The following is a 72,089-nucleotide window of genomic DNA, read 5'->3' as shown; positions in this document are numbered from 1 at the left end:
AGCAGCACGCTTAGCATTTTAAACGCGTTTTTAGGCACACCGTGAACGGCCTCATGAGATGCACAAAGCCAAGAAAACAGACAAACGTACAAAATAAAGGAAACAAGGAGCAAAGTATGTGAATATTTCTTTGAATTTCTTTTGTGTGGTGAGACTTACGTTAGTGTTTACTTGTACAGTAGCGTTAGCGTAAGAATAATAATCTCCTACTCCAGTTCACACGCTTTCCGTCTTTTGATATTTCTTCTCACCGGCTGCTGTTTACACGGCGCGCGTTTCCTGTTACTGACGTGACATGAGCATCGCTGCTCAATTTCTGATTGGCTGTCTGTTGCCAAGCGTCCAGCAGCAACAAGCAAACACCGCTCCGTAATTCTTCTACATCACTGTTAACTGTTAGGGTTGTGGCAAAAATACCCAAAGGCCTGGTTTCAAAGACAGGGCTTAGGTTAAAACAGGATTAGGCAGTAGTTCAATTAGGACATTTAAGTACTTTTTATAAACATGCCTTTGAAAAAAACAATACTTATGTGTATCTTGAGACACAACAAAGGCACTTATATATTTTAAGATCAGTTAGTGCAAGTTTTTTTTAATTCAAACAGCTCAGATTTACATATTAGTCTGAGATTAGGCCTAAACCTTGTTTGTGAAACCGGGGGTAAAAGTACATGATTAAATCTATTCACACGCAAACAAAATCAATTACGACTGCATCAATTAAAATAATAAGTGAAAAGTGTCAATTTGCAGCATTAAACAGAGATTTGTACTCGACATTCATGGGCAGCCAATGAAAACCATAGGCTGACATTATGCAAATTGCCAAAAGATCAAGGAAAATTTGAATTCTCAATTCATGACCGCTTTAATCCCAGGACACACCAAGCTGACGTCAAAGAACTAGTGGCGACAAAAGTTCACTGTGTTGTTGCGTCGGCTGCGTCTTGGCCAAAAAGCTGCGTTTGAATGCACCAAAAGGACTACAGGCGATTGTGAACTGTGTGTGCTTGTAAGTAAATATCTGTCTATATCAGCAGGTATCAGTGGTCTATTTTCGTCATTAAAAAAGGTAAACTGAAACTAGGACTGTAGACATACAAACCGTAATCTTGTCGGTTAACGGCTAATATGGCTCAACGACCGTTGGTTAGGAAAAATAAAATAACCGGAATGAACTTTCATATTTCCTATAAACGTTAATCCGAAAAATTATAATAATACAACTGCATCTGTTTATGATCATTGCTTGATTATCAACAGTTGCCTATCTATCTAGTCTATAACCAAGTACAAAAAATAAATAAAAACCTTAATAAGGTAACACTTTATTTCGATAGTCCACTTTAGACATTCTACTAACAGTAAGTAACTTTGCAGCTACATGTCAGCTAGCAGTCATTAGAGTATTAGTAGACTGTCTGTTTAATATCTTCTAACACTTTATTTTTATGGGTCCACAACATACTAACTATCAGAAACTTTGCAAGTATACGTCAACTTATTCTACTAACCCTAAACCTACCCTAACAGTCTACTCTGAGAGTTAGTAGATATGTAGTTGCAATTTAATGAGAATTAGTTGACATGTAGTTACAAAGTTAATTATAGTTAGTAGCATGTCTAAAGTGGACTATCAAACTAAAGTGTAACCCTTAATAAAAATAATTTTATGTAGGTGTAATGCCTGATCAGGATACCACACATCTAGGTTCAACACATTCCTGATGCAAGGATGAATCAAAGCTTGCATTCCAGCTCAGGAAATTCACGTTTTGTCATTTCGAAAGAAAACAGAACTCCCCTTCCCGGAGCCTAAACTTTACTGGCGCCATATTCATAAATCTCTATCCATTAAGTCGCAGTAAAGGATGACGTGTTTACGGTCGACTCGAAATAGACAATTTCCAGACTTTCCAAACCAAAGACTTTTACGACCCTGCATATCACGCACATTCCAAGAAAACTCGCGCCCTTTTCTCTAAACAGACAAAGGAATTCAACTGGACCATGTTGCTAGTGAAACAAACAAAGAGAGCCACACCCTGAAGGATTTTGTTTTAAAGAACAAAGTTAAACAAAATATACTCGAGAAAAGAAACACTATAGACAGATTATCTATACATGTATTAAGAAGTGTGTGTTTGTGACATTTATAAGCTGTTGCATTATTTTAAATCTATGGTAAATCTGTTTCCAGAATTTATAATCTTCCTGAGTACTAGTTGTTCATTTTCACTTGATTAATATGTGTATTTAGAATTTAAGATCGTTTAATCAATGCCTTAACTATGAAATCGAATATAAAGGATACTTGTATTTTGGTGCCTGTTAAACGGCTACTGTTTGGTCTCGGATGAAAGCTGATTTAATGAATAATAATATTGTGGTATGAATTAAATCTTATCTGTTTTTCATTAACGCCTATTTACAAGATGAATGGAAGTCTGCTGTTATAAGTTTTTATGTGATAAAATACTTGCGCAGATAATGTATGCAACACGAAACTCTGCAGGGGCGGGGCTCCGCCCACAGAGACTCTTTCGATTGGGCCACGCGCCAAAAAAGGGCGGACCTCAAATCGGCCCGTTAAAAAACGGATACCCAACCTGAAGGAGTTGAAGAGTTTGAAAACAACAGGAGGACACGCACGCCAGCGAGTCTCTCGTTCTGCTCACGCGGCAAGCGCTTCAGGCCATAACATCACGGCGAAGCAAAGCAACTAACACAAAGACTCAGTTAAACTTTCAAAGAACTTTAATCCTAAACTTCATTACGTCAGAACGAGACAACCAACCACTGAAGAGTGCGCTAGTCACACGACCTCCCGAGCAGCCAATCCGAACGCAGCCACAGTTCGTCTCTACTTCACTTGGAGAAAAGTCTCTTTGAACCGGAGAAAGCCTGAACTGAGTTCGATCAAAACAACTGAAAGACCAAGTAAGGCAAATCTCTTTATTGACTGAAACCGGGATATCTTTCCGCTGAGGGTAAAGATAAAATACTTCTTTGTCTATGAATTCCCTCAGGTTGAAAAGCTAGCATTAAAACCTAAGTCTCTCTCTTCAGATATAAACAACCCGCTCCCATTGCAACGTATGTGTGTGTTCATGTCTGTTTATTTTGTGTATTAATGTTATGTTAGAATAGTGAATAAAACTTTGACCTTATTAAGAAATCTTTGTCTGTGTTATGTGATTTAACATGTCGTAACTATTTGCCAAAAAGATTGCGTTACCTAAAGCTCATAAACCTGAGAGCTAGCTTAAAACTGAGTTAACTAGTTGTTTATTTTTATCGTTGGCCGCGAGTGAAATAAACAAAATTGTTAAAGAGATAACTGCTGTTATTAATGCTTGCTGGACAAGTCGTTAACAAGGCATAAGTTGTACATTCTGATTAATAACCATTAATCATATGAAGATCAACTCTTAAGAGTGATTCCCTAAAAGCTAAATAATAATAAATATAAATGTAGGATTCATTCCCTACATAGGCCTATACAATTTAATATAGGCTTTTTTTTTTGTTTGTTTCAAATGGATGAAGAACAGCTAGCCTAGCCTATAATTTACGCAAAAGGATCAATTATGTATGGAAACAGCTCAAGGGCAACATTTTTTTGCGATACACCAAAACTTATGCGACAATTCGTTTTTTAGGGATGACGTCATGACGCACACCATTTTATCGGTAAAAGGCCAGTTGGATGGAAACAGGCTGTAGACAGCAAATTTCGCAAAAGTTTCTTAACGCATATCTCTTTGTCGATAACAAAACAGCGCAAAATCTGGATGGAAACTTGATTATTGACACTGCACAGTTTGGCTCCAACCCTAATCAAACACACCTGATCCAGCTAATCAAGGTCTTCAGGATGACTAGAAACTTCCAAGCAGGTGTGGGTTGGCGCTAAACTCTGCAGAGCTGCAGCCCTCCAGGAATTGAGTTTGAGACCTCTGATCTAGATGCTTTACATGTCTAAATGTTTTGTTGTTTGTAGCTTTGTGCCATTAAACTGGTGTAAATTTGCATTTATCTCTTTTTGCCTTAGACCTGGTAGTGCTGAAAAAGGAGAGTGAAGTGCTGATTGAAATGGAAGATCATCAATGTAAGAATCATGATTTCATGACAGAAGAAAAAACTTTTGGTTGCTCCCAGGCTGAAAAGAGTTCCTCACGGAAAAGGGCTAAAAAGTCAGGAATTCAAAGTAATTTCACCTGCCAAAATGAAAAGCTTAAGGTCCACAAGAGAGTTCAATCTGGAGAGAAGCCTCGTACCTGCCAACACTGTGGAAAGCATTTATCTAAAAAAGAAAGCCTTAAAGTTCACATGAGAGTTCACACTGGAGAGAGCCCTTTCGTCTGCCAACAGTGTGGAAACAGATTCACTCTTAAGGGGAGCCTTAAAAAGCACATGAGAATTCACACTGGAGAGAAGCCTTACACATGCCTTCAGTGTGGAAGGAGTTTCAGTTTTAAAGGAAACCTTAAAGTTCACATGAGAGTTCACACTGGAGAGAGCCCTTTCGTCTGCCAACAGTGTGGAAACAGATTCACTCTTAAGGGGAGCCTTAAAAAGCACATGAGAATTCACACTGGAGAGAAACCTTTCACATGCTCTCAATGTGGAAAGACTTTTGCTCTGAAAGAAAGCCTTAACAGACACGTCAGAATTCACACTGGAGAGAAACCTTTCACATGCTCTCAATGTGGAAAAACGTTTGCTCAAAAAGTAACTCTTAGCAGACACATGAGAACACACAATGGAGAGAAGCCTTACACATGCCTTCAGTGTGGAAGGAGTTTCACTCAAATTGGAAATCTTAAAGTCCACACTGTGAGCGTTCACACTGGAGATAAGCCTTTCACCTGCCAACAGTGTGGAAGAAGTTTCTGCCATAAAGCAAATCTGAATTCCCACATGACGGTTCACTCTGGAAAGAGCCTTTTCACCTGCCAACAGTGTGGAATCAGTTTCACTCAAAAAGGAAGCTTTAACAGACACATTATAATTCACACTAGAGAGAAGCATTTTACCTGCCAACAGTGTGGAAGGACTTTTGATCGACATGAAAACTTTAAAGCCCACATGAGACTTCACTCTGGAGAAAAATCCTACACGTGCCCTCAGTGTGGAAAGAGTTTCAATCAAAAAGGATCCTTTAAATACCACATGAGAATTCACTCTGTAGAGACATCCTACACATGCCCTCAGTGTGGAAATAGTTTCAGTCGAAAACGACACTTTAAAGACCACCTAAGAATTCACACTGGAGAGAAACCTTTCACATGCCAACAATGTGGAAAAAGTTTCAACCGAAAAGGATCTCTTAACAGGCACATGAGAGTTCACACTGGAGAGAAGCCATTTACATGTGGTCACTGTGGAAAAAGTTATAGATATAAAGCAGCTCTTAAGTACCACATGAGAATTCATGTATGAGAGAACTGGTTTTGTATGTTGTGTGGAATTAATTTCACAGACTGGAAACACCATGTTTGAGAGACTGTATAATGTGCTGATTATTGTTACAGTACTAATGCTGCCTTCACGTGCTATCGGCATGATCGTAAATACGAGTTTCCTAATCAGAAATTGGATGTGAATGGCCTCTCAAGTCGTATTTACTACTGGGAAATGTGGAAATAATTTTGATACCCGAGTTTCCGGGTCATAAACTTTAAACATAGTGGAGGGGACAACCATTGCTGCTGTCGATGCTGTTCTCGCAACAACTACATCCCTTTGTCTTGTCTCTAAAGTAGTGTATTTATAGGCTAGATATGAATGATCATTCGAAGCAAATTATATGTTTTATAAGCAGTGAAATAAGCATGTATTTGACCGAAATTCTAGAACTGTCACCAAACTACATAGTGTGACTGTTCATATGATTGTCAACCAATGGGATGCTACATTTTATTCTTTCCGACATTAAACCACTTGAATACGACAAGCTCGTAATCACGACTTCATAAGTGGGAAATTGGAAATTTCCGATAGCACGTGAAGGGAACATAAATCACCTTAGAGTGCTAAATTCCCAATTGATCTCCAGTGAGAGGAGTAAAGAAGCCAGAGTCATGAATTAGATTAATTGTATTGATTAGTCAAATGAAGAATGACCTAGTTACAATTTTACATGTCAGCTGAAGTCTAAATCTGTATCAAGTAAAATGCATAAAACTGTGTAGGCATGCACAAAATAATAAACAATATCAGCTTATGATTGAAAACATACAGAGAGCTAGAGATCTAGCAATAGCCGCTTTTCCACAGTCAGGCCAGTGCAAGCAAGGGCTTTCAACAGGCCCGGCAGGGCTAATAGCCTAGGACAGGGATGGGCAACTTCGGTCCTGGAGGGCCACTGTCCTGCAGAGTTTAGCTCCAACCCTAATCAAACACACCTGCTTGTAGCTTTCTAGTGATCTTGAAGACCTTGATTAACTGGTTCAGGTGTGTTTGATTAGGGTTGGAGCTAAACTCTGCAGGACAGTGGCCCTCCAGGACCGAAGTTGCCCATTCCTGGCCTAGGACATGTAGCAGGGCGATTCCACAGTTTAGGCCTAACTGCAAGGACAATAGCCTGCAAAATCAATCTTCATGGAGAAAGCCATTGACCTCAGGTTAACATCCTGAGAAAACCTGGGGTACATCTGTGTAAAAGGCAGGATAAATCTGGTAATGGTAAACTAGTAAACTTTGATCAAAGTTGAGTTGATGTAAAATTTAACGTATGTAACATGGACGGAAAAACTGTGTAAATTCAAGCAGAAAGTGTACTTAATCTAATTCAGTTTAATAAAATTCTGGTTGAATCCCAGTTCATGTTTTGCTTTGTTCCTAGTTTGGTATAGTTACGAGTCATGGGTTGTGTATGGTTCACAAAACTGGTAATAGGACTTCCATGCAGGCAGGGTGGCCATCTAATATTATCTGTTCTGTAAACTTAAAGGTGCATTTTTTGATTCTGGTATGTTCTTAAACTGAAAGCCAGCAAAATTACTAACAAATACCACAGGTATATTTTTCAAATTTATTTGCCAAATGTAGAAGACAAAGGAACTCCTACAAGTGTGCAAAGTTATAACGTGTGTAACGTGGACGGAAAAAATTAAACAATCCTGCAAGATTGCCTCTGTAACACAAAATAATACCATTTCATGAAAACTGGCAAAGAATAGAACAAGTTCATAACACATTAAAATAACCTGTCATCATACTATTAAATTTAAAGATCATACATTGTGAATGAAATAACATTTGTAACGTGGACAGATAAAATGAGTAATTCTGCTGAATAGTGTCCTGCGGTCCTGGAATGCTAACACAACTTCAAACAAGTCAGCAACTTTGAATGGGTTATGTCCCGTTATGGTAACAGGTCCATAAAAGATCCACATGGGATGAACACACTCAATGTCGTCTCTCCTTGGCCACGAGAATGAGTTGCATGCCGGGTCTTTGTGTAGAAACTTGAACTTCACGTGAGGGACGTCAACACCTTCACAGAGACAGTGATCTGTTACTCTTCCTATGTAATAGGCACGGTCATAATTAGGGATGGGTATCGTTAAGGTTTTAACGGTATTACTACTCTTACCGATACTGCTTATCGATCCGGTACTTTAACGGTATTCTTATCGGTACTTCTTGTTTTACTTTGCTTCTTTGTTCATATTCTTACAGTATCTTATCTTATGTATATAAAACACTAAAAATGCCTGCACTTCATCAATTTGTAAATGCACCAGTGTGCAGGTATTTTTAGTGTTTTATATACATAAGATAAGATACAGTAACAACATGAACAAAGAAACAAAGTAAAACAAACTGACAAATACAATAAAACAAACACACAAACGAAATGAAATAAACAGTGCTTTCATTTTTCCATGAAGGTCTACTAATATTAATGTTCAGGTAAGTAATAGTTACAAAAGTGATCAAATGTAAATGAGCACTGCATAGTTTTCACTGTATGTACTGATAGATTTATGTTTATTAAAGCTATAACGTTGTTGAGATTAAGAGCTGTGGGTGATTTTCTCTTTGCATTTTGTTCTTTGATTAACATTGATGGCTCACGCTCCAGTCTGACACTTTAAGACAATATACTGACACGCATCGGATTTTCTCCCAACTGTTCTCGTCCACTTAAAACATAAAAGTGAAGACTCTCATAACCGGCCATTTTGACACATTGTGTGTGTATTTTTGGCATATTTTTGTGTGTTATTTCGACGCGCCCGAAGCTCAAAGTGTGCTTGTCCGTTTTGGAGCACGCCGCCGCGCAGGCACACGCGCGCACACACATTTCAATGGGGAACAGCAGATTGTACTTTCAACGTTTTACTATCAAATATGTCCTGCAATGTAGCAACAGTAAAGACGGCATTTTATAACAATCACTGATTGAGCTGATTCAGATGTTAAGTTTTGGTTCGGAGGAACGAATCCGCACTATGAAGGGAAGGGAGTTGTGCTAGAAGAAATGCGGCTATAATCCTTGGAAGCCAAAATCGAAAAAAAATAAAAAAATACTTAGCTTAATATAACAGCCACAGGCCTAAAGTGTGAGCAGATGTTTGAATAGTTGGTTCTCTCTTCTATCATAATTAAACAGGACTTTCATGTTGCGTGTGCTGAAGCTCCGCGTGAGCGCGATCTGGCTTCTGAATTGCGCATAGCAAAAATGCATCATAGACAAATGTTTGAATATTATTGCACATAAAAACAGCTGGCGACATATATATATATATATATATATAGAGAGAGAGAGAGAGAGAGAAACAATAAATGTATGTGTGTTTTCTTAATTTCACCAATACCGACAGAAGTACCGATACTCCGGTCTTTCATAATTTAGCCCCGAGACCGATTTAATACCGAGTTTCGGTACCCATCCCTAGTCATAATACACAGCATAATAGTCGTCCTTTTGAAGTCTGAACCTGAAAGGCAAAAAACAGGATATCAGAAAAAATAACTTTTTGCAATTATATGAGCACCTATTTATGAACCATATACATGATGTGACGAGTCGGCTGCCTCCCCCCTGTCCATCATCACCACCCCGTCCCGTATTCGCCGCCCTTCACCAGGCTCCCGACGGGAGTGGGTGTGTGAGAGAGGAGGGGTGCTAAAACAGCCAGGGCTGGCGGCGTGTGATGAGGCGCACCTGATGTGAATAGAGCCTCATCACCGCCGCCGTTAAATGCCGAACGCGCCTCTCCTCGGGAGACCGGTCTCTTCCCCGTGCATGCACGCTGGTGTCCTCGTGGGTCCAGGAAAGGGAGCGTAGAGGGAACTACCCGCCGCCGCCAGAGACGCGAGCGGCCGGACCCGCAGTCCGGCCGACACCGCAGCCGCGATACGGCCGTCGGGCGAGGACGCCGGGCCGTGGAATCCCGTCGAGCACCCGGGGATTAAGGAGTTGGACGAAGCCGCCACAGAAAAGCCCTGGGACCTCCAGACGGGAGCGCGTGCGGCCGCCGGACTCCGCCCCTTACCTGGACCCTTCCCTCCTGAACACTGCCCTCCTTCACGAGCCCCGCAGCACAACGAGGACACCAGATCCCTGTTTATTTTGGACACTTTTCCCCCTTTGGACACTTTATTTTAATGTTTTGTTTAATAAAAACCTCTCCGAGGCTTGACGCCACGCCCACTGTGTCTGTCGTTGGCTCCTCCCGCCACAATGATTAAAGAGGTAGTGATTTCACTGCTACATCTGTACAGCTGCATGTTTGCAAAGGATATGTATGGGTTATGACTAATTATTTTTTAACACTTGAAATGTATAATTATGTGTTTAATTATATGCTCTGAACACCACAGCAAACTTAATTTACAGAATAGCTGTTTCATTTCTTGAATACACTTCTTAAATTAAGAATCTGATGACTGTAGTCTCCATGTTCATGTCAATTACAAGATAAGGATATTATCTTCTCTATGATAGGCTGTAATTTACATAGCCTGATTTACAGAATATGATGCTGCATGAATGGTGGCCTACAAAGTATTTGGAAAAGTTTTTTGATTTCATATTAGGCCTGCCGGTGTGTTCCTTTTAAAATAATGAATACCCAGACAGCACACATTAATCTACCCGATGTCGGGCCGATGAATGCCGTTATTGTCTAGAAGACATCGCATAGGGAGCGTTTGCTCATTGGCAAGACATCGCCGGGATGTCGGCAAATCATCGAAAACGACAATGAGCCAATGTTTCAACGACTCATCAAAGCTATGCCCACCTCCACCCGCGGAGGCTTATGCGACCTTTATTTATTTAGGTCGGATCTTGAGATTGCACATTTTACACTATAGGCTAGGCTATAAATTAATTAGATCTATAATCTATAAAGAGACAAGAAAGACGCCAGAAGTATATTTCCAGTTCATTTTATTGAATGTTTCAAAACGTGAATGATGAAAAAATGCTGTTAGAAAAAACAGCTCCCCAAAAAATCTGGTTGCTCTCCTGCAAGAGACAAAAACAACAATTAATTCACCGCAACACTTTCGTTGTTTAAGTCTACCCTTACCGATTGCTGTTAATGAATTTTCACAGATGCAGAGAACCACAGACCGAGCTCGAAGAAATAGATTTCAAACCCATTACCGTTACCTGAGCTGATAATTCAATCAAGCAGAGACGAGCTAGGGTGTATTTGTATTTGGCAAGTGCGCTAACGCTGCCCAAAACACGAACTCTGGGAATGGCTAGAGAAAGTTGGGACTGAAACCTACGTTTGCTCTCAATAGGGAACTTAGGCTGGTGCATATATCTGTGCATTTCCTCTTTTTCTTTTGCGTTGCTATTTTTCAAGTTTCCTGAGCTGCTGCTGTTATCAAACACGAGAGAGCGCGCATAAGGTATACTGATCTGATCCGAATTTCCGAGGGGCATCCAGCTGCAGCCCCGCAGACTCACTTCTTGCTAGACACCAGTGGCTGGACACCAGTGGATGGACAGCAGACGTCATTTCCGTATCGTCAAATTGACGTCATTTCCGTATGTCATTCACTTGAAGAAGAAGAAGATGTCATTCACTTTTCAATTTTGACGCGCCATGAAGATGTCAGCGGTAAGAAAAAATAATAAACTGTCGATGATTTATAGGTCATGTCAGAATTCAAATGCACAAACTAAGTTAGCTAGTTAAAAAAATCGTCGTGTTTTTTAAAGGTATTAGTGAACTCTGGTGTGCCTCAATTCTAGAGCTAGGTTGCTACAATTGATTTTCCAATTAAATCGTTCTTTAAGTGGTATGATTTAATATTGTAAATACGTTATTTTTCACTTGGATGTGTGAAGATTGTACCCAGTTAACGAGATCTCATAGAACAGTCTTGGCAGAGAATAGTCTAAAATGCTAGGTTGTCTATGCACACGAGAGTTTGCTAGCTAGCTAGCTATGTTTTTTTGTTGAAGTAACTTAACTGTTAACGTTAGTACTTTTCCCTATGCACGTGTAAATGCCTGATGTTTAATAGGTTTATGATGATGTTGAAAGCGCTATATAGCCTAAATGCAGTCCATTTACCATTTTACATATTTTGTATAGGAGAATGTTAACATTTTATATAAGTTTTTTTGGTTTTTGTTACCACACTATTTTTTACAGTCCATCTACCACACACAACTTTTCACCTACATTGTTCAATTCCTTTTTTTTTTTTTTTTGGAAAGTTATTAATTGGATTTTTGTAAACTCTTATGAATTATAAGGTACTACCGGTATTTCATATGTGTCACTATACTTATTACGTAAACAATCTATTAATACTACCCTCTTCTTTTAGGCAAATCACATTAGTGTGCGTAAAGTGACGGAGCTACCACCAATACAGAAATGCACAGAGTGCTGCAGCCGGTATCACTGCCCGCTGTGCAATTCAAACATTTTTAAACCCACAGACCGATACCGTGTAATCATTCATTTAAAGGCTCACCTTGCGAGATCTGTAAAATACAAAGGTGGGTACATTTTCTCAATATGACACACCATTTGTATATTGTTTGAATCTGTAGTTAATGTTTTTTTGTGTTTGTTTCCACAGGCTATTGCATGTACAAGTGCAACCTTGGTTGCAAGGCACAGGCGTGGAGACCTGCGAGGGTTTTATACAGACCCTGAATTTCCTGAGCATTGCCCAGACTGCCAGTCTGCCAGTTTTAGGGGGCAGGAATGAGGTGTGGTGTGCACAGTGTGCAATAGTTTATTTGTAACTGTTCATGTTTTATTTTCTCGGGAAATAGGGACTTCCCCCACAACCTTATGGCATCTTCATTCTGATGGTCAGATTTGACTAATTTTACTAATTAATTTCCAATAAATATTGCAAAACCATGAAGTGTTAATTTGATCTGGATTGTTTGGTAAATTGTCTGAACATGTGAATCTACGTATATTTTAAAAACAGAAGTGGTTACATTTACACAAAAAAAATAAGAATTGAATATCCAAATGGGCAAGGCAAATAACTGTGGTCAATTAACATGTACAAGTCTGTTGTATTGACAAAACGTTATAGTCCATTGATCTAGGCTGAATTTGTCACAAAAAATAGTGATATGATCTGAACAATATATATTTTCAAGGTGGTTCTTGTGAATGCAGTTTGCATGAATTATTGATGTTATAATATTAAGTATATTATTGAGAATTGTTTTATGTAAAGAGATATGATAAAGATCATATTTCAATTTGCACACAGCTTTTATATTATATATTTTAAGTCATAAAAGTAAAATGACAATACGGAAAAGACGTGTGCAATTAAGCCTGCAAAGAATGCTGTCTATCCACTGGTGAAAACAGAAAATAAATATGCTGTCTATCCAGAGGTGAAAATATAAAATAAATGTCTATCCAGAGGTGAAAATATAAAATAAATATACTGTCCATCCAGAGGTGAAAATGTAAAATAAATATACTGTCCATCCAGAGGTGAGAACTAAATATGCTGTCCATCCAGAGGTGAGAACTAAATATGCTGTCCATCCAGAGGTGAGAACTAAATATGCTGTCCATCCAGAGGTGAGAACTAAATATGCTGTCCATCCAGAGGTGAGAACTAAATATACTGTCCATCCAGAGGTGAGAACTAAATATGCTGTCCATCCAGAGGTGAGAACTACATATGCTGTCCATCCAGAGGTGAGAACTACATATGCTGTCCATCCAGAGGTGAGAACTAAATATACTGTCCATCCAGAGGTGAGAACTACATATGCTGTCCATCCAGAGGTGAGAACTACATATGCTGTCCATCCAGAGGTGAGAACTAAATATACTGTCCATCCAGAGGTGAAAATATAAAATAAATGTCTATCCAGAGGTGAAAATGTAAAATAAATATACTGTCCATCCAGAGGTGAGAACTAAATATGCTGTCCATCCAGAGGTGAGAACTAAATATGCTGTCCATCCAGAGGTGAGAACTAAATATGCTGTCCATCCAGAGGTGAGAACTAAATATGCTGTCCATCCAGAGGCGAGAACTAAATATACTGTCTATCCAGAGGTGAGAACTAAATATGCTGTCCATCCAGAGGTGAGAACTAAATATACTGTCTATCCAGAGGTGAGAACTAAATATGCTGTCCATCCAGAGGTGAGAACTAAATATACTGTCTATCCAGAGGCGAGAACTAAATATACTGTCTATCCAGAGGTGAGAACTAAATATGCTGTCCATCCAGAGGTGAGAACTAAATATACTGTCTATCCAGAGGTGAGAACTAAATATGCTGTCTATCCAGAGGTGAGAACTAAATATACTGTCCATCCAGAGGTGAGAACTAAATATACTGTCCATCCAGAGGTGAAAATATAAAATAAATGTCTATCCAGAGGTGAAAATGTAAAATAAATATACTGTCCATCCAGAGGTGAAAATATAAAATAAATGTCTATCCAGAGGTGAAAATATAAAATAAATTTGTCAATCCAGAGGTGAAAATATAAAATACATTTATGTCAATCCAGAGGTGAAAATAGGAAATAAAATTGCTGTCCATCCAGCGGTGAAAACGGAAATGACGGAGAAAACGGAAATTAGCGGCGAAACGGAAATGACGTAGGCTGTCTATCCACTGGTGTCCAGCCAGTGGTGTCTAGCCGGAGGTGAGTCTGCGGGGCTGCAGCTGGATGCTATTGGAATTTCCGAGTATCCCAGACGGCAGCTAGTGGACAGCTTCTTCTTCTTTTTATTTGGCGGTTGATAACTACTTGGTGTATTACCGCCACCGCTGGACTGAAGTGTGGAACAGGAATTGCAGGTTACCTATAAATTAAATTATTTTAAAAAGCCCTGTATCCCTTAAAAAAATCTTTACTCTATTTCTCTGTAAGATGTTTCTCAAATCAAATACAACTTCATTGGCCTCTACCTGAGCAATCCTTGCCTCTCTGCATGGTACTTCTGACACTGAATCAGCACGTTCCACTGTTTCTAGACTGCACCTTATGCACTGCTCACAATTACCATCAACATGTTTTTCATAAGAAACAGGGTATTTAAGTTGGTGTGACCTCAGCCTGGTCAGCACCACTTTCTCATGTCTGGATCTGTTAGCGCTTATGCTCATGTCTTTCCTCACGTTAGGTGGGAAGTACTAAAGATGCCTCCCAGAAGTTCCTTTCTCCCAGGTGTGCTGCCATCTCTCATAGGATCTTGCCTTAATTATGCTTTTAACCACTGCCTTGCTGTGTTTGATCTCCACCTTCACACTGTCATTATCTGCAGCTTTCTTGGCATATTTGTCAGCCAACTCATTCCCCTCCACCCCTTTTGTGCGCTGGGACCCACAAGAAAGAAAACTTAACACCTGCCTTTTGCATTCCACTAGCCAGTTGTACTATTTCTAATAAAATGTATTTCCTGGATGCTGAGTAGGCATACTGTATGCTTAAAAGAGCAGAGCTGGAATCAGATGTTATAACTACTTGTCTGTTGCACCCACTGCTTTCTACCCATAACAGGGCAAACCATATAGCTATAAGTTCTCCTGTTTAAACTGCCAAGTCATCTGTTAGCCGTTTAGCTATAGCCAAACCCAGTACCGGACATCAGCTGTGCGCCGCTCCATGTTAAGTCACCATACTTCCATGAACATTTAAGCTGGTTAAAAATATCAACGAACTGAATGTTTATTTGCTTTGCTTTGCCTACATTAAATGACACGATACGTTTTTTGATAAAAAACAAAACCACCATAATCTTAAATGGTATTTTCTGCCGGTCGTCTTCTCCTGTGCGGTCCCACATGAAAGAAATGGACCTGTTGGCAGATGGCGCTCCCTATACATGCAAACTCTTGCCGAATACAATTGATTTGAACTTTTCCTACAAAAACTCATCACCACCGTAGTTTGTGCGCTTTCATTTGGCTTCAGATAGGAAGGGACTGATGATAGATAAGTGCCATCAACACTAGCATGCTCCAGTTTACCTGTGTGAATTCTTACTGATTATGATTCCGGCGACGGCCTTCCATCCGGTCCTTGCTCAACCTGAGCCAATTTTTGATAGCTCCCTCCACTTCCGCCTCGGTTACGTCATTTCGAAGCACTGCGGCTATAAGAGACAATAAGCAACAAGACTAGGTCAAAACCTTTGGCTGAACTTAGGCTACGGGCTCTACTAAGGAGGTCCAATTGAATTTTGCAGTACACAGTATTATGACATTGTTGTTTATTACTGCTATTCTCCTTAATGTAGTCTGACCAACATTTTAAATTGTTCCCTGTTACATTTAAGCATTATTTTTATATTTGTATGTCGCTTTGTACAAACGCGTCTGCCAAATCCCATAACCATGACAAAAAAGATAATTCTTTCAACGAAATACCCATGTCACATACCAAGTAGAATCTGTCGAATTGGTCGAGACTGAATACCAGTTTTAGGTCCCCTACCACACCAATTCAACTGTGTGGCAACTGTGTGCTTACTTTTATTTTATTCCTGCTGTCCTTTATGTGGTATGTGATGTTGAACTGGTGTGTGTTTTGTAGGATAAGCAGCTGTATGTAGCACTGTATGCCCAAGACAAATTTCCCTTCTGGGACAATCAAGTTCATCTAATAGCCAAATGCATAGAATATCTAAAATACACTTACGTTCACTGAAAGTTTGCCCTTGATGGTCTGTCCAATCTAAAGTCGTGGCCTAATGGTTAGAGAATTGGACTCGTAATCGAAAGGTTGTGGGTTCGAGTCCCCGGCCGGCAGGGATTGTAGGTGGGGGGAGTGAATGTCCAGCGCTCTCTCCACCCTCAATACCACGACTGAGGTGCCCTTGAGCAAGGCACCGAACCCCCAACTGCTCCCCGGGCGCCGCAGCATGGCTGCCCACTGCTCCGGGTGTGTGTTCACGGTGTGTGTGTGTGTGTGTGTGTGTGCATTTGTTCACTACTCACTGCTGTGTGTGTGCACTTGGATGGGTTAAACGCAGAGCACCAATTTCGAGTATGGGTCACCATACTTGACAATACGTCACGACTTTTTTTTTTTTTTAATTCTTGCCTTGGATTTGGTGCTGCGAGTTGAAATACATGCACATATGCTGGTCACACAGTTTTTTCAAAGTAGAAATTATTGAGACATTGAATTTTCTATATGTTAAATTGTCACTGTGTCATCTCTCTTACACCGAAAAGAGTCTATGCCAACATCTCGCCAGGCAGCAGGACTTTCACAGTTGTCATAGGTAGTCTCCTGGGCCTGTGAATTCACTGTTATGAAGATATACAAAAAGATTGACAATGTCTATCGTCAATCACACATTTTTAGTAGCTTTACTTAAAGTAATAAATAGTAATATTGGTCATACAGTTTTTACGAAACATTAAGAAAGATAGCGGAGACACTAAAAAAAATTATGCATACGCGCACAAATACTTACACCCTATGTCAACATCTTGCCAGGCAGCAGGTCCACCGTTGCCAGTTTGCCTGGTCTGTGAATTGACTTAAGTAAAAAAAAAAAAAACATTTCTAAGTTAAAAAATTAATGCTTGAGACATTTATTTTCCATGCCATAGAACAGACTAATTGAAATTCTGAAGACAATGTGCAAGAACATTCAGGTGTTCTGTGAATGCCTACAATATGCCACATAGCATCAATATACAATTAAGATGTCTCACCATGTTGAGTGACCAGATGGTTGCCTGGAGATTCAGACTGAGGCCTGGTAGTATTTCCTTTAAAAAATATAGCAAAACAGCCACTTAAAACATAGTCCACACATTGTATTTGTTTAAAGCAACACACAGGGGTTTTCTTGTACAAGTAACCGACTAGCAACCTAATATGCATACAAAACCTCTCGAACACTTCCCTGAGCCTGACTAATTGAAATTCTGAAGACAATGTGCAAGAACATTCAGGTGTTCTGTGAATGCCTACAATATGCTACATAGCGTCAATATACAATTAAGATGTCTCACCGTGTTGAGTGACCAGATGGTTGCGTGGATAATGAGACTGAGGCCTGGTAGTATTTCCTTTAAAGAATATAGCAAAACAGCCACTTAAAACATAGTCCACACATTGTATTTGTTTAAAGCAACACACAGTGGTTTCCTTGTACAAGTAACCGACTAGCAACCTAGAATGCATACATGACCTCTCAAACACTTCCCTGAGCCTTAATGCAAATGTGTCACAGAGCCATACTGGCACTGCTAGAACATACAAATTGAAATTCTGAAGACAATGTGCAAGAACATTCAGGTGTTCTGTGAATGCCTACAATATTCTACATAGCGTCAATATACAATTAAGATGTCTCACCGTGTTCAGTGACCAGATGGTTGCCTGGATAATGAGACTGAGGCCTGGTAGTATTTCCTTTAAAAAAATACAGAAAACAGCCACTTAAAACATAGTCCACACATTGTATTTGTTTAAAGCAACACACAGGAGTGGTCCCGAGTTGTCTGATGGCAATATAGTCAGCAATGACATACTGTAAAGGCTTGAATGTTGAACTTACCAGCTCTGTGCATTTCTTTAATGACCAAAGGTAAAAGAGGAGGGGAGGATAGTTTTTTTGGAGGGATCCGAATCATTCTTTTGGGTGTTTTGGGGGGAGGGCGAGTTCGGGCTTCGGGCAAAGGTTCAGAAAGGTCTTCTTCCTCCGACGGAGGTGTTGATGACGTAGAGGGTGATGGTGATCTGATCCGTGCTGGCCTACACATTTTAGTTAACCATAATTAGCATTTCTTCATACATAAGATGAATTTTTCAAAAACTATTGTCATTTTAATCAAAGAAATGTGCTCTTACTTTCTCCTTTTTCGACATTTATTTTCATCTTGCTCTTTGTCTGTGTTTAGATCTGATGTCACACATGACATTTCCCATTTTGCCTGTATGTTCTGAATTGACTCTGAACAACATTTATCATGTTAACACTTTATTCAACCATCACACACACTGTATAGAGGTATTGTTTGTAATAACCAACAATATCAGATCAAGATCTAAACATCGGGCCGTATTCACCAAATTTTGTAACTTTTAGCACAATTTAGGAGTTCTCTTTTGCACAAAAGATAAAATTCTTGGTGAATACGCACACAGAGCAATATTATAAGCTATGAACCTCAATTGAATAAGGGCTCTGCATAGAAAATGACCTGATTCGTACAGAACACGAGCAGGAAATTGCTTCCAGCCCTTTGTTGATTCAGGGACAAGCCTCTTTTGAACAGCTTGGAGAAGTTTGAATTTGTCCTTTAAAGGGGGCCACCAAGCAAGGCCATCACAAAACCATTCCTTTGCCACTGGGCCAGTCGTGTTGTCCTCAAAAGCCACAATCAAGTACATAATGACCTAGTTGAAAATGGAACAGTAAAATTAATAATTTTCAAGAATCTAGCATTAATCGTTCAAAAGTAATGACCGAATGAACTTAGTCATTTTAAAAAACAGCATTTTTTCAGACTGATGAGCCTGTTTTTCAAGCTTCCATATCTCAGACAATGAAATAGATACAAGCTTAACATTTTGCACAGTAGTTGCTGGGTATAATAACATTATTGACCTAAAGTTTGAAGCAAATCCAAAATGGTCAGAATCTGAGCATGACGCGTCAGGCTATAGAGCACCTTTAAATATTCTTAGTTGTAAAAACAATGCCAAAAAATATATAAAATCTTCATATAAAATTAGTTACATTACCTTAGACACTAGGTTAGACAGCTTTCTTGCAGTACAAGGCAAGGCAAATAGAAAAGCAAGGCAAATAAAAAAGTGCTTAAGACAAAGACACAGGGTACAACAAAGAGCAAGACAGACTAACAGACACAAAACACACAGGGTACGGGGGCCCAAAAGGTCAGCTAGTATGAATGAGGGGGACAGCAATATATTGTCTTCCATGAGGTACAAGGAATACCTTCCTTTCTACCAGTCCAACATGGCAGTGCTGTATTGTGTCCATAAGTCCATTTACTAAATGTATGCCGAACGTAGATGAAGACGTGGGGTATTCAAAGAAGGAGTCTTGTTGGGCAAAGGTCGAGTAGACCAGATATATCTCTTCATTCTCAACGATTATGTTCCTGACCTTTGCGACCCGTCCATGAATGTAAACATGGCTGTTGGCTTGGTCCAGTTTAAGGGTGAAGAGTTTTGTTCTGTACTGTGTGTACTGGTGTGCACAGTGAAACAAGGGCAGCACAGGTCCAGATGTATGCTCTCTCCTTACACCTAAACTTTCCACTCTTTGTGTTTGTACAAATACTCTCTCTGAAAGCCGTCGCACAACCTGCGAGCAAGGAAGTTCAGGTTTTCTGACCATCCGCTTGAGCTTCTGCATGAAATTTTCGAATTTAAAGGCGCTGAAGGAGTCCACATTTCCATGAACCTTTACATCTTGTGCAAGGTGCACAAGGTTGTGCACGTTGTAAGACAGATACATCTCACCATAGAGCTGCCTAAAATGCTGAACGAACAGGACCAACGCCTCATTTGCATATTCAGTGTAGTTCTCCAGCAGTTCCTTGCTAGACAGTATGAAAATTCCAACAAACAGCAGCAGGAAGTGTTGGTACACTGCTGTATGCAGGAAATCTTTCAGGAGCACAGGACCAGTGTAAAGCAGGAATTGGCGGAATTCTGAGGCTTTCCATCTGTCTACCTCTTTCAGGGACCTTGGTCTCCGTCCAAACTCCACTGGCACATTTGTCCTCACCTTTACAAGCTTCTCAGAGAGCATCTTTACTTGCACTCCTGAGAGCCTGACAGCCAGTGGACCCTTGAGCCACAAGTGCAAAAGTCGCCTCATTACCCCCAAACAGACCAGATGCATATAATCCAGTGGGAAGCCACTGACCATGCCCAAAGAAGTGACTGCAAGAGGTGAGGATCCAAGATGATGCCCGTCATCAGCCATGTCCTTAAAGTCCTGGTCGGTACGGAGAGGTGCATCAGTTTGGGGAAAAATTACACGGTTGTTCACATACTCTCCCTCTTGAGTGCATTTCTCACAACCCGAGTAGCCTGAGTGGCCTTTGACCCTCTTCAGAAACGCTCGAGCTGGAGCATCACAGACCATGGAAGAGAGTTGGAGTGACATGCTGATTCCCTGGAATGTGAATCCTCTCTCCAACTCCAGAACTTCGGCCACAAAATCTTCAAGGTACTCACTGAGGCAGGGCTTCTGAGTCCCACAGAAAAGGGCAATCACAAATGGCTGCTGCGCAGGAAGGTTCGTCAGGAATCCCTGAATGGGCCAAAACTGTGTCGACGAACTTTTAAAAACTGGCAACCCATCAACATTAACTTGAAGGTCAATGCATGAACCATTGGCCAACTTGGACTTGTATTCCTCTAAAATGTGTGTAATCGAATTCAAGATGCCGAAATAGTGATAGGTTCCATGCGCCTTTTCCCTGACTGCTAAAAACTCTGACTGTGTGGTCCTCAACAATGTTCTTGAATCAACTGGGAGAGATGGATGATGGTGTTTTAGGGTTTTCAGTAATTTATTCAATGCACTGTGTGTAATATGTTCCTCTGTTGCCCAGGATGCTAGATTTCCTTCCAAATCATCTGCTTCACTATCTGAGCTGCTGCACTCAGAATCTACCTCTATCTCCGCAAAGGATGATACGCTGTCCTCATCAATTGAGAACTCATCCTCCGATGCACCAGCATCAAAATCAACGTCTACATCCTCTGCCGCAATGCCAGAAGCTAAACTAGACTGAATGCACTCCAGTTGCTGATTAACTCTTGCCCTGGATTTTCGCTTCAGTGTCCAGTAGGAGGGTTTATTTGCCATACTTCACAGACTAGACAAAGACAACAAACAAGGCACACAAAAAAGGCACAAGAGAAGAAAAAAGGCACAAGAAGTGGCAATCAGTACAACTGTTACAAATAAAGGGCGCATACACATTGCAAATGATATAAGAGAGTTGGGGAGACACATTATTGCACGCACACGTACACACAAGCATGACCATGCCGAACAGCCCAAGGGTTCCAACGGTCAAAAACTATTCCCCAGTGAGGCCCAGTCACTGAGGAGATAACACACTGGCAAGGGTTACCATCAGACACTACACGAGAAAGTGTTTCTAATTATAGTGCCCCTAGTGGTCAAAGGTCGCTAAAATTATTATAGAGACTGAGTCAGCAGGATTCATCATCTGTGGTGCAGGTATCCGATTCAATAAAATACAAAAAAAAAATTAAAAACAATAAAAAATAAACATTTGTGAGCATGTTTATATCAGGAGCATCTATCTATCTATCTATCTATCTATCTATCTATCTATGTTTTGTAGCCATAGACTCATTCATGCTTTGTATTATTGTAAAAAAAAAAGACATTTTTATTTTTGAGTAACTAATTATTATTGTTTAGCACGTTATTAAAATCTATTTTTGAACAGAGTAGGCTATTAATCATAAACATGTTCTAAACATACTTGGACTCGTAGCATTCATCATGTTACAATGTACTCTCATATTACTTTTATTGTTTTATATAGAGCATGAAAACATACTCGCGCCGTAAGAAATTTAAATACAATGAAATGCCCATCATATTCAAAATGTTTTACTGGATTTCAAACATTTTAGTCAGGAATTATAATTTGGGGGAAACCCAACTATAATTTTGTAGTCATATAGCCATCCTGAACATCATGTATGATTTTATAGTATAGAAGATATAATTCTGCAGTCATAGACTCAAGCATGCTTTATATATATAAGAGGATGTACTTCGTACTATAAAAAATATATTTTATATCTGAGAACTAATTGTTATCATTTAGCACGCTATTAAAATATATTTGCGAATAGATTATTAATAATAAACATGGTCTAAGTAAGGGATAATGTACAGGCAGCCGGTAGTTATCGCGAAATAAGCCCCGACAGTGTGATCAGTGTATCACACTGAAGGGGCTTATTTCGCGATAACTACAGGCTGCCTGTACATTATCCCGCTTATTACACGGCTACTTGCCACATAAGGAAAAAAAACTGGACATGAATATGAAACATTTTATTGGCATATTTGTTTTAAATTAACATTTTTATCCTTCCGCGAAACGATATAGTACCACGTGACTAACATTCAAACGAATGTACGTTAGTAAGACAGACGAGATTTAAAAACTGCATTGCTGGAGTTGAAGGTTGGACTTTTCAGGATATCAAACTTTTTAAAATATCTGGCAATGCCAGTCCTGATGGCCATATAGCTGGCTATTGAATAAGTCTGACCGTTCGCACTTTGCACAGATGCATAAAATGATCGTAATAACGTTACCTTATTAAGATCCTCTGCTTCATACTTGTCTGTCTCCATTTTTTTCTTTTAGCCAGTCTTTGAGAAGTTTTATTGCCCATTCTGTATTTTTTTGTGTGTTGGCTTCGTAGCTGTCATGCTCTATTTTGTCAAGTTCAGTCTCAGTAAGCTCTCTGTGTCTTGTCGTTGTTTGTTCTTCGTAGTTCAATTTTCGTTTTTTCGTCTTAATTGGGGAGCCATTTGAATCGTCCAAATCTATCCACTGTTCAAACGTTTTGTTTTTTCCCTACATGTTAAAATTAATGTCGAAATTTTCCATTGTTAATTGTGGTTGTCCAGTGTATGTCACAAGATGGCGCCAAACGGTAATCTTTGTTGGCGCGGAGGGATTTTAAACATACAAGTAGTACCGGCTATGCGTTATTACTTTGGAGCAGTTATTATTTGAAAAGAACGAACCTGCAAATGTCTCAACTGACCAATCAGAATCAAGCGTTCCAGAGAGCCGTAATAAACGTTCTTAGATGCGCAGCAGTCATTGTGTTGAACTTTGGGAAAAACACAACTAGTAATGTGTTCAAGTTTGTCACAATAACACGCTAACTAATGCAAAACATAAACATTACTTACTTATCAGATCGAGCTTCTGAACTTTGTTGTTATTTTGAGGGAAATCCAGCCTTTACTCAGCGCGTCTTCTTCCAGAAACGAACAGACGAACGAACAAACGCTGCGTTTATGTTGGGCGTGTCCAAGCGCGCGCAGATCACGTGGTGATTTACATGAGAACACGAGGGGGCGGGATCTTATTAAAAATAATGAGTTAGACTGTACAGACTGAACGTCGTGTTGGGTTCATACGGATTACTTCATCACGATATGACTTACTTAATTTGAAAGAAGACACTTCAAGCTTTCTATAGAGATAACTCTCATGTCTGTGTGTTGAGTATTCGCTGAGTTACACTTCATTTTAGTGACGCATTTCTGAAAACAGATCGCGGAGACGGAGAAGACAGAGAGCGCACCCTGTTTGTTTTCTTTATTCTTCAAAAGCACAAAGTTTAGTTGTTATTATGAGTGTAACTTATACAAATAAAAGAAGACCCCTTACAGATTCGAATGGTGTATTGCTCTTATCTGAACGATCAAAAATGGCAGAGTAATTCAAGCTCATTTCTGCCTTATCAGGAAAATCTGCCACAAAACGCGTATTCGCGTTTGTCGGACTCAGAGGGTTAAATTAAAATATTTTCCAGTGTTAGCTAACGTGAATTAGCTCACAACGAAGTTGTAATTGCGCCAAAACAGCTCTGTATAAAGTAATGCACACCAAGTTATGGCTTAGCCTAGCAGGCAAATATATAAAGTCATACAATTGACACAATGCCCACTTTCTGACAATTTACACGAGTGAATTTACCAACCTGAAAATCGCTGCTCCAGTAGGCTGTATGGGTGTAGCTCTTCGTAGCTGGCTGCTAGTTCTACATGCAAAAAAGAGGAGTGAAAAGTCAACACTTTCAGCAAAGCCGTAATGACACGACCGGTGTGGCAGGCTAGCGCATGGAGCCAAGACGGGAGTTACTTTAAGTAGCCTAACTTACTTCCACTCCTCTCAATACAAAAACGACAGCTTTTCCTGTGTAAAGTCTCACGGTCAACTAGTAACTTGCTATTCTTACACCTAAGCATATTGTTGTCCTTATACCTGTTAACATTTCGCCATAGCCGCTAGCTAGGTTTAACATATTTTCATTAAGTTAGCTCAACTAGCTAACGTGAATTACGAAGTTGTAATTACCCCAAAACAGTTATTTATAAAGTAATGCACACCCAAGTTATGGCTTAGCCTAGCAGGCAAATATATAAACAGTCATACAATTGAAACAATGCCTACTTTCTGTCAATTTACACGAGTGAATTTACCAACCTAAAAATCGCTGCTTCAGGAGGCTGTTCTGGGTAGCTCTGGCTGCTTCTAACGTTACACACAGCATGCAAAAAAAAAATAGCGGGATCTGCGTTGGGTAGTGGGAACGATCAAAAGCCAACATATAGGGAAGCCGAGATAAAAAAAAAACAGATAGCGGGATCTGCTTTGGGTAGTGGGAGCGATCAAAGGCCAATATACATGGAAGCGACTTTAGGCCGATACTCCTGAGACATTAGGATTCCATGCTGATCTGAAACCGACATCGGGCAGATTAATGTGTGCTGTCTGGGTGTTACCACGTTAACTTTACCACAGCGTACACAGTTTATAATAACACAATAACCATAACGTGTTGTTCATTACAAACGTGGAATTATGAATTATATTGAGAACGTTGTACATAGAAAACATGCCGTAATGAACACTTGATTTCTCGTAATGAAAGTTAGTGTAAACTTTAGCCACATTCATGGTGAAACATGCAAGCGATTAGCAAAGATTAATATAAAGGTTAATAAAACATTACACTCACTTCTTCTGGAGGTGCAGCAGGAACACAAATAGTTGGTACCGATCCTTTTTTCAGGAGCAGCTTCTTGGCAAAACCAGCTTTAAACTGACCCTCGTTTATAAAGCAGTCTGGTGAGAAATGATTCGCACAAACATGAAGGAATTGAGGTTGATCTGGGGGACTATTCCCTTCGAAAACAAAACTCAGCCACTGTGTCTTCAGCGGTTCTGATTTAGGAACATCAAAACGACTGCTGTGTTCGTTATTACACCCAAGAACAGAACACAACGATCGCTTAGACGCTATTCTGCTCCAGCGTATAAGCAATGGCGCTCAGGGTGAGTCTGTTGAAACTGTCAATCAACAATCGTGGGCGGGGCCTCCGATCTTGTGACGTCACAAGACGAACAGCTCGATTTGAGACTGGGGAAACATTAGGAGATTAAAAAAAAAACACTGGATGGATTTTTATCATTATAATATTATACTATTATTTAACGGTCTGAAATTGTTATTTCACACCACAGTAAGATAATCCAATTCTATATTATTTAACTTTGTATCTGTTATAAACTCAAACTTTAAAAAAAAAAGTGCGACAGATTTTGACAAATATATGTTATTTTTTTTACTAACCGGTCCGATGTATTTTGTTATAGATGAATGAACGCAGACACCTCTTCTTCTTTCTAACTTTGTCAAAGTAACTATTTTTAAATTGTAATGATAGAAAAAACTGTTGTATTGTTTAACTAACATGTCAGATGTTTTAACAACACCAGCACGTCTCCACTTGTAGGGAAAAACAGTCGTTGTATGTTTTATGTGTATGTTTGATCTTTTTCTTGATATGTATGTGAAAACACTTTGATAAAAACTTCCCTTTATCCCATTTAACACATTTTTATGATTTAAAGTTTAAACCACATAACACTGGCCCCACACACATTGTCATAAATTCCTTAAGATCACTGGGGTGGATGAAACAGATGGCCACTTAGACGGGTGGGGGTGTACAAACAGGTGTCCGAACAGGTGTCCAGTTATGGGTGGGGGTTATGAGGGGAAATAAATAAATTTTTCGAGACAAGGTGCCCTACTTTTTCTCTTTAGCTGTTTAAGCTGGAGATGGCAAAATGCTAAATATTAGTCCACACTTACACCAGATATATTATGATCACAGCTTATGACAGTATGTTTATCTCTCTTTGACAACTGTGTGTTGATGAAACCTGTTTCATCTTTCAGTGAAGATACAAGTTGGACTTTCCTGTAAAAAAACAAAAACAAAACACACATTATAGGATTGATTTCAGTTAGACTGCTAATCATGCACATGGGCCATTGGTGCTTGGAACCTGATGATTGCTGCTTGTGGCTATATTTTGAATTTAATTGTAGTACAGATGTTGTATACATGATATATAGATTAAGTATAGATGATTGAATGCTTGTTTGCTTTGGTATTGCCACCCCGTTGCTGCCCTAAAAATAATTTTCTAGATCTGCCCCTGCTGTCCTGCCCTCCTTCTCTGTCTATCTCCCGTCTGGCTTTGTCCACCTGATCTGTGTCTGTCTGGGATCCTGAGGTTTCTTCTCCAGGTCTGGTTCTGTTGGATTTGTCTACTGGATCTCCCTCCCGCTGCCTCTGGTCCTCCTAGCCTGCTTGCTCCTTGGATTCATCAGTTTGCCGTCTCTGTCACTGTGAGGTTTTCCAGTGGTCTGGTCTATTTCTCTCTTATTCTCTGGTACTGACTGCCCAAATGGTTCTGTCCTGACTTCAGCAGCAGCTGCACCTTTCTGGTTTTGACTCACAGATTTTTCCTGCCTACCTGTGACTCTTTTCTGGCTATGAATTAATTCTGAACGTGTCGCTCACATCGACTGACAATGGAGTATACTTAAAAACTCAACTGTTTGCGAAATGGAGCTTTGTGCTCATGTATCCTACCGCTCTCATTCAGCACAAATCCAAATATTCCATAATATTTGGACGTATCTGAATACAAAACTATTATTTATTATGTAAATTATAGGCTGTGTGTGTGTGTGTGTGTGTGTGTGGACGCAATCACTTCAACTGTTTACCAGCAGAATCAACTTTAAACACTTATGGTAATAGTGCATCACTGTATAAAGGTCTGCTTTTATTTGTGTACACTCAAATATTGTGGTATTATAAAATAAAGAGAACAAATATGATGTTGCTTTCTGCCATTTGAGTTTACTTTCTGTGAACAAATGAAGCCTGTCACAAAAATGTACTGAAACTGAGCATATATAGGCTATGTTACGTCACCCTTGTTTATCTGTTAACTAAATCAAATATATTTCAAGAATTTATTCCTTGTGTGTATGCACTGCAGATTATATATATATATATATATATATATATATATAGTTAGATATATATATGTAATATAATATTTAGTATTACTACTGTACTACTCTCTGTTAAAAATAAATTAAAAGAAACCAAGCATAGTAGATTTGTTGTTTTTATTTCCCTGTTGTACCGAAATCATATCGAACTGTGACATCTGTGTACCGTGCCACCCCTAATATATTGTGTGAGTGTGTGGACAGATGAAACTGCTGAACATGTGATTATTAACTGTAGAAATTATGATGAAGAGAGAAAGTGTTACGGAAGAGGTTACTGTACCGCCTCCCTCGCACCACCAGAGGGAGCCGTCTCCCAAATATTAACACTCTCATGAACTCCAATTCCCATCATACCTCATACCTGGGACTGATTGCAGTCCACACCTGCACCTCATTAGCACAAACACATATAAGCCATTCACACACAGCACCACACTGTGAAGTGTTGATTTGGCCCGGCTGTCACTACTGAGCGTTCTTACCCGTGTTTGATTTATGTCTCGGCCTTGGACTGTTCACGTTTCTGCTTGTTCTCTGTCTTCCCTGACCCGGATTGTTTACTGGACTCTGATTCTCACTGCCCGCCTCGACTCTCTGCCTGACTCCCGACTCTGCCTCTGCCTTGCCTCTATTGCACTGTTTTGCTGGTACTTAACCCTGCCTGTCTGACTATTCTAATAAAAGCTGCAAATGGATCTAATCCAGTCTGATCATTCGCAACAAAGTTGTTATGAGAAGAAATATGGAGGGTAGAGGAAAAAGAGTTCACATTAAAAAATATATATTAAATTCAGATATAGGACATGACATTGTCTCTGCATTGATTCAATACTTAGAAAGTACAGGTTTAATATATAGAGAATAAGCTTGTGACTCGGGAAGGAGGAGGGACTCTGACGAGGAAAGTGTTTCTGCTCCGAGTCACCAGCACATGGCAGTAATGCACTGAGTGCAGTATAATAAACAGAATGAAGAAGATCATCGTTTCCGCTCCACAGATAAAAGTGAAAGTAAATGTTCCGAGTTGATGTTTCTTCATTTAAACAGTCAGAATGGATTCTATACGGAATATCAGTGTTTCATAGGAACCTTTATCAAAGCGTGCAGCTGCTTCATAGAAAGAAGGTGGATTTAGTGAATCTGTGTAAATAAGGTGAGTGAATGACTTATATTTTTCTAGGCCTATCTTTGAATCTGTTCTTTTTGAAGCAGATGAAGTGGTTTGATTGGTGTTTGGTGTTATTTGATCATTTGTTAACACACGACTAACATTGTGTATCTGAGTCTCATGATCTGTTTCTCTCAGGATCCGTTCAGATCAATTATTGTGTTTGTTTGTCATTTCCATTCAGAGTCAGTGCTGGAGATCAGATTGTGTTTCATCATGGATCACACACCAACATCCACAGATGAAGATTGTTCTCCGGGATGCAGGTACTTTCAATAAACACTGGATTAAATCACCTTCAATCATGATAGATGGGAGTCTCTAGTGTGTTTTTGTGTCTGGAGGCTTTTAAGTTAAAATGAAGATTGTTTAAAATAATAATAGTAAGGTCTAAAAGCCTCCTCACTGCAGTATTTTTGATGAAAAAGAAAGCTATTATCATCATAAAGGATAAAATGTGTTTTGTTATAGTTCAGTTCATCAGAAGAGATCAGAAGCAGAGTCCAGCTGTGTGTCTCTGAGGAGTGAAGCGTCTATGAATCGTCCAATAGTGTTTAAGAGTGAAGATACAAAGACCGATCTCAGGTATGTTTTTACATAAATATTAGTCAATTTATATCAACATAGTGTTATCTTTATCTGATATTTTAACATAGTGTTAAACATAGTGTTAGGGGCCGTCGTGTCCTAAAGGATAGAGAGTTGGACTTGTAACCTGAAGGTTGTGGGTTTGAGTCTCGGGCCGGCAGGAATTGTAGGTGGGGGGAGTGAATGTCCAGCGCTCTCTCCCTCAATACCACGACTGAGGTGAGACCCTTGAGCAAGGCACCGAACCCCCAACTGCTCCCCGGGCGCCGCAACATTGGCTGCCCACTGCTCCGGGTGTATGTTCACTATTGAGTGTACACTTGGATGGGTTAAATGCAGAGCACAAATTCTGAGTATGGGTCACCATACCTGGCCAGACACCACTTCCCTTTCCACAGAGAGATGCATTTGTGAAAGCACTGTTCTATTTAACATCTTTTTTAATAAAATACTGTCAATGAAACGATCATTAAGTGTTCGTTAAAGTGATTGTTTAAATAGTATATGAGTATGTACTTTGTTGAATATGGTAAAGGATTTACTTTTATCTCTCTGTTATAGTTCATTTCATAAGAGGAAATCAGAAGCAGAGTCCAACTGTGTGTCTCTGAGGAGAGAAGCTTCTGTGAATCAGCCAATAGATTATAAGAGTGAAGATACAAAGACTGATCTCAGGTCTAATATTTCTGTAAAAGATTATTTCATTATGATACAGAATACATAAAAGACACTGTGCTCATTAGTTTATTTAATAATGCACTAGTTTAATTTTCCAGGCATGAAGTCCTCAACAGGTTTAGATCAAATCTGCTGAAGAAGTTTGGTCATCTGTATGAGGGAACAGCGACGCAGGGAAACCCAACACTCCTGAATGAGATCTACACAGAGCTCTACATCACAGAGAGTGAGAGTGGAGAGATCAGTAATGAGCATGAGGTGAGACAGATTGAGACACAATCCAGGAGAGCAGCAACAGAGGACACAGCCATCAAATGCAATGACATCTTTAGACCTTTACCTGGACAAGACGAAGCCATCAGAACTGTGCTGACAAAGGGAGTCGCTGGCATTGGAAAAACAGTCTCTGTGCAGAAGTTCATCCTGGACTGGGCTGAAGGGAAAGATAATCAGGACGTCCAGCTCATATTTCCACTGCCTTTCAGAGAAATTAACCTGATGAAGGACAAAACACTCAGTCTTTCAGATCTTCTTCATGTGTTTTTCCCTGAAACTAAAGAAATGGAAATATCCAGTGATGAATATAAAGTGTTGTTCATCTTTGATGGTCTGGATGAGTGCCGTCTGTCTCTGGATTTTCATAGCGATGTGAGGTTGTGTGATGTAAGTGAATCAGCCTCAGTGGATGTGCTGCTGATGAACCTGATTGTGGGGAATCTGCTTCCCTCTGCTCTCATCTGGATCACCTCCAGACCAGCAGCAGCTGATCTCGTCCCCTCTGAATGTGTCCATCGAGTGACAGAGGTACGAGGCTTCAATGAGCCACAGAAGGAGGAATACTTCAGGAAGAGAATCAGTGATCAGAGTCTGGCCAATACAATCATCTCACACCTGAAGTCATCAAGGAGCCTCTACATCATGTGCCACATCCCAGTGTTCTGCTGGATCTCAGCCGCTGTTCTGAAGAAGATGTTGAGTCGAGCAGAGAGTGGAGAGATTCCCAAGACTCTCACTGAAATGTACACACACTTCCTGATCCTTCAGACCGACATCAAACATGAGAAGGACTATGAGAAGAAGGTGACAGATGAAGACATGATCCTCAAACTGGGGAAAGTGGCTTTTCAGCAGCTTGTAAAAGGAAACCTGATCTTCTATGAGGAAGACCTGAGAGAGTGTGGCGTTGATGTGAGAGAAGCATCAGTGTACTCAGGATTGTGCACTCAGATCTTCAGAGAGGAGTTGGGCTTGTATCAGGGGAAAGTCTTCTGCTTTGTTCATCTGAGCATTCAGGAACATCTAGCAGCTCTATATGTGCACCTCACCTGGACAAACCACAACAGAAATGTGTTTGAGCAGAGTTTGTGGTCTAAAGTGAAGGAATGGTTTCAACTCAGTTCATCAGAACAGGTTTCATCATCTGAGCTGCATCAGAGAGCTGTGGATGAGGCTCTACTGAGTAAAAATGGACATCTGGACCTGTTCCTGCGGTTCCTTCTGGGTTTGTCAGTGAAGTCTCATCAGATTCTCCTACAACAAATAATGACACTGAAAAGAAGCAGCTCTGACAGCAATAAGAAAACAGTTGAGTACATCAAGAAGAAGATCAGGACCATTGACTCTCCAGAGAAATCCATTAATCTGTTCCACTGTCTGAATGAACTGGGTGATCTTTCACTAGTGGAGGAAATACAAGAGTATCTGAAATATGGAATCATAAAGGAAGCCAAACTCTCTTCATCTCAGTGGTTAGCTTTAGTTTTTGTGTTGTTGACATCAGAAGAGGAACTGAATGATTTTCATCTTGATCAATTTGTTAAAGAAAAGAATAAGGCTGAAAATATGGAAGTTCTTCAGAAGCTGCTGCCTGTGATTAAAGAATCCAGATCAGTTCAGTAAGTATCACTGAGAACAATCACTTCACTGTTAAAACTAGGGATGTGTGCTACGACTAATTTGACTATCATTTAAACTGAAGTTTTGTATCGACTAGTTGAGTAGTATAATAGCTAGAAATCGCCCAAAAATGGCAAAAGAAAAAAACTGTGTGTGTCTATATAACAGCCTACGCTTGAAATACTTACACTGTGAAATCCCTCAATTAATTCTGCTAAAAATAGGTCAGAATTATGCCGTATGCTTGCCTCGCGATATCCTCATTTAATTTTAGGTGGTCGTTAAACAGAAAATAAGGAAGAGCATACACTCAACATAAAACAGTGCATAGGTTGTTTATTCAGATCGGCTGGAGCAATGCAGAAATGGAAAATCAATCAATAGACTGACAGAATTCTTCATTTTCATATAACGTTAGCCAACATATTAAAACACAAGTCAAAAACAATAGAAAATTTAGCATTAAAATGGCTTTTAAATTTTTTTTGTCTACATTGTCTAAAAACCAAAACAAAGCTTGTTGTACTTACTCAGACCATGCGCATTTGTTCAGTGAATTTAACATGTTAATGTGGTCTGGCGAAAGACGGGACTAGAGGCGAAAAGCAAAACGCGCTCGAACTGAAGTCACAGGCAAGCTGAGTGATAACTACAAGCAAGCAGACAGTTTCGAAAAGAGCCTTGAAATCCCGCAGCACCACCGAAGTTTAGAGGAATAGACGTGTACACGGATGGTGTAGTTTCTGCCCAGATATTCTGCCCAGAGTTGTAGTTTCTGCCCAGATACACTTTTAAAAATATTTATATTGAAATATTTTGATGTATTCTTTTTCAAAAGTTTTATTTGAACTTATTTAAAATGTTTTAAATGTAACGTTAAAATGATGGTAATGCGTATTTATTTTCTCTCGTGTAATCGACTATTGTTTTCAGTGTGGACTAGCAGGAGCTGTACCGTTTATTAGTCGACTAGACCCGCACATCCCTAATTAAAACATTTAGAAAATCAACGTTAAAAGCTCATAAATCTTCAGTGTTGAGATGTTGTCCAGAGTTCAGTGGTCAGTATTTTGATGTGTTTTATATCAAATCAGTGACACTGTAAGATTCAGAGACTTGTGTGGTGCCACATCGGATCCAATATAGTCGACACAACATCGTCTTTTAGTTAACATTTTTTTGCGAATCCCACGTCAAATTGTGCCATGTTTGTAAATGAATCTGCGGTAAAATGAAGTGAACAAAAGACACGATTTCTTACTGATGCGGTCTGGGTCTTCATTAAAAATAAAGTTCTTTCACTCTTTTCTAACATTGGGATCAGAAGGAAGGCAATGCAAATACTGTGTTTTCCACAGCTTGGCACTGAACAGCATCTTTTTGTCTGCAGAGCATCTTTATCGTTTTCTGCATAGACTTGCATGTTCATCTCTCTCATAAACAATAAGTGTGTTCGACTTGAAGCGGTGCTGAATGATCAGTGTATGACGTCAAAGTGCAGCGAGAGCGATTCGAAAGCATAAGGATCTGTCTCTTATGGCTCTCTCTCTGCACAGAACCGCTTCAAGTTTTCAATTACATGTATTTTTTTTAAACAAAACACATTCAAGATAGATTTAAATATTTCATATTCTTTTACAAACATACTTTGCAAAAATGTCTGCAGATATTCTATACAACTCAAAAGTAAGTAAAGCTCAATTATACAGTAATTTTAACATATAAGCACAAGTCAACCTGCCATACCAAACAATACCACAGGGAGATGCCAAAGGACTGCATATAAACTACTATACAGGTCCATTCAGAATCACTAAACACACCAAAATACAAATGAAAAATGAAACCATTCTGAACTCAGCGATCTGAAGGCGGCTCGACGCCACAGTGAATAGTTCCTCTGTCAAGCTGTTTGGAGCGTCTGATGCCCATATGTACATAAACACCACTGATCCTCACAAACTTCTCCAAAACACGCCAGCATCTGTTATAAAACACTCGCTGTATTGAACTACGTGAATATACTGAGCTGTATTCAAGCAGAAATATGTACGAGAGCGCACAGACACTTTTCATTTGTGCATCAATTATAACTGACACAGCACCTAATGCATGATCCTGTATGCCACTGTTTATCTTTACCTTGATTACAATCATCATCCATCAAAACTTTATCCAGCCGAGAGCTTGTATATCATTTTTGAGCCGCCGTTCAGTCTGTATTTCACACAGCGTGATGAGAAACGGCTTTAAGTTATCTCGCGCCCCCCTGGTAGAGAACCACTGACATCATAGAGTAGAACATTCCACAAGCTGTCGTTTTGGCTTCAATATAAGCTGTTTTTAGACTAATGACAAAGTTTTGAGTTCTGAAACTTATAGGATGTTTTTATAGTACAATGTCCTCTTATGTCAAAAGATCAAGGGAATTTTGGTTTCTCAGTTCATGACCCCTTTAAACCACTGAAATTGTGCAACAAAGTAATATTATTTATCTTAAAATTATATTAAATGAGGCTCATGTTTTTGTTCTGTGACATTTTAGATTGTCATTGTTCTCTACAGGTTGAGAGATTGTGGCGTCACAGATGAAGGTTGTGCTGCTCTGGCTTCAGCTCTGAGATCAAACCCCTCACACCTGAGAGAACTGGATCTGTCTCTAAATAAAATAGGAGAATCAGTGAATCTGCTCTCTGATCTACTACAGGATCCTCACTGTAAACTGGAGAAACTGTGGTAAGATTATATATGACACACTGTAAAATATTTGTGAAGTGAAAAACAAATCACCCAAAAAAGTCTGAAAACACAATGACAAGTCAGACAAAATGTAAAAATGAGGTATTGTTTGTGAATGGAATACTTACTACTGATTGGATGAGACAACTGCCAATCAAGATACAGAGATACAGAAAGTAAAACATTGTGTGGCTTTGTTTCTTGTACATCTGTGGACTTCTGTGTTCATGTTAAACTTTAAACAAAAATGTTTTATTGCAATAATAAAGAAAGATTACTGTACGAACAAAACAAACAGAAAAGAACAGTATGTACAAAACATACAAAATACCTTTCAATAATAAAATACTTATAGATTAATAGATAACAAAAAATAAATATAATATAAAAACTCTTAATATAGACAAAGGAGTCACAAAAAAAAAGAAAAAAGAAGAAGAGAGGGCACACAGATAAAGACAAGTATATTAAGGAAAAATCTTAAACATGGCACAAATTCTAGATGTCTTTATAGCTTTCTTGTTAACAGACGTTGAAATTGTATTTAAATACAACTTCAGTTCTTGTTTGAAGATGTTAAAGTGGGGTTAACGATTAGTATATTTACATTTATGGACATAAAACTTTCCAATAAATAACAGGAGGTTTATACAAAAACTTGCATGAAATAGATTCTTATCTTTAGCACAAAACCCAAAAAGAATGTATTTATAAAATAAAGAGAAATCATTAAAAAAAAAAAACATTTGGACAAAGCATTAACATTATTCCAGAAAGACTGAACAGTAGGATATTCCCAAAATAAATGAGCTACGGTTTCAAAACAAAATTCACAGAAAGAACAAGATGTATCAATGTCACTTTTACATTTCTGCAAAAACTGCTTGACAGGATAAAACCTGTGAATTATTTCATAAGATATTTCTTATTTTTTTAAGGTGCTATTAAGAGAATCGAAGCCAATAAAATAACAGATTTACTAATATAATGAGTTTTATTTTTCCAAAGAAATTTAAGCAACATTACATCATTCAACTTACAGGTTGGTCTATCTACAAATAAGGAATGAGCAGCATAGGATAAGTGCCAGGTGCCCCCCTAGAAATACCTTCCGCCTTAGTAAGCAAAGTCCTACCTTTCAATGATAGATCTCTTAATAACCAAAGATTATTTTTTTTTAGTTTTCTCCATAATTGGGTTAAAAGTCTCCTGACATCTTAGTTTAGTATCTTTTATCATTTTGATTCCTAAATACGTGACATTCTCTTGGATGGGAATATTGCAGACAGAGGATGCAGCACAGTTTTTTTTAATTGGGAGTAACTCACATTTATTAATGTTCAGCAGAAGGCCAGAAGCATTTGAGAAAGATAAAAGAGACGTTAAAGCAATTGGGATCTGAGAGGCATCTCTTAAAAACAATGCCGTGTCATTGTTACAGTAACTGCCCAACACGGAGGTAAGTGTAAAAGCACAGAGTGTTTATTTACAGGATGAGTGGAACCAGTGATAGTGAGGTGAGTCGTGAACTTCAGATATCTTGTGGGTGATGAGTCGTGCTTCTAATGTGGCTTTCGTATTTTCAAATGCTTGACGTGGTGATGATGTGGAGCACAGGAGAGCGGGAATATCCACCACAGCACAGGATGGTCTGGAGACGGGGAAGACAACGAGGAGGAGAACAGGAGGTAAGTATCAACAGGTAAGGAATTCAGAGGTAATACTCAACGAATGGAATCCGTCGGGAGAGAGTCCACGTTGCAGGAATGAGATCGGACAACTGGGTGAACTGAGGTGAGTGCTCTTATGTGGTTCTTGGTGATGCTGGTGATGGGGTGCAGGTGCGTGTGATTAGAACTCGGGTGAAGTGGATCGTGGTAAGTGGCTGAGGGAAGAGCCTGGCCGTTCTGTGACAGTCATCAGCCAATTGGCTAATAATTAATTCCATTCCATCAACAGAAATTCCCTTCAGAAGTTCCATTAGTAAGACGGATAGAACTATTCCCCTTATGATAAAGCATTTTAATACATTTGCAAAAAAACTACCAAAACCAAGTCTCTGCAGGGCCTGTAACATAAAATCATGTTCTAAACAATCAAATGCTTTGTAGTAATGAAGAAAGAGGATAAAACTATCAGTGGAAATAAGATCTGAATAATCCAACAAATCTAAAATCAGGCGTATGTTATTAGATATATGTCTCTGGGGTATAAAACCTGATTGGCACTCATCAATTACATTATTAAGAATAGATTTTAACCTCTTTGCCAAAACTAAGGCAATTATTTTATAATCTGTATTCAGTAAAGAAATCGGACGTCAGTTTTCAATTAAAAGGGGATCTCTGTTAGACTTGGGTATTAAAGTTATTAGTTCCTGACATAAAGAGGGAGGAAGCGTTGTTTTGTTGATGCTCTCTAAAAACATTTTATGTAAAAAAGGAGCCAATTTTTGATTAAAAGCTTTATAAATCTCTAAAGATAGCCCATCGGTACCGGTTACTTTTTAGATTATTAATAGAGACAACAATTTCTGACAGACTAATAGGTGCATCACATAGACTACAATCTTTCATCACTGTTTTTTTTTTTTTTACGTGAAATAAAGAATCAAAGAAATTGGTGGCTGATTCCTGGCAGAATTTAGAAGAGTATAAAACATTATAAAATCTAGCACAATTACCTTAAAGTCATCAGTTACATTCCCATCAATACACTGTTGCTGAATATAATTTTTAACCAGCCTAAAGAAATAATTCTGCTCACCCTCCTCTAACCAATTCTGACGAGATCTGATGAAGGCACCTTCAGTCCTCATCTTCCGAGCATTCTGCTCGCAAATGTCCAATCCTTGGAAAATAAGATGGACGATCTTAGAGCCAGGATTAGTTTCCAACGAGACATAAAGGACTGCAACATCCTTTGTTTGTCAGAAACGTGGCTTTCGTCCATGATCCCGGACACTGCTGTAATGCCCAGTGAGAACTTCTCTGTTTTTCGGACGGATAGAACAGCAGAGGCCGGTAAATCCAGGGGTGGAGGAGTGTGTTTCATGATTAATAAGAAATGGTGTGATCCCAGGAATATCTCCATTCTGTCGCGTTCCTGCTTGCCTCATCTGGAACATCTTTCCATTATTTGCCGCCCATTTTATCTGCCCCGGGAGTTTTCATCGATCATTGTTAATCCTGTGTACATTCCACCACAGGCAGACACCGGCTTGACTTTTTCTAAACTTCACGATGTGCTCAGCGGCTACATTAACAAACATCCTGACACTGCCTTCATCATCGCGGGGGACATTAACAAAGCCAACCTCAAGCAGGTCATGCCAAACCTTTATCAACACGTATCCTGTCCAACTAGAGGACCAAACACACTGGATCATTGCTACACTCAGTTCAAGAATGCCTACAAAGCCCGCTCACTACCGGCTTTTGGCAAATCGGACCATGCCACCATTTTCCTAACACCGGAATACACACAAAGGCTTGTTCAGGAACCTCCGGTGCAGAGAGTAGTGACGCGCTGGTTCTCCCACTCAGAGACTATGCTGCAGGCGGCTCTTGATGACGTCGACTGGGACAAGTTCCGGGCGAGTTCTTCTGACGTCAGCGAGTTCACGGATGTAGCATTAAGCTTTGTAAACACGCTAACCGAGCAAGCTACAGAAACAATAACTATAAGGACATTCTCCAATCAGAAACCGTGGGTGGACAGATCAATCCGTGCTGCGGTTAACACACGCACTGCAGCTTATAATGAGGCTCTTCTGACCGGGAATATGCGCGACTACAAAGCATCGTGCTATGCTCTCCGACGCGCAATAAGAGCCACTAAACACAGATACAGAGAGAGAGAATTGAGTCTCATTTCCAGCTCAATGACTCTCGACGGATGTGGCAGGGACTGAGGACCATCTGTGCCTTTGGAAACAAACCCTCTGCGGTGGTGAGAGCAGATCCGTTGCTGGCCGACGAGTTAAACATCTTCTATGGCCGCTTCGATTGCAACAGCGGCGGCATGTCTCTGCTGACCAGCGCGTCAGGAAGCAGCAGGCAGAGCAGCGATGATCCTGTAATCACCAGAGGATGAGGTTTGGAGGGCGCTAAAGAAAGTGAACATCAGGAAAGCAGCCGGACCTGATGGGATAACCGGCCCGCTGGTTTGTTCACTTCCATCTTTAATGAGTCCCTTGCTACCTCCGTGGTTCCCACCTCATTCAAAAAATCTGTCATTATCCCTGTGCCAAAGAACAATAAACCCTCTTGTCTGAATGACTATCGCCCAGTTGCCCTCACATCTATAGTCATGAAGGTTTTTGAGAGACTTGTAAAGAGCCACATCTGCTCCTCCATACCTGATACTTTGGACCCTCTTCAGTTTGCCTATCACCAAAACAGATCTACTGACGATCTCTGCCAGAGCGCTCCTTAGAATTCGTGCTGCCAGAGCACCCCCGAGAATCCGCGCTGCCAGAGCGCTCCTTAGAATTCGCGCTTCTAGAGCACCCCCAAGAATCCGCGCTTCCAGAGCGTCCCTGAGAATCCACGCTGCCAGAGCGCCCTCGAGAATCCGCGCTGCCAGAGCGCCACAGAGAATCCTCGCTTCCAGAGCACCGCCAAGTGTCCGCGCTGTCCGAGCGCCCCCGAGTGTCCGCGCCGCCAGAGCGCCCCTGAGTGTACGCTCTGTCCGAGCGCCCCCGAGTGTCCGCGCTGTCCGAGCCTCCAGTCCCGCCATGGTTCCCTGAGTCTCCTGATCCGCCATGGCTCCCTTACCTTTTATATTCTGAGTGTTCAGTCTGCTTCTGTAACAATATACACTCACCTAAAGGATTATTAGGAACACCATACTAATACTGTGTTTGACCCCCTTTCGCCTTCAGAACTGCCTTAATTCTACGTGGCATTGATTCAACAAGGTGCTGAAAAGCGTTCTTTAGAAATGTTGGCCCATATTGATAGGATAGCATCTTGCAGTTGATGGAGATTTGTGGGATGCACATCCAGGGCACGAAGCTCCCGTTCCACCACATCCCAAAGATGCTCTATTGGGTTGAGATCTGGTGACTGTGGAGGCCATTTTAGTACAGTGAACTCATTGTCATGTTCAAGAAACCAATTTGAAATGATTCGAGCTTTGTGACATGGTGCATTATCCTGCTGGAAGTAGCCATCAGAGGATGGGTGCATGGTGGTCATAAAGGGATGGACATGGTCAGAAACAATGCTCAGGTAGGCCGTGGCATTTAAACGATGCCCAATTGGCACTAAGAGGCTTAAAGTGTGCCAAGAAAACATCCCCCATACCATTACACCACCACCACCAGCCTGCACAGTGGTAACAAAATATGATGGATCCATGTTCTCATTCTGTTTACGCCAATTTCTGACTCTACCATCTGAATGTCTCAACAGAAATCGAGAGTCGTCAGACCAGGCAACATTTTTCCAGTCTTCAACCGTCCAATTTTGGTGAGCTCGTGCAAATTGTAGCCTCTTTTTCCTATTTGTAGTGGAGATGAGTGGTACCCGGTGGGGTCTTCTGCTGTTGTAGCCCATCCGCCTCAAGGTTGTGCGTGTTGTGGCTTCACAAATGCTTTGCTGCATACCTCGGTTGTAACGAGTGGTTATTTCAGTCAAAGTTGCTCTTCTATCAGCTTGAATCAGTCGGCCCATTCTCCTCTGACCTCTAGCATCAACAAGGCATTTTCGCCCACAGGACTGCCGCATACTGGATGTTTTTCCCTTTTCACACCATTCTTTGTAAACCCTAGAAATGGTTGTGTGTGAAAATCCCAGTAACTGAGCAGATTGTGAAATAATCAGACCTGCCCGTCTGGCACCAACAACCATGCCACGCTCAAAATAGCTTAAATCACCTTTCTTTCCCATTCTGACATTCAGTTTGGAGTTCAGGAGATTGTCTTGACCAGGACCACACCCCTAAATGCATTGAAGCAACTGCCATGTGATTGGTTGATTAGATAATTGGATTAATGAGAAATTGAACAGGTGTTCCTAATAATCCTTTAGGTGAGTGTATAGCCTATATATATTTTTTTTTTATTCACAACAGTTTACAGTCGCCCACAGAAAAAAACTGTTCCCGCGCCCCTGAACCGATCTCTTTTCATATTTACTCAAAGCACGAAATGAACATGATTAAACATCAGAAAGTATTTTATTTCAACCGCGGAACACACCATTTCTCAAGTTTAAGTCCAGGGAAGTTAATCTATTATTCTGTCTGATTTGTGGTTAAGGCTAGAAGTATACATATTTTCCGAGCCGACAGTATCACGTGAAACCTATGAAAATGGTTTTAAAAAGCACATAGCGCCATAGTTTCATCACTTTAGAGTGTCGCAGTGATGGTGTTTTTGCAGGAGAGGACCTGTCATAGTTTAATGAGAGGGAAGATGACATGAAGCGACGCGAGGTTAACTGCATTGAAAACAGATGAGCACACATGTGCATGAAGCTCAAATAAAGTTCATGGGATTTTGTCCACAGAATGATAAGAACACACGTTTTAACATATTATTTTATTATTTAACACTCAGTGTTTAACTTTCAGCCATGCATACAGCGCCGGACATGACAGGTTTATCTAATATAAGTATTTTAAAGGAATATCTTAGCTTATTGCTGCTACCGTGGCAACAAACAACAGCACAGCTTAACCTTCCGCTCGTATTTATATTTACAGGTCCTTTTCAAAAAATTAGCATATTGTGATAAAGTTCATTATTTTCTGTAATGTACTGATAAACATTAGACTTTCATGTATTTTAGATTCATTACAACACAACTGAAGTAGTTCAAGCCTTTTATTGTTTTAATATTGATGATTTTGGCATACAGCTCATGAAAACCCAAAATTCCTATCTCAAAAAATTAGCATATCATGAAAAGGTTCTCTAAACGAGCTATTAACCTAATCATCTGAATCAACTAATTAACTCTAAACACCTGCAAAAGATTCCTGAGGCTTTTAAAAACTCCCAGCCTGGTTCATTACTTAAAACCGCAATCATGGGTAAGACTGCCGACCTGACTCCTGTCCAGAAGGCCATCATTGACACCCTCAAGCAAGAGGGTAAGACACAGAAAGAAATTGCTGAACGAATAGGCTGTTCCCAGAGTGATGTATCAAGGCACCTCAGTGGGAAGTCTGTGGGAAGGAAAAAGTGTGGCAGGACCGATTCCAGACCTTGGGGGACCTGCGGAAGCAGTGGACTGAGTCTGGAGTAGAAACATCCAGAGCCACCGTGTACAGGCGTGTGCAGGAAATGGGCTACAGGTGCCGCATTCCCCAGGTCAAGCCACTTTTGAACCAGAAACAGCGGCAGAAGCGCCTGACCTGGGCTACAGAGAAGCAGCACTGGACTGTTGCTCAGTGGTCCAAAGTACTTTTTTCGGATGAAAGAAAATTTTGCATGTCATTCGGAAATCAAGGTGCCAGAGTCTGGAGGAAGACTGGGGAGAGGGAAATGCCAAAATGCCTGAAGTCCAGTGTCAAGTACCCACAGTCAGTGATGCTGGTGTTGGTCCACTGTGTTTTATCAAGGGCAGGGTCAATGCAGCTAGCTATCAGGAGATTTTGGAGCACTTCATGCTTCCATCTGCTGAAAAGCTTTATGGAGATGAAGATTTCATTTTTCAGCACGACCTGGCACCTGCTCACAGTGCCAAAACCACTGGTAAATGGTTTACTGACCATGGTATTACTGTGCTCAATTGGCCTGCCAACTCTCCTGACCTGAACCCCATAGAGAATCTGTGGGATATTGTGAAGAGAAAGTTGAGAGACGCAAGACCCAACACTCTGGATGAGCTTAAGGCCGCTATCGAAGCATCCTGGGCCTCCATAACACCTCAGCAGTGCCACAGGCTGATTGCCTCCATGCCACGCCGCATTGAAGCAGTCATTTCTGCAAAAGGATTCCCGACCAAGTATTGAGTGCATAACTGAACATAATTATTTGAAGGTTGACTTTTTTTGTACTAAAAACACTTTTCTTTTATTGGTCGGATGAAATATGCTAATTTTTTGAGATAGGAATTTTGGGTTTTCATGAGCTGTATGCCAAAATCATCAAATATTAAAACAATAAAAGGCTTGAACTACTTCAGTTGTGTTGTAATGAATCTAAAATACATGAAAGTCTAATGTTTATCAGTACATTACAGAAAATAATGAACTTTATCACAATATGCTAATTTTTTGAAAAGGACCTGTAGTTATATTGAAAAAGTTTCAATTCAGTCGATCTTTTTTATCCCGTTTTAACATGCATTTCTATGGAGACAGACCATAGCTGTCGGGCAAGATGGCGGATAGCAACGGTGGCACATAATATACGCGTTCTGATTGGTCAGATCACCTGTCAATCAAGCACTTAACGAATAGTCAATTGCCCTAACTGACAGTGCAATAAATATTATTTTTAATGAGGCTTTAAATAATTTATGATCATGTTTTTTTTTTTTTCCTTGACATTTTAAATCTCAGGCCAGTGATGCATCACACATTGATTTGTACTTTCTCTTTATTAATGTATTCTCAGCTGAACTGATCTGATCTGAGAGAGTGACGAGTGTGTCATTGTTCTCTACAGGTTGAGTGATTGTGGCGTCACAGATGAAGGTTGTGCTGCTCTGGCTTCAGCTCTGAGATCAAACCCCTCACACCTGAGACACCTGGATCTGTCCTGGAATAAACTAGGAAAATCAGGAGTGAAGTTACTCTCTGATATGAATGCTGATCCACATTATAAACTGGAGACATTATACTATTGTGAGTATATTATTATTTAAATCTTTTAAAATGACCAAAGGTGAGTAACAGACCTCATATGTGTGTAATTGGAGAATATAAAACAATAATTCAGCTTCACTTTAGTCCCAGTACATTAAACTGCTTAATTCTCTGATGATCTGTGAATATATTAATATTTTCATCTCTTCCAGTGTCTCTGTGTGTAAATGATAAAGAGAGAGTTGTTGATCATCACTGTTATTAATCTATGATCAGTTGTGCATTCATATCTCTGGCTGTAATATGAATATACTGTGTTTTTTCTGAACTGGATCTGCTGATGTGATGTGACAGCAGTAATGTCTCAGACTCATATGTGATTGTCTGTGTGTTTTATTGTAGGACTCTCAGTATTTATACGTCAGTCCAGTTTCCTCAGGATCAGCTGATGGTGAATAAGGAGCCGCTACAGAGACGTCACAGTCACACAATCAACAGAGACTGAAGACACAGACACACACAGCATCACAGAAAGTGAAAACACAGGGCTTATATAGGCAGAGTTAGCAATGGCATGTGACAATATGTAATTCTGCAAAAAACTAAAACACGTCTTGAGAGTCTTTCACTGCAGGACGTCTTATTGTGACGTCAAATTATTCAGACTGGATTTCCCTCTAAACGTCATCACCAGACAGTCGTTTCCAAACATACTCAAAAGAATCAAAAACACAACAAAATATGATGAAAAGCAACAAATGATTAAATATTTCCAAGTCATCCTCACGTTGATTGGATCCTACTGTGACAAGGACGAGTCTCCATGTGTTACACTCCGTGACTCAGAAGAGACGGAACAACAGAGACACACAAGAAAGAAGCAGAATGCAATCTTTATTAAAAGAATCAAACCACAACAAAAAAACAACAACATAGAATGTAACAGTCAGGACACAGTGATGTAAAGGGAAATGAATGCATGGAAGTGTAATGTAGTGTAGCAGTGTTGGATGAACAAAAGAAACAAACCTAAAGGAACCTAAACTAAATCAGAAGTCCAGTATGCAGCTCTCTCGTGGACATTCATCTCGCTTCTCTTAAAAAGGCCCAAAAGGAAGTCAACAACAGGCGTCCTCAGTGAAACTACCAGAGAACAATCACTCGGGAGGAAAACCCCACATAATGCACAGTCTCCTGTGAGGGCAAAGTTTAGGTGTAGGGTAGGTGTAGGGCAATAGCACATACAGTTTGTACAGTATAAAAACCATTACGCCTATGGGATGAACCTACTTTTCACAAAAACAAACGTGTGTGTGTTCACTGCTGTGTGTGTGCACTTGGATGGGTTAAATGCAGAGCACAAATTTCGAGTATGGGTCACAATACTTAGCCACACGTCACGTTACTTACACTTTTTATTTTTTATTTTTTTACTCTTTCATTATGATGTATTATATTAAGCTTCTTGTAAAGCATTACATTTTCAATAAAACAATTATCAGAAGACATCCGATTGAGTTTGTGACTTTGTTAATTCTCGATATATCTTCAATGAGTCGCGCAGTAATCAGCACTGGCGATCTACAGAGAAGAAGATCTGTCCAACAATAAGTGGATGACGTTTCCTGAAAAAAGTGTTTGTTTCTCTGAAGGATTTCAGGAGCGAGCTCAAAATGAGACGCGCGCTGGAGTTTCTCTTGAAATTAAAGTCTGCACAGTATTTACTAGAATATTTTCCATGACATCATGAACATCTGGTTTGCTCTTCATTTTCTGTCTTTTAGTCACCTCATTTACAAAGTCAATTTAAACTCATCTGCAAATAATTATATAATGATAACATCAGCCAGTACAGATTTTTTTTTGTTTGTTTGTTTGTGTAACGCCACGCCAGCAGAGGGAGCCCTCACCTGAATACTGACTGCATGCTCCCTCTGCTGCTTCTACTTCCACTTCCTGTTTGGTACTTTAAAAGCGATCACCATGTGCTTCCACCTTGCGAAGTATTGCCAGTTTCACCTGCCTTACCGAGCGTTTTTCATATACCCTGTCTGATTACCTGTTGCCGTCTTGTTTTGCCTCTGGATTATCGAGTTTACGGATCGCCCTTTTGGATTGTTTGTCAGTGAAGACTGCTTTGTGGTTTGACCCCTTTTGCCTGCCTTTGTCTTTTGCTCTCTAGATTTCCCCTTCTTGCTACTTTTGTTTATTTGGACTGATCACCCGGTATTGACCCTCTGCCTGCTTTATCTCACCGCTGCCTGGAATACGTTTATGTTGCATCTGCCTTAGACTGCCTTCTGACACCGACCTCCTGCCTGTTTTGTGTACTCATCCGCAAATGGATTCAACTTCTGCCTCAGCGTCCCCGTTACAGTTTGTTTGTTTTATTTTTGGAAAGATGTCTTCTACTCAACAAGGCTGCATTTGTTTGATCAAAAATACATTAAAAACTATGAAATATTTTAACAATTTAAAACTGACTTTTTGAATATCTGTTAAACTGTATTTTATTTCTGTGATCAAATCTGTATTTTCAGCATCATTACTCCACTTTTCAGTGTCACATGATTTTCAGAAATCATTCTAATATGTAATAATCGTGTCTAATATTATTGTGGAGTACAAACTGTGATTCAAAAGTTTGGTGTATTTACAATTAAAAGAAGAAGAAATTAATCCTTTTATTCATCAAGAAATATAAAAAAATTAAACGTGTAAAAAATAAAAAAACAAAAATAAAATGTATCACAGTTTCCACAAAAATAATGTGCAGCACAACTGTGTTCAACATTGATAATAATCAGAAATGTTTCTTGAGCAGCAAAACAGTATATTATTATGATTTCTGAAGATCATGGGTCCCACTTTATATTAGGTAGCTTTAACTACTATGTACTTACTTTTAAATTAATAATTTGATACTTATTTGGTACATACATGTTTTTACATTGTACTTATATTTTTTTAAAATACCTATCTGTAATTAATTTCTGTAATTAAATTTATAATTACACTGTTGCCCCTCACACCGTAAGACTGGAGTAATGATGCTGAAAATATAGCTGCACATAAATAAATTTCAGTTTAACAGATATTCACATAGAAAACATTTTGCATTGTAATATTTATTTTTTATTTTTTTATATACAGTATTTTTGATCAAACAAATGCAGCTTTGGTGAACATTAATTATTCGATCTTTTGATGTCTGTACCAGAGGTCACATTAACTGAAAATATTCCATCATTTACAGAATTTTTTTTTTGGCAGTGATGGAAAGTCTGAAGGCCATCCATCTATTAAAATGGAGAAATCAGATGTTTTGTTGTTGGTAGTGGCCTCCGCTCCGCTGTCACTGCAGGAGTGGTGTTGAATCTCTGTTCATCTGTTCTCTTCACAAATAAATGCATAAGTCTATTCACCTTATTTTTCATGTAAACGCGGACGCCGCCATTTTCGAACTATAATGTGTCAGATTTCCGGTAAAGTACTTCCGCTAATATTAGTTGTATTGTGATTACGTAGTTTTGCGTCGACTGTGTAGATTTTACAGGCTAGTTAACTTTTAATATGGACTACAGAAAGACTGGTGTACTTTGCGCAGTTAGGGGGTGTCATAATAGCTGGTTCAAACGTAAAAAATACCTGCAAGACATTTGTTTTGATCATAATCCACGCACAAGAGCTGAATGTGGATGTGCGTGTTTACACTATTAGTTGTTGAACTCCACTGAATTGACAGTGGTTCTAGAAATAATCAGTTGTATATTATTATTGTACAGTATTGTGTATATAAAACCACAAATTCACTGCTACTAATTTAGTAATTTAATTACTACTAATTTAATTTGAATCATTGTGTAGTTGTTTTGAATTATTCAGTGTGGTTTCCTCAATGCACAGACCATTAAATATACTATTTGTACACAAATATTTTCAAGATCTTACATTACTTTTTTCTCCCTGTATATGCACACACACAAACACAAATCATAATGTCAAGATGGAATTTATTTTGACCCCCCCCCCCCCCCCCCCACACACACACACTGAAAATGATACAGTTTAGCAGTGCTAGGTAAATAAACACCAATTCGTCACTTTTTCAAAACTCATGGAACAAAAGGAAACACATATTTAAGTTATTTTATAACTTATTTTGGATGCTATTAATCCGACCTAATGCTGCACAGTAAGAGTAATCAGTTTACGGATAAGGACCAAAAAATGTCATTACTAATTTAAAACTATCAACAAGTGCTTTCACAGATGAAAGAGATAAAACATGTCATAATTTGCAAGCTGAATGCACATTTGCGCACTTTGACTTGCATTCACGTCTGCTTTTAAAAACACGAAATCGCTGTCTATTTCATGTACCAGCACTCGACCGACTTTTCCGCTGTGCAGGTACTGATATGCCTCCGTGCTTTTATAATTCCGCATCGAAGACCCGTCTACTCCGAGCGACAACACAAAATAATTGAAAATGTCCTCATAAGTTATGGCAGGCCACTTTTTCATTTCATCCTCCCACTGTGTGGTAAATATTTACCATCACGGCGTTTAACAGTGTTCTCTGTGTGTTCTCCCCACATCGCTCCTTACTTACAAGGTAGCGAAACGGAAGTCTAACACATTATAAGGAAGTACGTCATCGTATTTACTTCCGCGTTGCAAAATAAGGTGAATAAGCTCATCCTGTAGGTTCATGATTAAAAATGAAAATGTGAACAAAAATAAAAGTAATTAAATGTGTTATTACAGTTTTTTTTTAAATAAAAATTTCCATACAATTTGAAAAATTCTACTCCAATGAGCAAAACACCTCCACAGATTTGCACAACATTACACATAATGTCTGCTTAACCCTTTTTGCAAAACATTACACACAGCGATTTGTAAAACTCTACACACATTTTCACACCTTAGACACAGGTAAGGATTGTGAGGTTACTTCCTTGTCCTTACAAAGCCCCGGATTGCCAATGACCACACTAATGAACGAATTGGATAATCACATCCACCAGGTGTGGAAGCACACATGTGCTAATTTGAAAACGCAGCACTCAGGTGTGCTATAAAAGGCAGCAGGTGAGTTCACCTGTCTTCAAAAAAAATGGAAGGAGCTAGAAGAAGAAGAATGAGAATGAGAGGGGGAGCTCAAAGAGAAGATGAAGGAGATAGAGGAAGAGGAGAAGGAGATAGAGGAAGAGGCCTAGGTAGAGGAAGGGGTAGAGAAGGACTTGAAGAGTTGATAGAAACTGAACAAAGAAGACGAGGACCAAATTTGACTCAAGAAATCCGTGCAACACTTATTGACCATGTAATCAACCATGTACTGACACTGATGGAAGCTGTTCAACCAAATCTCAGCAGAAATACTGTTGCATCAGTAATTTGGACATTTCATCGAGAAAACAGGTAAGCTAACCACACAGTACATTGAAACTGAAGCTTTCTGTACTTATCAATATTGTTTACTGTGACATTTGACAGTAGGCTGCATGTGTATTTTTTTATATATATTTTTTTACATAGGATTAAGGGTCGAGGACACCAAGGTGGAAGGGGTCTATGTTCACTCGTGCACAAGAGGCCGCCATTGTGAATATGGTTTTTACCAATAATTGGATCAGGCTGCGAGAAATCCAAGCCAATATCATCAATGATCACCATATTTTCAATAACATCCAACGAGTCTCTCTGTCAACATTAGGTCGAATCCTCAAGAAAAATCAAATATACATGAAGCAACTGTATCGGGTACCATTTGACAGAAATTCAGAGAGAGTGAAACATCTGCGCAATGAGTATGTGGAGGTATGTATTGTTCATCTTACTATGGTGTGGTATTGTGCACTGCTCATAATGTTCTGGCACAAAAAAATACTGTGCAATAGATATTGAATAGCATCTTATTGTCTTTTACTGTGTTTCAGAGAGTCTTGCAAATGGATGCTGCAGAAATTCAACATGAATTTATATATGTGGATGAGGCTGGATTTAACCTTGCGAAAACAAGAAGAGGGAGAAATGTAATTGGACACAGGGCAATCACCAATGTGCCAGGGCAGCGAGGGGGTAACATCACCCTTTGCGCTGCTATTACACAAAATGGGGTCCTCCACCACCATGCAAATCTGGGACCCTATAATGCAAATCTAATACTTGCATTTCTTGACAGATTGCACGAGATTGTCACAGCATTAAACCAAGTGGACCAGATGCGGTACATTGTCGTTTGGGACAATGTCTCATTCCATCGGGCTGCTCTGGTCCCGAATTGCTTCCATGAGCACCCTGAATTTGAAGTTTTATACCTTCCCCCATACTCCCCCTTCCTGAATCCAATAGAAGAGTTTTTTTCAGCATGGCGGTGGAAGGTATACGACCTGCGGCCCTATGACTGTTTGCCTCTCATTCAGGCCATGGATCAGGCCTGTGATCATATCGAAGCAGCTTCTGTGCAGGGGTGGATTCATCACACGAGGCGATTCTTCCAACGGTGCCTTGCCAATGAAGACATAGCCTGTGATGTGGATGAAATCTGATGGCCTGATCCAGCCAGACGGAGAGATGATGAATAGTTACAGTAGTTTTTCTTCAGAGTCAAAGTGTATGTACTTCATGCAGTAATTTTAATTTGTCTACAGATTTTATTTGTTTCATTGTTGGTTGATTGCTGTAACTGATTATGGTAATAAATACTTGAAATATTCAGTCTGCAGCATCAGTGTTGTGCAGTGCTTGGTAAGTTTATAGTAGGCCTATTTGTGTACATTCTCCATATATTTCAAACTAATCATGAAGAATGTTGTGGGTTTGTCACTATTTTTTCATCTAAATTATCCCTTACATAACAATGTCTTGCCAAAAATCTAGCACATGCTATTTCCTAAAATAATTTTTTTTTTACAAATGTGTTTTTTATCACAGCAGTGTGAAACTGGCTGCAATAGTGTCTGATCATTGAGGACTGTGTTGGTTAAATGAAAACTAATAGCGTTTTCACAAATATGTGTATATGTTTTGACTGAAGTGTGTCATTTTGCAAACAATCTAGGAATTATGCAAATTGAGTGTGGTGTTTGGATAATTGTGATTATATTTTGAAAAAATGAACCTGGTTTTCAAAATTGCGTGTAAACAATTGAAAAACCGTATAATTCAAAATAGGAAAATTAAAATGAGTAATATGACAGAATTTGACAAAATGATGGACAATGTTAAAGTCTAACACAACCTCTGGTTTTAAAGGGGTCCTATTAGGCTTTTTCACTTTTTGAATCTTAGTCAGTGTGTGTTGTGTATGTTTGCGCATAAAACAATCTACAGAGTTACAAATCTCAAAGTCCACTCCAAAGGGAGATATTTAGTTTTTAAAAAATCCCTTTTCAAGAACTACAGTGAACAGCTCGTTTGGACTACAAAACTGTTTTCCTGTATTTATGACATCATAAATTGTAAATCCCGCCTACAGAAATTTGATTGGTTGGGGGCTGAGGAGCTCTGCATGTGCGAGCTCCTCAGCCCCCAGTTATATCACTGGATTTCTGATGGAAACCAAATATCTTCAGAAATTTTTGGATGTCATTTACATTTAATCTTGCATATAATGTCTGATAAAGCAGTGTTTGTGAGCGGAGCTCTGCTTTATGTACAGCGTTACCGGGGAAACCTCGCTGTCTGCTTCTCCAACAGCGCCTCCTGCTGCCAGAGAATTCATTTGCATATATTTGCCGCCACAAATACGATTGTGTGTGTGTGTTTATGTGGTTTATGAGGACACAAATTTGTATAATGACATGGGTATGACAGAGGTATTACAATATGAAGGTGGTTTATGAGGACACTGCCTATGTCCCCGTAATTCAAAAGGCTTAAAAAACATACTAAATGGTGTTTTTTTGAAAATCTAAAAATGCACAAAGTCTCCTGTGAGGGCTAAGTTTAGGTGTAGGGTTGGTGTAGGGCAATAGCACACACAGTTTGTTCAGTATAAAAACCATTACGCCTATGGAGAGTCCCCATAAACCACAAAAACCAACGTGTGTGTGTGTGTGTGTGTGTGTGTGTATTGTGTGTGTGTTTGTTTTTATTACATGGTGGGGTCCTCAACAGGTTAGCACACTCACATAGTGGGGACCAAAAACATAGTGGGGACCAAATCCCCGGTCCCCACAATGTTTTGCTGTTTATAGGCTCAGTTGCTGATATGCCTAGTGCAGTTTTTTTCTCGATCCCCTCCATGAACAAAAACCGAGTTTCTGTGTGTGAGTGTGTGTGGCAGCGCTGCTCTACAGCGCCCCTGTAGCCCGGCCGTGGAACTGCAGCTTTACACACACATATGACGTCATATATGAAGATACACATATTATCAACTGTTCGTGCGCAAATTGCTAAATCAAATGATAAAAAACTATTTTAAGAATGTACTATCCTGTTAAAAGACACTGTTTACAGATAATTAGCCTACTTGTACATTTTATATTACATAATTCAATAAATATACATCACGAATTCGACTTATTCTTAAGAATATTAAGGTGATGGAGATTTCTAATGAGATTAATTAACGTTAATGTTGTTATCAGAATCATAATTTTTGAATGTGGCGAATGTACTATTGAATCTAAATTACACGTTGTGCGTGTTATGCTAAAGTGTCCTAATTAACTGTAGTTAAACTGCGGCGTGGCGGGAGATTGTGAGATCACGTGACCTCTCTCTGAATCACCGGAACCGACGAGAAACGACCCGTTAAAATGAGACGGAGAAGAATAACACCATTAAAAGAAGCAGAAGTTCATGTTGTCCGTTGCCATGACAAGACCGACTCACTGGAGGCCAAACACATAAACGATTATAAAGGTAGGTTTGTAGGAAATGTATAGATGTTGTTGTGACTGGATTGCTGAAAGCTAATTATCCGTGATTAATCACTAACGTTACCGCGCTATAACCTTATACGTTACATATCATGGCCACGAATTGGGAAGTCGTTCCCATGAATGAATTGTGAAATTATTTACACCAGGCAATAAAATAAGAAATCGTGGCCACGAATAAAGGAGGCATGGAATGATTTGTTAGTTGTTAGCACATAGGGCCTAGCAGGATTGTATAGTAAAGGCCTAGGTATCGCCAGCAGGGCTCCTATTTTAACTGGTATTTGTGTTAAATTCACAATTATCACAGATATTTTAATATGATATTAAGTGATTTAAAAAAAACTAAGTGTAAAAAATACTGTAGTAAGTTAACCATGATTATTTTCGGAAGTAAGGGATCTGGGTCCTTTGGAATAGGAGGGATATTGTATTTACTAGATATCAGATTAGTTATCATATTATATTATGCTTATTTTTTTAGCAGTATTAAATTGCACTTTGTGACAGTATCAATAAATGTATTTAAAAAGTCAGTAGTCATGAAAGAGTTAACATGAAAATATATTGTCAAAGGGTGTAGAATACACTGGTTAAACTTACAAAGCATAAAAGTTATTTATAGTTGGCTAAATATAAATGTATAAGTTACATGTCTACAAGGGATCGAATTAACATTTGTAACCCCCCCCCCCCCCCCCCCCCCCCCCATCTATCTACCCACTTCAGGTCGTGGAGTGTTTGCCTTAGTTCCTTTTATTAAAGGAGATTTTGTAGTCGAATATAGGGGACAAATGATCACCTTAATTGAAGTCGGACTCCGAAGAGAAGCCAATCAAGACACTTTTTTTATGTTCGACTTCATCTGGCAGAACAAGAAGTGGTGGTACTTTTTTTTTTTTTATCAATACATTTTAAAATTACAATAAAAAAAATAAATAAATAGAGCAATTTTCAAGTCCAAATTTGTGGTGTTATGGTTTGTTAGGCTAAATTTTCATTTTTGTTTCCTGAAGCATTGATGCAACTCAAGAGGATGGCACCCTTGGCCGCCTTATAAATGATGATCACATTAATCCAAATTGTACAATGAAAAGGATTGTCTTTGAGGGAAAACCCCATTTGTGCCTATTCGCTGCAAGAAATATCATTCCTGGAGAGGAACTCTCATATGACTATGGAGGAAGTGACTGGCCTTGGAGAAAGGTTTGGCAAAATTTGACTACTTTTATAATTTGTACAGTAGAGGGAATGGGAAGTTTTTAATTAAAGATGTTATATTTTGTTGACTTGCTTACATTATCCCAAATGTTTCCAAGAATGTTTAAAACCAAAGAAATCCGCAATATTAACCAGTGTCCAAATATCCTTTTTCTTTTCTTTTTTTTTTTTTGTGGTAATCAAAATGTATCTAAAGGAGCAAAAGCCTTTAAAATGGCTTAAATTACATATAATAGCAATGAGGCTATAATAATTGGTTCAAATAACGTATCAAAAGCAAGTTATATGGTTTTATTGAACAAAAATGTTAAAATACATAATATAATATAAAACAATATAATCATAACTTAAATATATCAAAACATGTAAACTCAGTGCAAGGGTTTTAACGGTTTTTTTTATTTTTTGTAATTGTGATGAATTGTCTATGAACCAAATATTTGGAAAGATTATGCGTTGCCCTGTTAGTGTACGTTTATAAATTATTTAACTTATAAATCTGATCATCCCAGATTAATCTGTTCCCAGATAAATATAAGCAACTCACTCACAGCATTCAGAAATGGAGTTTGAAATGTGCTCCACACATATAAATGATAACTGTGTGTGGAGTAGCATTTACTGTGAACAGAGCCATTCTGAGACCTGTCGACTACATGCATGTAAATAATTTGAGCGCATATATATATATATATATATATGTATATATGTGTCGGTCTGTCTGTCTGTCCTGTCGGTCTGTCTGTGTCTGTCTATTATTTTATTATAGTTGGTCTTGAAGTCTTGCACACTGTTTCTAGTGTAATGTACGTAGTGGGGACCTGTAGTTTTAGGAAAGCCATATAAACCCTTTGATACTAAATACACACACACTTCACAGGTTTAGCTGAAGGAGGGGACTCTTTGTAAGGTTCAGCTCTTGGTCGTTTAGGGCTTTGAAACGGTATGTGCTGGGGTCCCCTTCTCTTTAAGTGTTTCCAGAATTTAAGGGCTCTTTTTTGGATATTGAGAAGGAGAGGGTACTGGCTTTATTTTGCCCTGTGTTTTGTTTTCTTTGGAATTTGAGTGTTCTTTTACAGAAATCTACTGCTATTTTGTTTTTACCTGCCTCATACTTAAATGCCGTTCTTTTTTTGTAAAGTGAATTTTTAAAAAGACCAATAAAAGTTGAAAAAGGACCATCTTTTGGACCAACTTAAAATCTGTTTTCTAAACGCATGTTACTATTGTGAATAATTTAACATTTCCATACATGTGCTGTTTATTTCTTTTATTTCATTGGTCGTATATTTAATCTTATAAATTAATTTGATAGTGATGTGGGAAATCTCCGGTTGTTTATTCTGCATAAAATACAACACCCACTCCTCAAAATCCAATTAATAACTAACTAAAATTCTGCTGTACATCACAATAGAAAAGATTTATCAGTACTACAATTATATTGCAATATTACGTCATAGTCACAGGTGCAGGGCTCGCAAAATCGCTAGCCCGACGTTCCGGGGCTATTGTTTTCCAAAAAATGTATCCCTGCCCGACGGGCTACCTTAAATACAGGGCTCCCACACAATGTTCCCTCTAAGCTGAGCACGCGCGTGACCACGCTCTTCTTGCACCGCGGCCGCGCAGAAGAAATAATGTGCCTCGCACACGCAAAAATGAGTTGGGAAGCCATTTGATTGAATGCCGCCAGTAAAAGGGAAAGAATAGCAATGCTCGGGCAAACCGCTATAGAGCTGATGTCACGACAGAGTTAGAGCCGGTGAATAGAAAGAGAACGATGTGCACCAAATGAGTCTCTGTAGGAACTGAATACTTCAATAGTTGCTGTGCGCTCAACACGAGAGACAACACAAACGCAATGACATGAAATAAAACATCCTCATGTATTAAAGAAGAGTGGCTTGATTAAGTGCTGGAAATAGCAGAGGATGGGCAAAGAACAGTAACAAAACTCTGAAACATGTACAGTCACACACAAGAGTATTGTACAAACTGTATTTCATAACCATGTTTAGACAGCTATAGAAGAATTCATATGTTCACGTTTTTTATATTTAACACAGATCTCAGCTTACGTTTTCCTTCAGTTTGTATTCTAATCTATCAGTTTAAATAGTTTGTTTTGATAATATATTATGTTAGGCCTATATTATAGACTCAAAAACAAGGTCAATTATTTATCAGGTTTTTGACTGAGTCTCTTGCTCAAGGCTGTATTCATTTAAAAAATACAGAAAAAAACAGTGATATAGTGAAATATTATTGTAACTTCTAATATTGGTTTCCTATTTTAATATACTTTAAAATAGCATTTATTCCTGTGAACAAAGCTGTATTTTCAGCATCATTACTCCAGTCTTCACTGTCCCATGATCCTTCAGAAATCATAATAATATACTGATTTATTATCAGTGTTGAAACTGTTGTGCTGATCAATATTTTTTTCTAACTTGTTACTTTTTTTCTTTGATTAAGTTTAAAAGAACAGCATTTATTGAAAATATAAATATTTTCTTGCAATAGAAGTCTTTACTGTCAATTTTGTCCATTTAACACATCCTTGCTGAATAAAGTTTATTTAACTTTAAACTTTAAAAAAAAATTTTTTTTTAAGTATTTTTAAAAAAAGAGAAATTCTGACCCAAATTTTTAAGTTTATATTGTAACACAAAATCTCTATTTTGACTTAAACACTTAACTTTTTAAAAAATATTACAGGTCCGAAAAAATACTTAAAATACTAAATATATATAAGCAGTACAAGTGTTTCCAACATTGATTAAAAATCTGCATATTAGAATGATTTCTAAAGGATCATGTGACTAAAATGTAATTAATTCCTGTGATACAAAGCAGTATTTTCAAAGTATATTAAAATAGAAAACATTTATTTTAAATTGCAATTATATTTCACAATAATATTTTGTGAAATAATTTTTATCAAATAGATACAGCATTGATGAGCATGAGAAACTTCTTTAAAAAACTTTATTGATCCAAGCTTTTGATCTGCTGTGTATTGTACAGTAAAAATGTTTTCTCTTTAACCTAAAATGTACATTTAGTTACATCATGGGTCAAATTAAATATAAATAGCACATTAAAGTTCAAAGTTACACACTTTTTTGTGTGCGTGCTGTACAGGTCTGGTATAAAGAATGCTTTTACTCAGGTGCCTGAAATGTCCGCCCAATAGAAAAAAGTTTTGCTCAGCAAGAAAAAAAATTAGAGGGAACATTGTTCCCACCAGTGTTAATTTCGTCGACGAAGACTACGACGGAAAATATTCGTCAACGAACCTTTTTTCTGTGACTAAGACGAGACGTTGACGAGCTAAAACTAATATCTGATGATAAAAACTATGACAATTTATGCGTGTCTTCGTTAACAAGACGAGACAGGACTAAAATGTTATTTGAGGACTACCGGACATTCAAAATGCATCCTATAGGCTAAGTTAACTGAGTTGTCTTTCAAAATGTGCGTCTCTGTCATTGATAAGGGGCGTTTGCATATCTAGTCTCAGTATGGCAGCCGCAGTGGACGGATAGGCTACCAAAACGCAAACTAGCGATCTGAAACAATGACCTCAGCACCCGAAGGGTTAGGGAGTGGGTGACCAGACGTCCCGTTTTTCCCGGGAGTCACAATTCATTGTCGATTAACTTAAAGTCAGTGAAGGTGCGATAGGCGGAAACGCGCTGATAGAAGTGCTCTCTCTCGCGCACGCTCCACTTCTTCAGTTCTCATACAGCGCGCGATCACTTCTCAGCGCTCAAATACACACACAGCAGTCCAAATGTCTCTCATGTAGAGTATCTCATGGAAATACAGTCCGTTATGGTTTAAGTGAGCTTAAACAGGTGGGTGAAAACTGAATGTATGTCAGTAGGCTATTACATGCATACCTTCCGTCTTAAATGGACAGCATTCCTAATTATCTGTCATAAATGTTAACCAACAAAATATGTTAAATAAATGTATACTTGTTAAGTAAACCTACTGTATCTGAAAAATGAGTTTAATTTATATCTCTACCAAAAAATGTATTACGTCATAGTCACAGGTGCAAGGCTCGCAAAATCGCTAGCCCGACGTTCCGGGGCTATTATTGAGCATAATGAAATTTATTCCAGTTTTTCCAAATTCAATCCCTGATTCAAATTTCTCATAACTAAGCTTAATTGATTTGGACTAAAGAGAGAAGTATTGATGACTGTTTTTGTTTGAATACTACATATAAAATAGCTACCAAAATAAATGTTGGTAACTGGAGTTTGATTAAAAGTTGACGAAAATGCAATGACTTTTCGTCGACTAAAACTAGACTAAAACTATGAAAGACTCAAATGACTAAAATGTGACTAAGACTATTAAGCATTTTCGTCTCAAGATAAAGACTAAGACTAAATCAAAAATACCTGCCAAAATTAACACTGGTTCCCACAGGTCCTTAAATTTGATACAACTAAATTGAAGAGTTTAAGGTTTTTAAACACGTTAAATGGTATAAGAAATAATTTTTCAAATTGCCTTAAATAGATTTTTAAGAATTCTGCAGATACCTTGTAAATAGTAAAATAAAACTCTTTCCCTGATATTCGTTGATATTTGTGTATTGAAAATGTTTTGATTGACATTTATGGTTTTTATTTTATTTGGGCTAGTTAAATCAATTTTCGGCTACCAAAATCTGAAGAGTACCTGCCCGAAGGGATACCGGGGATTTAGAAACTTTGCGAGCCCTGAGGTGTATAATTGATGTCACTAGGATAGTCTTAAGCTGCTTGGTGATTTATATAGTTTGCTTTATGATATTGTTTGGTAATGGTTCATGTCCATGATGTATTTTGTTTAGGGCTGGGTTTCGTTCAAAAATTTCGATACCGATACCTTGAGTTCGATACCGGTTCCTGAACGATACTTTTTTCGATACCAGTTTTATGAAATCAGTTTTAATAAGATTACATTATCTCAAAAAACTATTTTTTAATGTTGATATTTATACAGACTCAAAGCCTCATCTCCTGAGCCAATGCACAAAGAAACAAAATATATCCAACACAATAAATAAATAATTTTAATAAAGTTCAAATAGTTTTCAGTTTACACATCTGTTACGTTAGGCTACGTTTACATTAGTGTGTGTTCATTTTAAAACACAAAGCTCAGACAGAATCATCATTTCTAGGTTGTTAAAAACTTCAAGAAATGTTAAATCTTCATCCACTTCCATAAGTGGGTGTTTTATTTTCTTTCACCACATGTTTTATTGTTATTAAATTCTGGTGTAGTATGTCTAATTATTTGAATGCATAAAAACAACTAAGTTTATTTAAATTTATTCTTAAAATAGCCTTATGAAATGTTTTATTTTTCCTCAGAAATTCTGTGTTCTGTATCTGGTTTTCAAACGAAGACATAAAACATTAATTTAATTTCAGCTGGTGCCAGATTTAATACATCCTGCAAGTGCTGATCAATTACTTTTGAACCAATGTCCACAGGTTGTAAAGATGTATCTGACAAAAGACCACTTTGCTCTTTGATGTAGGTTAGGTCTTCCTCTGGCTGCTCATCAGGGTCATTTTCATCATCTATCTTTTCAACGACATCTTGTTCCTCCTTTTCATCAACAACATTCTCTTCAGATTCATTCAAGGAGTTAATCCACTGCTCAATCTCCACATCACCAAACCACTTGTTGAACCTGATCAAATATTTCAGAGCATTTCTAACAATCAGTGTGTACATACTTGTACTCGTAATGCCCTTTGTAAGTTAATTTGCTTTTCAGTTTGATCCTAAACATTCTAGATTGTGTCAAATAATCCTCTACCGAAGAATATTCACTTCTCACATACTTCTCAAATAGCAAAGTATTAATTTTCAGATGTTTGACAGCTGCACAGTGAATCTTCAAGTGCTTGTCTTCGCTTCCACAAATCACATGTGCCAACGATCTGAAGAAAGCAGTTACCATCTGGTTTGATGGTCTTTGTCTGACACGGACCTGCAATGGGACCAAAGTTTATGACACTACAATCAGTGTTAGAAAAGGGCTAAAAAGTCAGGAATTCAAAGTAATTTCACCTGCCAAAATGAAAAGCTTAAGGTCCACAAGAGAGTTCAATCTGGAGAGAAGCCTCGTACCTGCCAACACTGTGGAAAGCATTTATCTAAAAAAGAAAGCCTTAAAAGACACATGAGAGTTCACACTGGAGAGAAGCCGTTTACATGTGGTCACTGTGGAAAAAGTTATAGATATAAAACGGCTCTTAAGTACCACATGAGAATTCATGTATGAGAGAACTGGAATTAATTTCACAGACTGGAAACACCATGTTTGAGAGACTGTATAATGTGCTGATTATTGTTACAGTACTAATGCTGCCTTCACGTGCTATCGGCATGATCGTAAATACGAGTTTCCTAATCGGAAATTGGATGTGAACGGCCTCTCAAGTCGTATTTACTACTGGGAAATGTGGAAATAATTTTGATACCCTAACAACTACATCCCTTTGTCTTGTCTCTAAAGTAGTGTATTTATAGGCTAGATATGAATGATCATTCGAAGCAAATTGTATGTTTTATAAGCAGTGAAATAAGCATGTATTTGACCGAAATTGTAGAATTGTCACCAAACTACATAGTGTGAATGTTTATATGATTGTCAACCAATGGGATGCTACATTTTATTCTTTCCGACATTAAAGCACTTGAATACGACAAGCTCGTAATCACGACTTCATAAGTGGGAAATTGGAAATTTCCGATAGCACGTGAAGGGAACATAAATCACCTTAGAATGCTAAATTCCCAATTGAGAAGCCAGAGTCATAAATTAGATTAATTGTATTGATTAGTCAAATGAAGAATGACCTAGTTACAATTTTACATGTCAGCTGAAGTCTAAATCTGTATCAAGTAAAATGCATAAAACTGTGTAGGCATGCACAAAATAATAAACAATATCAGCTTATGAATGAAAACATACAGAGAGCTAGAGATCTAGCAATAGCCGCTTTTCCACAGTCAGGCCAGTGCAAGCAAGGGCTTTCATCAGGCCCGGCAGGGCTAATAGCCTAGGACATGTAGCAGGGCGATTCCACAGTTTAGGCCTAACTGCAAGGACAATAGCCTGCAAAATCAATCTTCATGGAGAAAGCCATTGACCTCAGGTTAACATCCTGAGAAAACCTGGGGTACAGCTGTGTGAAAGGCAGGGTAAATCTGGTAATGGTAAACTAGTAAACTTTGATCAAAGTTGAGTTTATGTAAAATTTAACGTATGTAACATGGACGGAAAAACTGTGTAAATTCAAGCAGAAAGTGTACTTAATCTAATTCAGTTTAATAAAATTCTGGTTGAATCCCAGTTCATGTTTTGCTTTGTTCCTAGTTTGGTATAGTTACGAGTCATGGGTTGTGTATGGTTCACAAAACTGGTAATAGGACTTCCATGCAGGCAGGGTGGCCATCTAATATTATCTGTTCTGTAAACTTAAAGGTGCATTTTTTGATTCTGGTATGTTCTTAAACTGAAAGCCAGCTAAATTACTAACAAATACCACAGGTATATTTTTCAAATTTATTTGCCAAATGTAGAAGACAAAGGAACTCCTACAAGTGTGCAAAGTTATAACGTGTGTAACGTGGACGGAAAAAATTAAACAATCCTGCAAGATTGCCTCTGTAACACAAAATAATACCATTTCATGAAAACTGGCAAAGAATAGAACAAGTTCATAACACATTAAAATAACCTGTCATCATACTATTAAATTTAAAGATCATACATTGTGAATGAAATAACATTTGTAACGTGGACAGATAAAATGAGTAATTCTGCTGAATAGTGTCCTGCGGTCCTGGAATGCTAAAACAACTTCAAACAAGTCAGCAACTTTGAATGGGTTATGTCCCGTTATGGTAACAGGACCATAAAAGATCCACATGGGATGAACAGACTCAATGTCGTCTCTCCTTGGCCACGAGAATGAGTTGCATGCCGGGTCTTTGTGTAGAAACTTGAACTTCACGTGAGGGACGTCAACACCTTCACAGAGACAGTGATCTGTTACTCTTCCTATGCAATAGGCACGGTCATAATACACAGCATAATAGTCGTCCTTTTGAAGTCTGAACCTGAAAGGCAAAAAACAGGATATCAGAAAAAAAAACTTTTTGCAATTATATGAGCACCTATTTATGAACCATCTACATGATTAAAGAGGTAGTGATTTCACTGCTACATCTGTACAGCTGCATGTTTGCAAAGGATATGTATGGGTTATGACTAATTATTTTTTAACACTTGAAATGTATAATTATGTGTTTAATTATATGCTCTGAACACCACAGCAAACTTAATTTACAGAATAGCTGTTTCATTTCTTGAATACACTTCTTAAATTAAGAATCTGATGACTGTAGTCTCCATGTTCATGTCAATTACAAGATAAGGATATTATCTTCTCTATGATAGGCTGTAATTTACATAGCCTGATTTACAGAATATGATGCTGCATGAATGGTGGCCTACAAAGTATTTGGAAAAGTTTTTTGATTTCATATTAGGCCTGCCGGTGTGTTCCTTTTAAAATAATGAATATAGGCTACTTCAGACATTTATTAGACATTATGTGCTAAATATGATTTGGAGAAATAATACACAAGACTATAGGCTATTGCTGAGCTGTGGCTGTTGGCTACACTTGCACTCAGGAAATAATTAGACTCTTGACTGGTCAATTAAGTGAGGTAACGCTGAATCGCATGATAGGCTAATCGACCAATACAGGCAAGGAAATGAGCACAAATTACATGATGAAGGTACACTTGACAGGCTGTGAAGCTTCATTTTACCACAAAGCTAATGTTTAAACTAGCTTTATTGTGTGCCGTCAGTGCGGAAAATCAGCGTGTGTTCCTTAACATTTGTAGGGGTTTATTACATTTTATAATATTAATATTAATACGTAATTTAAACAAATAGTTTAATTTAGCTCAAAGGGAATCATTTATGATTTTATAGGGATTTGAACAGAATCAGCGTTACGGCGATTCACTGAACGAGCCGTATAACAAACTCTGCACTGGATATTAAAATCCCAAATATAGTGAAAACACTATTAAATAGCACAGTAACGAAATCGACAGATTAAGGCATTAACTTGTGAGCAGAAAACACAAGATACTTCTCTTTTAAAATATAAATCAGATTTTATTTATATAAACCTAAGACATAAACTAATCTAACACATGAACACAAGCATTCACACATTCACACGTTGCAGAAAGAGAGAAAGTGAGGAAAGGATGAGTTTAAGAGGAGGAAATGTGAAATCCCAAGTTCACAGCAATATGTGTTATTGCATAGACCTGAACAACCATCAATCACTTATTTAACCCTCGCTTTGAGTTTCTCAATGAGGCTAAAATTTATATTAAATACACCAATTAGAACCTGTTAGAATCTGGAGGTGTGTTTGCTGGTTTTGCCTGTGTAACGGGGTTGGTTGCAGACAGGGGGTTCCCCGAAGTGTCTGATTCGCTGGAAGTTCAGTAGTCTTTGAAGTGATGTCTCTTGGCGTTGGCTTGCTGGACGTTTGAAGAAGTGCAGTCGAAGCTTTAACATTAACACACGAAACTCCACGGAAAGAAAAGAAACTAACGTAAAATAATAAAATAAAATGATGTAACGAGACTAAGTTGTTTTCCTTCTCATTATGGCACATGAGGCCAGAGCATGCTCAAAGAGCAGCACGCACGCGGTGAGAGGGACGAGAGTCAGAGAGCAGGGGCGTAAAAGTAAGAGAAGATAAGAGAGAGAATGGAGGATGTCCTGAGGTTTTAAACTCAGCTTCTGGACCGTCCCATCTGCACGTATTGACCAATTAGGTATTGTCCTTGCTTAGCTAGGGTGTGTTCTTCAAATCATAAATCAGCTTGTTATCTGTCACATGGTCCGAATTTTACAAGCTATGGCCAAGTATACCTTATTGAACATGATTTCATAATAAGACTATGATGCATTTGACAAAGAATTGACAGGAAGAAACATTTCAAGCGTGAATTCTCAAACTCATAGATACTAAACATGCAATAGGTCTCTTTAAGGCTCGAGCCATTCAATACTTATTAAAAGCAAGACATATTGAGTTATTAAAACAAGGATATTCAAATGGGTTACATACACAATATGCAGTTATGCATAGAAATTATTAGTTTCATTAAAATTGAAAATGAAAGTCTTTATGTGGTTCTATGGAGAACGAGGCATGTTCTTTAGAGAAGGAATGTTGGTTTGGACGGTCTTTTATGTGTGGAGACACGCCCAAAAGAGTCTGTAGCTAATGATTTTCTATCACAGGTTTACGTGTGAACATCAGTCTTGATTACTTGCAACAAATTTGACAGTCTCCTTCTTGAATTGGAATTATCAATAAGTGTTTCTTTGTCCTCAGTGTTGTAAGTTGTTTGGTGAAAAAGGCTTGCTAGTTGGGAGTTGCTTGCCCCAAACTAGATTTATGACGTCCTGTTCCTTAAGGCCTCTCTGCATTCCAGCTCCTCAGGTTTCAATGTTCCAATGCATCTTAAAAATGGTCTGATTCAGTCTATGATATCCTACATCTCCCCCTTTCGATCGGCGAGGTGTTTAGTTGAAGACGTCGTCGAGCGCTGGAAACACAAAGGCAGAAGAAGCAGACAAGAACACAGCAAACAACAAGACAACACCTCCATAACAGTTACTGTATTGGTGCAGGTCCTCAGGTTATTTGAGGTACAGACGGTTATATTCAATTAGTCAATATAGTTTAGTAATTTGAACAGTTCAATTTAGAAATTGTCGTTCTAATTCGGTTCAATACTTTGATTCTTCGATCAAGTTTTGAGATTAGATTTGTTTGTTCCTTCTAAGTTGTCTTAACTTAAGAATGTTCACCTTTAGTTTCTAGTGGCATCATTTGTGGTAAAATGAATTGACCTATTGTGCATGGAGCTCTCTGGCTTCCATTCAGTTTAGAGTGGCTTGCGGATATTAGGTGTGACGAGTCAATCCTAATATCAGACCTTTGACCCTTGCAGGGTGTCTAGGTGTTTCACCTACTAAAGAAAGAGGGGAAGGAAAAGTATAGGTGAAAGAAAAACAAAACAAAACAAAGCTGCTGTGGGTTTTCCTAGAGTGGTTTGCAACTTATGTTGCGCTAGGATGTCGTGCAGCTAGGAAGTCATGTACCTTAACTTAGTGTCAGGTGTTCTACCTATTGTGAGGATAGCTGCATGTTTCTTCATGGTGGTGTATGTAACTTCATGTTATGCTCCAATTTGTATATTCTACTTGTGAGAAGAATATGTTTGTGGAATGTGTTATCAGTAGATGTGGTTACCTCTGGGTATAGGTAATGTTATGTGTGTTAGTGGTGTAGTGTAGGTGTGGTCAGATCTGTTTCAGTCTGTGTTGTCTCCCCCCTTTTCTGGTATGTCAGTGAAGACTGGCTCTCTGCATCCTTGGCGTGGATGAGGGCGTGTCCATGATCTAATGGGGGTCAGTCCAGCAAGGCAGGAAGTTCTTAAGCAGACAGTCAGAGGTAGTTTGGCATGGCTGTGTGAAGCTGGGATGCAAACTTCGTCTCCTATGTTGCATTCCTCTTGTGCTGCCTTCTGGATGTGGCAGACTTTCTGACCTTCTGTGCTTTGGTGGTTGCTGTTGCACAGACGTGAATGTGGTTCTTGAAGTTTTAGTTCATTTAGCAGTTTACTAGTGAGTGATGGGTGACTGAGGTGATGTTCTCTGGTACCTCAGTTTTCATCATTGGTTGGCCGTGAGAGACTTGTTCATTCTGGGTGGTTGTTGAACAGGTGCTTGTCATCTCTGATATGGTGTCGTACCATGTGATCACCGGCCTTCCGTTCTGTCGCTGGTCACAGCGAGCATGACTCAATTTTGTAGTCATCCATGTTCAGCTTATCTTGAAGGAACTCTTTCAGTTGTTTCATGACTTGTTCCATGTCTTCTGATGGTAAGCTGTCTTGTTCTTGTGCATACTCAGCACTGTGAATGTCTGAGTGGTGCTGAGGTGGGTTTCGTTGACGCTTACCCACACGAGTCGCTCTTGGATGAGTCAGGTGATTACCTTTGGATGTCTGGTTAGGTTTCCAGATGTTGTGGTTTCTTGAGAAGCGTGGTTGGTCCCACGGATTTTTCCAGCGATTGGGCTGATAGCTGTCGTGGACATGGGGGTCACGTTCTCTGTGCTCTTGATGGAGGACTCTGGTGTTGTGATGCAACTGGGTGTCGTCCAGTGCAAAGCTTGAGTCTTTGTTGCCAGAGTTCAAGAGTGTGGAGGTTGTGTTACCTTTCTTTGGGGCCATCTTCTGCTTGTTGTAGGCCTTCTGTGTCAGGTCACGCAACTGTTGGGTGGTCATGGAGCGTGGACAGGCCATGACGCCTAGATGGTGGCTGACTCCAGGGTGCAGATTTCTTAGGAAGAGGCTTTTGAAGTTCACATCCTCTTCAAGGTCAGGTTCGTTGTGTGCACCGAAGTAGGCTTGTCGGAGTCGGTTGTAGTAAGCTTGTGGAGCCTCTTGTCGACCTTGTTTGGTTTCTAAGGCAGTTAAAAGTCCATGTTCAGATTCAGAGTCGGTAAACTCTTTAATCAGGACTTCACGAAGTAGCTGGTAGTCTGACTTCGTTCGGCTGGGCTGTCGATCTAGAAAGTTTCGTACCTCGGTACTGGACGTGGCTCTAAGGAGGTACAACCTGTCTCTGTCAGTCACATGAGGTCTCATTTCCAGATAGAAGTCGATATCTTGAAGATGGGCCTGAATGGTGTGGCCCTCTGTGGAGTTCGGGTTGAACTTGCTGATGTTTTTAGACAGCTTGTCGAGGTCTTTGATGGTCATCCCATGTGCAGCTCCGAGGTCTGCTTGGATGGGAGGTTTTCTTTCGTGGACAGGAAAGAGTTCTGTGGCGAAGGCAGGTGAGGTTTTGGGTTGTGGCTCTTCGCTTCTTTCGCTGTATACCAGTTCTTGGATGTGGGACTCTGCTCTTCTCAGCAGAGGTGAGGCTGAGAGCTGTTTCTCTCGTCTTGGCTCTTGTTTCTGCTCATCAGCATGTTTAAGTTCTTTTCTGACCATGTAGAGCTGATCGTTGGTATCGTCTAGTTGTTGGGTCAGAGTGTCTATTTCAGAACTGTACCTTTCAAGGTGGTCTTTCAAGGCACTGATTTCAGCATTCTTGTCGCTGATGTCATGCTTGGCTTTCTCTAGGAGCTGTTCAGCATACTGGAGTCTGTTTACCAGGTCTTTCTGGGCAGCCTTTGCATGTTGTTGGTCGAGCTGAGCTGCTGTCAGGGCTGCTTGGAGCTCCTTAACTTGTTCCGTTGTTTCCTGCTCCCTTTCGTTGGGTGCTTTGAGATGATCTTGAACTTTCACTTCCAGCTTGTCTATGCGGCGTTGAACACGTGTCAGCTCCTCTTGAAGGTGGGTGACGTGCTTGTCGCTCAGTTTCAGCTGGGTTGTGAAGGCATAGCTTAGAGAGGTTGAGATTTTGACTAGCTCCTCGTGGTTGTTGTTCTGGCTTGAATCTTGTGTCAGGAATCTTCTCAGGTTTAGGATTATTATTAAAAATAATAACAGTTCAAGGGTCTTGGGGGTGAGGCTGTCTGTCGTGCCTCTCAGCCAAGTGTTCCCATCTTCCCCTTGTGCAAAGGGGTTTGCAGTCTGCGGCATGTTGGCACGCTAGGGAGAAGAGAGACTGACACAGATCTGTGTGGAGTAAAAGCCTATGTGTAGGTGAGGCAACTAAGTGTTGTGTCAGTGATTTTGAACCACTAATGTAGTGTGGTGATGATGACTGTGTTGGTCGCAGTGTCTAGGTGGTAGACTAAAGATGTGAAGACTTCGTCACTCTAATGAGGAAGAGGGGAAAGAGAGAAACAGGTGAAAAGCAAATTCAATTAAAATAAACAATTCCCTTTTTTTTTTTAAATGAGAAATTATTTATTAATTTTTTTCTTTCAATTAAATGTTATCAAGAGGCAAACAATATTATTAAATCTCTGTTCTCGACAGATGAATATAATAATAATTCTGATATCTCTTTTTAGTCTGACAGGATTGACAACGTACACCTTACAGTTGGACCGCTCACCAGGGAGGCTGCGAAGGCAACGGTTGCTCAAAACTTCTCTATTAAAATTGATCTCAGTGTTGTATGAGATGTTAAAATTTTGATTGCGTTTTTAATGTAGGGAGGTTAGGAAGAACGATTACAATCAAATTCGTAAAGATGATTAGTCCTTTTGACAAGCTTGTGTATCTCATTCACTTAGAATTGATTGATGGTTCTTACAGGTCCCCACAAATGTGAAAAGTGAAGATGAAAGAAAGCAGGAGAGAACAGGAGAGAAGAGAAAGAGACAGTAAATGCTAGTCCACTAGCAAGCAGTTATGCCGACTATGAGTAGAGCGTTGTTTTCAGTTGCTACACAACTTAACAAAAATAAATTTTGGTGAAAGAGATTTGTCTCTTAAATTGATTTGAACTCGTAGTGACGGATAACAATGTCTCCTATTAATGCTCAGGTGAGACAAAGTAAAATTGAAATTAAATAAATAAAAATAGAAAATAGTGGCTAAGTCTATAACCAAAACAGGAAGAATGAGGGAATAAAACGCAATAAAGTAATGAGTGAGTATAAGTCTGAATAGAATCTATTAATATGGGTAATAAATCAATTAGATAGAATAAGTTTACTTAAACGTTCCAAGTTCAAGACTTATTTGTATCTAAAATGATTAGGCCCAGAAGAGAATAATAGAAGTATTGATCATATGAAATGATCTGAGGGAAATTTGAATGATTCCAAATAAATTTAATGTTTTAATTAAATTTTTGAATTTGGCACAATTAATAATTGTGAACTAGTATTTCCCTTTCTAGTAAAATGCAAATAAGTGGTAAGAAGTGAGAATTTAGAGAAATAAGAAATAGAAAGACCAACAAGTCTATTAGTTGAGAGGTGTTTAAAGGGTTAAATCACTTTAGCTTTCCAAACACACACTGTATTAAACCACTGGAGGTTAATGCTAACTGCTAACCTTTGAGGCTAATCTTTAGCATAGACTTGTACCAGGTAAACAACCGTTTCGTTAGCTTAGCAACAGCATCGAGTTTGTTTACATCAGCATCGATGTGCTGCGCGTGCGCAGTACAAAGTTGCTCCGGAAGTAGGTTAAGACTTCCGTGTCACGATTGTAACTGTGGAAACCAAAACAAACGTTGCATTGCCAGTACAGTTAAGCATGTTACATGAAATGTCAGCGCATTTCAACACTGTACAAATAAACAACACCGCTTTTAGTTGTTCTGCGATGCGGCGCTTAAACTCTCAGTTCGTTCAGAGTTAAACTTATTAAAATAGCAGCTTGGTAACTTACTGCAGGGAAACAGTGCTGTATCAGAATATAACGCATAAACACAACAGGTTTTCTTCGCTGTTGGTTCAAAGTTAAACTTTACTTGATAAAGCTTTAGAAACTCCCATTAAAATCTCCCGGACACACGCAGTGTGGAGCGAGATTAACTTCACTCAGTGAACAGTTACACAAACATACGAGCGTTATTCTCTAATGTTTAACTGAGGGAGTCATAGATGATTTAACAATGGGACACGCACTGCTAATCAAACTATGAATAATAATGGCTCTGATAAATAGGATTGAGGAACACGCTCAAAACTATTCTTTATACACTGATTTATTTCCCGTTTAAATCACTGCAGTTTAGCTTCGTTCTGCTAACAGACTGAGATTCAGGAGAATAGTTACTGACTGACCTGGAACCCGCAGGACATCACTTCAACTATAAATAAAAGGCATTACAGAAAGAGAGGAACACGCTCAATTTCGACCTTATTGTACGATCTCAGATGTTAACTTTAAGTTCACTTACTGCAGTTCGAGAAGCTCTTTTGCTGTCTTCATTCATTCAAGCGGGGCGCGCGCAGCTGACGTCACTCACGCGCACGCGCACACACACACACACTATAGTCTCGTCTCTCATCCGCGGCAACAGAAAAAGATTAAATAACTCGGTTTATGCTCACAATTTAGATTAATCTGCCCACATATCTCCACCAATAAAAATGTAGGGGTTTATTACATTTTATAATATTAATATTAATACGTAATTTAAACAAATAGTTTAATTTAGCTCAAAGGGAATCATTTATGATTTTATAGGGATTTGAACAGAATCAGCGTTACGGCGATTCACTGAACGAGCCGTATAACAAACTCTGCACTGGATATTAAAATCCCAAATATAGTGAAAACACTATTAAATAGCACAGTAACGAAATCGACAGATTAAGGCATTAACTTGTGAGCAGAAAACACAAGATACTTCTCTTTTAAAATATAAATCAGATTTTATTTATATAAACCTAAGACATAAACTAATCTAACACATGAACACAAGCATTCACACATTCACACGTTGCAGAAAGAGAGAAAGTGAGGAAAGGATGAGTTTAAGAGGAGGAAATGTGAAATCCCAAGTTCACAGCAATATGTGTTATTGCATAGACCTGAACAACCATCAATCACTTATTTAACCCTCGCTTTGAGTTTCTCAATGAGGCTAAAATTTATATTAAATACACCAATTAGAACCTGTTAGAATCTGGAGGTGTGTTTGCTGGTTTTGCCTGTGTAACGGGGTTGGTTGCAGACAGGGGGTTCCCCGAAGTGTCTGATTCGCTGGAAGTTCAGTAGTCTTTGAAGTGATGTCTCTTGGCGTTGGCTTGCTGGACGTTTGAAGAAGTGCAGTCGAAGCTTTAACATTAACACACGAAACTCCACGGAAAGAAAAGAAACTAACGTAAAATAATAAAATAAAATGATGTAACGAGACTAAGTTGTTTTCCTTCTCATTATGGCACATGAGGCCAGAGCATGCTCAAAGAGCAGCACGCACGCGGTGAGAGGGACGAGAGTCAGAGAGCAGGGGCGTAAAAGTAAGAGAAGATAAGAGAGAGAATGGAGGATGTCCTGAGGTTTTAAACTCAGCTTCTGGACCGTCCCATCTGCACGTATTGACCAATTAGGTATTGTCCTTGCTTAGCTAGGGTGTGTTCTTCAAATCATAAATCAGCTTGTTATCTGTCACATGGTCCGAATTTTACAAGCTATGGCCAAGTATACCTTATTGAACATGATTTCATAATAAGACTATGATGCATTTGACAAAGAATTGACAGGAAGAAACATTTCAAGCGTGAATTCTCAAACTCATAGATACTAAACATGCAATAGGTCTCTTTAAGGCTCGAGCCATTCAATACTTATTAAAAGCAAGACATATTGAGTTATTAAAACAAGGATATTCAAATGGGTCACATACACAATATGCAGTTATGCATAGAAATTATTAGTTTCATTAAAATTGAAAATGAAAGTCTTTATGTGGTTCTATGGAGAACGAGGCATGTTCTTTAGAGAAGGAATGTTGGTTTGAACGGTCTTTTATGTGTGGAGACACGCCCAAAAGAGTCTGTAGCTAATGATTTTCTATCACAGGTTTACGTGTGAACATCAGTCTTGATTACTTGCAACAAATTTGACAGTCTCCTTCTTGAATTGGAATTGGAAGTGTTTCTTTGTCCTCAGTGTTGTAAGTTGTTTGGTGAAAAAGGCTTGCTAGTTGGGAGTTGCTTGCCCCAAACTAGATTTATGACGTCCTGTTCCTTAAGGCCTCTCTGCATTCCAGCTCCTCAGGTTTCAATGTTCCAATGCATCTTAAAAATGGTCTGATTCAGTCTATGATATCCTACACATTATAGCCCAGTTCACTGTTGTTTAAAAACCTGGTTTATTCTAATGGCATAAGTGAGATTGTGTTAACGCACTATTAACGTGTTAACTTCGACAGCCTAAGCTATATTCTTACGAACATTGAACAGAAAAAAAAAAAAATGTAATTGACGATGTTGACTTTCATGAACAGCTTATTGAGTCAAAAATACTCAGAAAACAACATTTGAAGTTGGACAGACTGAAAATTTCCATCTAATTTACGAACAAGATGTGCAGAATCTGTCAAAATGTATAAAACCACCATTCATGCATGCTCTTTCACGATGAACACGACGCCGCTTTCGGTCCGAGACCACTAGCAATCATCCGACTTGCACACTCTTTTATCCTTTCTCACCACAATGATCCTATTTAATGTTTACTTAACCAAAGTTTACCACGTTCGTATCATTTTAATGTTCGTAAACAGAAGCCACAAACTTACCCACATTTGTCGAAATCCGTAAAATCCTGTTAACTCTTCCTCCCACGCAGAGCGATCGTGACCTAGACAATCTTATTTCTGACATGAGAACCGTTGAGACATTAGGAGATGGAAATTCAGCGTCAGAATAAAATGTACGAGCGTTATGAATTTTGGACAGAAAATCTCTGCCCCTGTTTTATCCCGATCTA

General features: G+C 38.9%; 2 protein-coding genes and 1 long non-coding RNA gene across 4 annotated transcripts in view; all 3 read left to right on the top strand.

Annotated features, from left to right (window-relative positions):
- LOC306861138 (uncharacterized protein) overlaps window positions 1-6,825 on the top strand; it is an 8,398-nt gene extending 1,573 nt beyond the window's left edge. Inside the window, exon 2 of the mRNA XM_079403234.1 lies at window positions 4,055-6,825. Within this exon, the coding sequence (XP_079259360.1) occupies window positions 4,055-5,445 (1,391 nt within the window). The 3' untranslated portion in view covers window positions 5,446-6,825. The remainder of the gene's footprint in view (window positions 1-4,054) is intronic.
- A 21,746-nt stretch (window positions 6,826-28,571) lies between these two features.
- Window positions 28,572-44,974, top strand: LOC306861608 (NLR family CARD domain-containing protein 3-like). Of its 2 annotated transcripts, XM_079403984.1 has the most exons (8): window positions 28,572-28,785; window positions 28,985-29,066; window positions 29,272-29,385; window positions 29,950-30,063; window positions 30,165-31,961; window positions 34,528-34,698; window positions 43,325-43,503; window positions 43,867-44,974. In XM_079403984.1, coding segments are annotated over exons 2-8 (2,427 nt in total). In that variant the 5' UTR covers window positions 28,572-28,785; window positions 28,985-29,016; the 3' UTR covers window positions 43,869-44,974. The 2 variants fall into 2 exon arrangements, with proteins under 2 accessions (XP_079260110.1, XP_079260111.1); XM_079403985.1 differs by lacking the exon at window positions 29,950-30,063 and having other exon boundaries at window positions 28,582-28,785.
- Window positions 44,975-47,545: 2,571 nt separating this feature from the next.
- LOC306861678 lies at window positions 47,546-50,196 on the top strand. The gene is made up of 3 exons (XR_013783495.1): window positions 47,546-48,891; window positions 49,009-49,290; window positions 49,410-50,196. It is a non-coding gene; the product is annotated as an uncharacterized lncRNA (long non-coding RNA).
- The last annotated feature ends 21,893 nt before the right edge of the window (window positions 50,197-72,089 follow it).

The sequence above is a fragment of the Barbus barbus genome (assembly GCF_936440315.1).
Source record: "Barbus barbus genome assembly, chromosome: 42".
Lineage (NCBI taxonomy): Eukaryota > Metazoa > Chordata > Actinopteri > Cypriniformes > Cyprinidae > Barbus > Barbus barbus.
The sequence above is the reverse complement of the archived record's forward strand: the minus strand, read 5'-3'. Positions and strand labels throughout refer to the sequence as shown.

What these genes read in the sequence shown, in the direction of transcription:
- LOC306861608 (XM_079403984.1), top strand. Translation starts at nt 29,017, where the DNA reads ATGGATCACACACCAACATCCACAGATGAAGATTGTTCTCCGGGATGC. An exon ending in GATACAAAGACTGATCTCAG is followed by an intron (nt 30,064 to 30,164) that starts GTCTAATATTTC and finishes TTAATTTTCCAG; the next exon opens with GCATGAAGTCCTCAACAGGT. An exon ending in AAAGAATCCAGATCAGTTCA is followed by an intron (nt 31,962 to 34,527) that starts GTAAGTATCACT and finishes TGTTCTCTACAG; the next exon opens with GTTGAGAGATTGTGGCGTCA.